At 51.5% G+C, this 57,500-nt stretch overlaps 1 protein-coding gene across 3 annotated transcripts; it reads left to right on the top strand.

Annotated features, from left to right (window-relative positions):
- The first annotated feature begins 28,624 nt into the window (after positions 1-28,624).
- On the top strand, positions 28,625-47,481 carry LOC119112731 (protein glass-like). 3 transcript variants are annotated; one of them, XM_037237005.1, is made up of 9 exons: positions 28,625-28,774; positions 29,905-29,993; positions 40,473-40,561; positions 40,955-41,104; positions 41,361-41,449; positions 44,107-44,337; positions 45,400-45,508; positions 46,385-46,521; positions 47,100-47,481. In XM_037237005.1, exons 1-9 carry the CDS (start codon positions 28,701-28,703, stop codon positions 47,263-47,265), a joined length of 1,134 nt encoding a protein of 377 aa, XP_037092900.1. In that variant the 5' UTR covers positions 28,625-28,700; the 3' UTR covers positions 47,266-47,481. The 3 variants fall into 3 exon arrangements, with proteins under 3 accessions (XP_037092900.1, XP_037092899.1, XP_037092901.1); XM_037237004.1 differs by having other exon boundaries at positions 40,952-41,104; XM_037237006.1 differs by lacking the exons at positions 28,625-28,774; positions 29,905-29,993 and adding an exon at positions 38,659-38,734 and having other exon boundaries at positions 40,952-41,104.
- The last annotated feature ends 10,019 nt before the right edge of the window (positions 47,482-57,500 follow it).

The following is a 57,500-nucleotide window of genomic DNA, read 5'->3' as shown; positions in this document are numbered from 1 at the left end:
AGCCGATATCGCAATTCACAGCATAATTGGCTATAAAATGACAAGGTGATGTATGTTTCACTATATATATATATATATATATATATATATATATATATATATATATTGAGCCAAAAAAACAGTTGGGTAAATTGCAATATTTATAGTGCAAGAGGAATGCCGCTTTTATGCGGCGTGTTGGCCTAAATCAAAATACCTAAAATGTAAGCAATCGTAACTTAACGTAGTGAAAAGCAAGTGCACATAAAACTTCGAGAGTCGATGAACTACAATACCGCGCAACACAAATCTGCTTCAACACAGGATTAAAATGCGTCTAGAAGCTTTGGCATGTGATAACAACATTTGTGTTTCCAAATGTAGCAGTCCGCAAAAGTCACATGCTATCGTGGTAAAAACGGCTATTGCAAATTGGAAAGATGAAAAAATAACTGAACAGCTTGTTCGAGCCAATCGATTTCCAGTCTTTTTTAAGTTAATGGGAATGGGCAGTGCATTTCACCCAGGATCTGGATTTGAGTGCCATTTCACAAAAAGACTTGTCCTCTGAACGACCTAAAATTCTGGTTCAAGTTGTGTTGATTACATTTAGGGCGTCGAAGTCCCTCTTGATCTCCAAACACCTGACTTCCGAATATAACAACTGGAATTGTTCTTAACACGCCGACAAATATACGAACAGCTGAGGTCCGTCTCAGAACCTTTCGACAATGAATGTAGCTACAGCGGAGTAATGCTCAGCATTTGCAAACGCTGCATTGCGCTCAAGTCGTCACAGCACCTTCCAGAAAAGGATGCAACAAGGAGCAGCACCACTGACACTTGGTGAGACTCCGCTTCTTGACCTCTAGGACTGTCGATATAGAAAACAGGGCCGGTGCAGCAAAGGGGATAGAGCATACAGCAGCATAGATACCCACCTCCCAGCAATCAGTGGGACAAGAGTATGTTTTGCCCCCCCCCCCAAAAAAAACCGTGGAGAAACCCCTTTTTCCTTAGTTAAGGGTATTGTAACTACCCCTAGATCGCCAAAACTCAGATCAAGGAAGCCCCCATAACTGAGCTAAAGCGCGATAAATTGGGCTCAAAAGACCTTTCCTACATCAAGAGGCCTGCTTTGCAGATCATGAGACCACCTCCATGAACAAGGTAGCCCATGCTCTAGATCAGAGGGACCAATGATGTGTAAAGAAAGCCTTTTTGCCGGTTTTGGAGGCCTCATTACAAACTAGGAGACACCGCCCACGGTTAGAAGGCGCCCTCTATATTCAGGGGGGCCACTTCATACGCCAGAGGGCTGCAGTTCCGAATCAAGATGCCCTGTTTTTTTGGAAATCCCCCCCCGTGAGTCGGAAATGTTCCTTTCTGTCTTACGAGGCCCCTGTTTGCACCAGGCGGCCCTGTTTTAGCTTACTGAAGCCATTTTCTGGATCATAAGTAGGCCCCATTCTGTTGGGGGCCTGATTTTCAGTTATTTTTTTTAATTTTCAGCGTTTTTTCTCGGATATGATGCGTGGAGCAGTTTGATTCAGAAGCATATGCCCTCCGTACCTTCCTTCTCGGAAATGACACTGCCCAGGACGCCCGCTGTGAGGAGGCCCCACTGTGTCCAGGAGGCCCCCTGTGAATCCTGCCACCCCCCCCCCCCCCCCCCCCGACTCAAAATCCGTGGCGCTGCTCCTGACGAAAATGATTCTGCAATTAAATGGACCGAAAAAGCATAAATTTGAGATCAGCGACTCAACCTGGAGCAGCCTGGGGTGCGCTTTTACAGTAGGCTTGTACTTCCCGCGTAGCATACGCTACTCACGCTTGAGGAGAGCTGGCTATCCCGGACGAGTGCAGGTGGCGCCACAGGCTGAGGACCTGTGACCGCAGGCGGCGCCACCAGCGTAGGGATTCGAGCTCCTTCCGTTGCCTTATGGGCTGCGTCGAGCTCTCCGGTACGGATATTATCTGTTGACCGTAAAATAAAGGTTACTTTTGATCCTGTATATCCAAAATTTACTTTCCACGCGTTGAAGGTGCACAACGTACTAAAGTGAGGTTCCACAGCATCATGTGGGCGAGAACCACGCTACAATCTTATTGGGTTGACGTAGGTGCCCTTCTTTAGATAAATGTTCAGCTGCTGCCACAAGGCTGACATGTGGCTGACATATGGCTGCCGACAGAAGGCTGACATTTCGCATACCAACTTGTTTCAGGTCGCATTATGGCAGAGGCGTAGAAAGGAAGGGGTTCTGTGGGTGTCATGGCACCCCGACTTTCCAAGAATGCTCTGGAGACGCATGGAAAGGCTTGAAATTAATATTGGCACACCTCTTTCTGTGACGCTCTTTCGCCTTTATATTAAGCTCTCATTAATCACACAAACAATCGTGCATCGTGCATAACACAGAAGCCTTTAGGGCACTTTATAATGGATTGTGCACGACGATAGCTCTAAAAACACGCGAAGCCAACTCCAACACGTGACAGTGCCTTTCGAGATAGTGCGTGAAAAGACGGCATTGGCAATGCAAATGATCAATGCGTGCATCGCGAATCTTATCGGATCATATCGCTCTTAGATTAAGTTATTTATACCTGAACGACATCAATACATGTCATAATGTATACGTTCGTGTGAAACATGCGGTCCATAAACGTCTACAACATAACGATATACCCGATGCTCAGCATGCTGCTGCGGCGAATGCGTTCTCTTGACACATAGAGGGTGTCAGGTAGCGTTGTTCTTCAAGTTCCTATTGACCTTGCAAACGATGCTGCCTGGAAATACCACAAAAAATGTCGTCTTACAAACTGCGTCTGAGCTAATGGTGTCTATGGCATTGTTCTGCATGTAGAGAGCAGGGAAGCTTGAGATGAAAGAGAAGACAGCAAAGTGGCACTCAAAGAGAAATAGCCCATTCGCAGAACTAGTGCAGCACGGGCTGGGCGTGAATCCATTCGCTCGACGGTTTCGAATCAGCGCTCTCCGAAAAGGCAGGCGTGGTAACTGTTCAGACACAGCCGGCGGCAAAACAACACCGGTGGCGTCCAGAAGCCGACGAGTGATGTTGCGGCGAATGCATGGTATGTATTGGCAATTGCATGCATTGCAATGCCATGCAACGCATTGACATCGTGATGTTGCATGCAAAGCATGCATTTAGCACTTGATTTGGAATTACGCTTCATCTTGACACAATCTGTTTCCCGTGTAGATGATAATAGAGGAATGTAAAAAATAGAAGAGAGTAATAAAAATAAAAGAAAAATAGAGGAGAATGAGAAAAATGCTAGAAAAATAAAAAAGATCGATAAAACACCTTAAAAACATAAATAGAACTATCACTATGGTAATACAACTATATAACGCCAGCCGGCTGTTATCAATGATCCCCAGCTTAGCTTTGTCCACTACATACAGAGATTCGGTATAGATTTCATTGCACCAACTTTTAAACAAGAATACACCCCAGCCAAGTCAAACTTGCAGTAAGTTGGTGCTTATGAAAATAAAAAGAAATGGCTCTCTTATTTTGTGATACAGATACGTATGTATCGAGACAGAATGCAACCAAAGTTTATGTTAACACACACAAACTTAAAAGGAACCGCATGGCAGTGGGCGGAGTGTTTCCATGGAGGCCTAGACCGGTTGCGTCCGATGCTCATCAGCAACGGTTTTACAAACAATGACTTTGACCATATCACGAAATCCTTGGAAGATCACTCCCTCAAAAATGAAAGACAAAATAATGCCCGTCGTGATCGTCGTAAAACGCTGAAGCTTTTTACAAAACTGCTATGAATATGTCTTGAAAAAACAATCTGAAAGTATTGCGTGGCATTGCCCTCAAACACTGCGCTCCCACTAATCAACGAAAAAGCTAAGATTTAATATATGCTACGAAGTTCCAAAACATCTTCCCTGTGGATAAAAGTAACCTCAACCAAACAAAGACAACTTGAAACAGACCAATCTAGTTCACTGTTGCCAGTGTACTGCCAGCAACTGTGAAACCCGCAAAGTAAACTACGTTGAACTAATTGCAACAAGTCCCAGCCGACGTTAAACTATGCACTTGCAGGAGGGGGCACTGAAAACACATGCACATACACACCACAATACCCCACTCGCCGGAAATGCATCAGCCATGAACACTACCTACGCAGACCACAGACGCCTCGCCACACTTGAAACATTATACATCGGAGACATGGCACCCATCATCAACATACAAAGCAAAATCTCACACCTACCACTCTACGACATGCGACTGATACCTAACGGACAAGTAACCTCTTGACTTGATTGGTGAAAATGTACGATTTGAACCATTAGAAGTGTGTCTGAATGAAAATGTGTAGCATGCAAGTGTTTTTTTTTCAAATTACTCGACCGTGAATTTTGTTGGAACATGATGACACCGAAAATTTGAGCATCTACTGTTGTGGCTGCATGTCTTAAGCGTAAGAATTAATTTGAAGATAAGCATGAAACTGATCAAACCGTCGATGAAACATTCTGTATCGATACACCAAAAACGACCAACGCACCGCAGGAAATCTTGATCGAAAGACCAAGAAGGTCAGAAAAGAGGAATTTCACGTGGTGTACAACCAACAATATATATATATATATATATATATATATATATATATATATATATATATATATATATATATATGCATGGGCTACCCACACCCGACAAAATTGCTGCAACGCCTAGACAAAACCATGCTATGTTGGAATGTTTCACTAATGATTTCATCGCAGTAAAGAGCATATTACGGACGCGATTTTCTCTTGTTCATATCTTAGGTTCCTCAGCGACGCATGCTGGCGGGACATAATTCAGAATGGTTGTCTGTCTTGGATGTGGATAAGACGATAAAGCCTTCCGATCTGTGAAATGCAACTGGCGGGCGAAATTTCCCTGTTGGTGGGTTAAGGGGCCCATCAGTTGACATTTTACCAGCGGTCCTGTTGTAAAGATAAAATATTCGTTGGAAGCAAACGCCGAGTAAATCAAAAGCAAAAGTGACCGAAATTAGATACATCAAAAACCTCAGTTACGTGGTGGACGGAAAGACAGTGTGAGCCAGTTCAAAACGTCCTTTTGTTAACCCTTTTGAATGCATACAACGGTGATCAGCTCGAAATCTGTTTATGTGCATTTGCTGTAATTTGGTTTTGATGGGTTTGTTTAGCATATGTGTACAAAGCAACGCATAACTGTGCAGTGCGTCGTCATAAATATCGATAAGCTGCTGAGCATGTTATGACGAGCGTTCTCGCCGCCTGCGCAGCCACCGGTTCCGCCCATGATCTGCTTTACTCTCCACTTCAAGCCAGCGGCGCAGCGACAGCGGCCTCCCTCAGATCATGCCCCTCTATTATCCGCATCTCCCCGGCAATCAGCTGATCGGCGGGGTCGACCGCCGACGGCGGACGGGCGGGGCCTTTTGAAGGCGTCCGCGGCCGGCGGCCCGGCCTGAAACCGGACCCGCGCCGGCCGATTAGCGTCGGTGGCGACGCTGTCGACGCGTGCCGACGGCGGGCCCGGCCGCCGCGGGCCGCGGCCGGCAGCGTCGCACGTGCGGGCGCCCGGCGGCGACGGGCGCCACGCCTCCCCCGCCACAGCGGCCCTGTGGCGAGGGCGCCGGCGGAGGCGGTGAGACATGGGCGGCTGTACTGGTATGTGGTGCGACAGGAGTGCAATGGATAATCGCCCCGTGTGGCATTTTTGTGTTTGATTCTGGAACAGTTTCCATGGCGCTTGCTTTGGATGTTAGTTGGCTCTTTTCACAGGCATTACTGGGTGTGCAGTGTATCAGATATCCATGTGGTATTTACTCAGCGACGAAGCCAGGCTTTGCAGAAGTAAATGAGTCAATGTAACACATGCAATCGCTTAGTGATTAATGAAGCAAAGACATCACTGGTATTAACCACCGCTTTACTATTGTCTGAAACACAGCTCCACCAACAAACAAAAAAATAATGTAAGCAAGCAAGGCGGTAAGCTTCTGGTTTTCAGGCATTATGAGTTCAAAGTTTTTGTGCTGGCAGTCATCCACATCGAGCATACCAGAAGGAGTGGGTCAAGTGCATAATAGAGTAAACATCGGTTACGTTATCAATGATCGACCTATCAAGCTATGATTATGATCACGAATTACTGGTGGTCTCGCGAGCTCTAACTCTTAGTGCGGGCATCGGTAAATGCGGATGGGCGTGGAGCGTTTTTGAGACCATTTGAAGTGACTTAACGGTGGCCGGTCCTGCGATTTGTGTGCCAGTTAAACGTCACTGAGGTCATCCTCCGCGAGGGGTTTTGCTACGAGGACGCCACTGCCAATCTTTATTCTTTAACCGGCCCCCTTGGAAAGGTGGCGGCAGGGCCCGTCAAAGCGCGTCCTGTGGCGACTCTCGAGGCGATGCGCTGCCTCGACAGCCGCCGCACTACCGCGGTAGACGGATGTGTATGGAACCTGAACGAGACGTGCTGGCAGATCCCGGGGTAACGGCCTGCGACTGCTGTGTGATCTGGTCACTGCCGCCCAGCGAGGAGCTGCTCCAGAGGCGGGCGTGGCGGCGAGATCAGGCCGCTAAGGTGTGACGGCCTGCGGCTGCTGTGTGATCTGGTCACTGCCGCCCAGGGAGGAGCTGCTCCGGTGGCCGGCGTGGTGGCGAGATCAGGCCGCTCAGGGGTGACGGCCTGCGGCTGCTGTGTGATCTGGTCACTGCCGCCCAGCGAGGAGCTGCTCCAGAGGCGGGCGTGGCGGCGAGATCAGGTCGCTAAGGTGTGACGGCCTGCGGCTGCTGTGTGATCTGGTCACTGCCGCCCAGGGAGGAGCTGCTCCGGTGGCCGGCGTGGTGGCGAGATCAGGCCGCTCAGGGGTGACGGCCTGCGGCTGCTGCGTGACCTGGTCACTGCTGCCCGGCGAGGAGCTGCTCCGGTGGCCGGCGTGGCGGCGAGATCAGGCCGCTAAGGTGTGACGGCCTGCGGCTGCTGTGTGATCTGGTCACTGCCGCCCAGCGGGGAGCTGCTCCGGTAGCCGGCGTGGCGGCTGGACAGCTCAGCCATACACGGTGAGAGTTATTTGAAAAACAGTTATCATTTTTAGTCAAATTTAACCTGCTTGTGCCTTGAGTTGAAATCTCGGGTTCAACGATTTGTTGTAGGCTGCTTCACAAAACGGAAAAATACAAGAAATGAATAAATGTATGAATAAATTGACTACATTCAGGGAAAGCAAAATTTCGAGTATGCTGCTTAATTTTCCGTTGATGTAATTTATTTCCATCCTGCAACTTATGACAGGTTACTGGCCCCACCGAGCATTTCACATTTCATTGTGAGCGCAAAATGATCACAGCCATTCGACGCCCGTTTAAAACTCCAATCACGGATCTGGTTGTTCTTGCACGCAATACTGTTTTGTGTTAGCAAGTGCTCCACGCTGGTCGCGCGTCTGTTGAGAATCGACTTTTCCAGTGTCACTTAGTAGGACTCTCCGAGATCTGACGACGTTAATCGTGCGACAGGACGCCCCACGTGGTTGGTCACAGCCGGCACAGCTACGGCACTAGTAAACTTGACATCTGCCGCGGTGCTCGGGACCGACGTCGGCCCCCAGCCCATCCGCGGGGTGTCGTGCGGAGCATGATCTAGAGAAATGATCGCTGGTGTTCTCCCGTCTGGTGCTGCTTAGAGACCATGCTAGTAATGACTGCTGACTGCTGGATCTTGATGAATGAGCTGGGCAACACATGTTGACATTTCTACAGGTTCGCGACTGAGATCAGGAGGAAATCCGCCAGTTCCAGCTTCCACACCTCCCCAGCCTATGGCTACCAGGAGATGATCAGCTGGGAGCGACGAGGGACCGGGAGCCTGACCAGAGGCATGCCGGGGCAGGCAGCCAGCCGCTCAGACCTACCAAGAGATGGTCGGCTAGGAGCGACGAGGGATCGGGAGCCTGACCAGAGGCATGTCGGGGCAGGCAGTCAGCCGCTCAGACCTACCAGGAGATGGTCGGCTAGGAGCGAGGAGGGGTCCGGGGCCTGATCAGAGACATGTCGGGGCAGGCAGCCAGCCGCTCAGACCTACCAGGAGATGGTCGGCTAGGAGCGAGGAGGGACCGGGGGCCTGATCAGAGACATGTCGGGGCAGGCAGCCAGCCGCTCAGACCTACCAGGAGATGGTCGGATGCGAGCGAGAAGGCACCAGGAGCCTCCGCTGACCGGGAGCTTGTCGGGACAGGTCCGGGGCCTGATCAGAGACATGTCGGGGCAGGCAGCCAGCCGCTCAAACCTACTAGGAGATGATCGGCTGCGAGCGAAATGGCACCTGGAGCCTCCGCCGACCAGGGGCCTGTCGGAGCAGGCAGTCAGGCGCCCGGGCTTCCAGTCGCTACAAGTGAAGCCGTATGCCGGCCGCACGCAGGCTGCCGAGCACTCAGCGATACTGACGGCGTAGGCCGCTGCTGCTTTGGTCGGGAAGGAGAGGCGACGCGGTTTCGCGGAGGTCGCCTCTGCTTCAATCGGGGAGGAGAAGCGACGCGGTTTTATTTACACCCGAGAGAAGCATAATGGAACTGTGCGATCGATGGCTTCAAGGCGCTGTTTTCGCTCCCGTGCTTGTGACGTAGCAGGCGTGCACTGTGCATCAGTATGACTACCTATGATGTTTGGATCTGTGTGCTACGTTGAATTTGCCGCACAAAATCAACTGCTTTTACAGTCTGAACGTTATTAACTCCGCGACCTTAACTTGTGGGAAACAGCTGTCTGTAAGCAGATGAATCAAGCTATGAAATGTCTGTTCTACGAGAATCAATAATTAGCGGATCATTTCATAGAATAATCAGATGAGCCGGAGCTATTGGTGGTGAGTGCTTTTCTCAATACGATCGAAAAACGTGCGTTTAGGTTTACAAACAGCTCCATATGGGAGTCAACAGACAAAAGTTCTAAACTCCACCGGGGGGGGGGGGGGATGTTCCGCATTGAATGATATTGAAGTAACCATCAGATACGGCGAAATAAGCTAAGTTATTTCTTTTGGTGCACTTTTAAGTGGAAAAACTCCTCCAGACAGTGCAATTCTCTGTTTAGCAAATATGCTCGTCAATGCGCCATTGTTTGATTACGTGGTCGTACCTTGCACAACATTGATTGAGAGCCAGTTGATGACCGTTACATCTGGAAATCTCGCTCACGAACGCCAGACATCAACGACTCGACAATTATATTTGTTTAGCCTTAATGGCCGCATGGCTAATGAAATGGCAGGATTTGAATGACGTTATTATTCCGTTGTTGATGCCTGGGTGACCTTAAAATCCTCCCCCCCCCCCCTTACTCTCATCTTCGCGGGCGTGAAGCTCAGAAACTAGAGGTCTAGTTGTTAAGAAGGGCAGGGCTGTGAGCTTCACCGAATGGTCTTCTAGATGGCTATTTCGATTCGGAAACCCATTGAAATGCGGAACACTCTCCTTAATTGGGGAAATTTGGCTTGCATGTTAATAAAGCATAATAATCAAATTATGATGTCAATAATTCAACTTGCCTTTTGAACATTTGAACACCATTTTGAACATTGTATTACCTACATGATATAGTTACCTGGTTGAAAAATGGGCAATGGTCCCATGGCTACCATCATTAACTTCGCGCATTGTCGTCAAGTCCTTTTCTGACGTCATCGTCCATGGGAAAACGGCTCGGCGCAGAGCTCTAACAGCTTCAAGATTGTGATAGGGTCACAAAAACTCTGAAGAGCAAGTTTTGTTCAGGCCTGATATGGTGATATGAACTCGACTCGTTGACTTGGAGTGGAATGGCCCTCATACCAAAGTGATTTATTGAAGGATGTAAGAGCCTTGGCCACAACTCTCACGCGTACGGACGCTTCTGTATCAAGGCCGCGTCTTAAAACATTTGGGTAGCGCTTCGCAAGGGAGACCAGCATAGACGTATGGTAGTTAATATCCATCCAGGAGAAACTCCACACCTTAAACTCTTAATTTTCATAAGGGGCGCGTACGTGCCTCTAGTGCCCCTGCCCCTTGAATGGTGCCTGCTGGACTGACGGCGGGAGGGAGTCAGGAGTAAGGATCCCCCACCTGTTGAAATTAAGTTCTCTCACAAGAGGCGGGCAGATGAGTTCAGGTAAAACGAGGCATGATTGAAAAGTCATTGGTTGAGAGTAAAGATCTATCCGTCTTAGCTTTGGGCACTTGATAAAGTCGTAACTGCTTTGCCTCGCTTGCCTCGTGCGTCTAAATTCTCGGGGGCCATTATGGTCCAGGAGTTACAAGGCGGTGTCTTCGACCGAACAGAGCTGTCGGAACGACCCCGACATATCCGCTATGCCTTAAGACAGGACCCGGTATGAACCACGACTTTTGCCAGGTCTATGTAACTTTTAGTAATTACCATCCGCGTGGTCCGTCAATGCCAATGTAAGTTTTCAACATCCTGTCATATGTTCGAGTCAAATCGTGTTCTATGAACATAAGTTTTTGATCAAAAGCCGTCGTTGCATTCATGACAGAGCGCCAGGTAGCCTAAATGTCTTTTATTCCAGTCTGATCTATGCATTTTTCGCACGTATAGTTTTTGGATCTCTCAAAATACACCGCATTCACCTGGTCAAACTGTCTGCAACATAGACGAGCATGCGTCGGGCACATGGCCGTGAAGCTCGGCCATCGCCCTGCGAGCTCGCAGGCACCGTGCTGACGGCCTACCCCGCCACCAGGACGCCAGTTTGTAAACGGCATCGGCGTCGGCGGCGGCGGGGGCAGGTAACCGGAGTCGGCGTGCGCCAGGTGACCAGCGGGCCGCCGGACACGCGGGCACCGGACATTAAACCGGAGCGGCGGCGGCGGCGGCGGCGGCGCGCGCCCGCCGGACGCGCCGCAAATGAGCCGCAGGTGAGATAATCCGGCGGCGGGTGCTGTTGTGCGGACGCGGCCGGGCGCGCAACGCGGCGCGGCGCGGCGCGGCGCGGCCACGCGGCGACAGCCGGCCATCGATTGGCGGGGGGTGCCGGCCAGGGCGCGCCTCTGAGCCGGACTGGCATCCGCTCCCCGGGGAGGACTGGTATTGTACGCCGAGTTTGTCCTCAACCGCGTGCACATCGGTCTGGTGTTTAGAGGCGGCATGCACGAACACGCGGCAGCACCTATTGTATAGCAGGCGCCATAAGCGTCAGATCGGTGTGGGCGGAACAAGGCCCCCGACGCGCTGTCATCAAACTCTCCCGTATGCCACGAGCACGAGTTAGGATCCGGCCCCCCGTATCACGAGAGGCCGGAGAAGCGAGCCCGGCAGCTCACGGTTATTTCCGTCGAGAGTGAAGATTGATTGACGTTGTCCACTGGCATTACGCCAGGGATGGTGTTAGTCAAAATAATAGCTTTTATATAATAATCGTTAAATTGTGGCTGCATGAACAGCCTTGCAAAATGAACTATACAAGTTCTGAAAGATGTGCTCTATACAAAGTACAACAACACGGAGGATAGTAAAGCCATCTATCTCGCTCACGCTATCTAGCCCACTCTAGCAATGCCCAGAAGCATCACTTGTGTCATGGGTGGGTGGTACCTATAGGGCCGTAAGTAGTTAAATTAAGAAACTTTGTGCAACTCGAACAGGTGGCTTAATCCAACTTTAATAATTTCTACGTCAGTTCCATAATGGGGAAGTCCCTGCAGCCTGCCCCGTGCATACAATGTTCCTGCGCAAGGCAAACATGAGAATTGAGTAAAACACACGAGTGGCGAGCCACCTATTGACGTAGTTATAGGCTGCATTAAACATTCGTTGCTGATCCTGGAGCAACGTTTATACGGGCATGACAATCTGTCGTAGTAACAGGTTGATCCATGATATTAAGGCCTCAGGCGTATTTTTTGCTGCTCGTGAAGTCCACCCCATCTGCTAAAGTAAGTAAAAACACGCTTCATAAAAACGCAGGTCCCATGTCGCGGCATCATCACGCTGTCGCCAGGGCCGAGGCGGGACGAAAGCACGGCGTGCGCCAGGACGGTGCAGCAACCGTAAAAGAAATACGGCCGTGAGGTGGGCGGTCGGCTCATCTGACAGACGCGACAGGATGGGAGTGGATAATTTGCGACTTTTCAGCTGTTACAAACAAGATGGTCGGCTGTAACCATTCTGGGCGCATACCGTGTTGGTCTGACTGTCTTATACGTGAGAGGTCGCTCAGCGTTGTGTGTGCGTGAGCGGTTCGACGATGATCGTTACTGGCTGATGGCGTCCTGGATGCAGTCACCGTAATGAGCGATGCTAAAAGGTCATGCTTTTTGCTATCTTATGGAAATAAGGTTATACTGGGGCGGTCCTGTGGTAACTAACTAAAGCCTGGTCGTTGACCATCCTCAAAAACTCTTATTAGCTTTACGTCGCACGTGGCTTTTACCAATTTGGAAACCAGACGCTTTTGGTTACCAATGTTCATCTCAGACGTGAGGAGCTCTACCTGTGTTAGTGACGTCTGTGTTTGTGCTTGTTTTCAGGTATCTGTCGTGTGTCTGCGTCTAACTCCGTGAAAGAGCACGCGGAGGTCCCTGTGTTCTCAAGTAAAAAATTAGCTCTAAGTGTTATATTTGTGTTAACCACATCAGCAGCCGGTGCCGTTTAGCCATGTCGGGTCCTATGATGAGACGGGACCTCGGTGAGGAAGGTCGACAGCCGGTCTAGGTGCGTATTACGCAGAAGTACCCTTTATTTTCTATTTTTTAGTATTCAAGACAATTTTTTAAGTCATCGTGAAACCCTGAGCTGTCGATGGGGTAACAATAAATTATACTGAGATTTTTGGTCATGTGTGCGAGAATAACGAGGTGATCAAGTACTATATTCGCTGTGATATGCCTGTACACTATGCCAAGCATGGCACCTTTGTTCCTGGAGCTCTCGCTTTGTTCAGAACCCCGCTGTGTTCCAAAGGTCCCGAGTCCTGCTGCCTCGGCTTCCGGGCCAGGCAGCAAGCTGATGATATGCGCAGCATGCAGCGATGTTGTGCTCTGCAGGGCGATGTCGAAAGTGGTGTGAGAGTAACGCTAATACGCCAATATGATACGTCAATACGCCGCGGGATGGTAGTGGTCCACGCGGTGTTTGTGGATTGCGCAGGCTAGCAAGGCTCACCTTATCGCTGCCGCTTGGACGGTAGCTGTGTCTGCCGCCCGGTGTCATGCGGGCCAGCGTATGCGCCAGGGCTGGCCGGCGGCAGCTGGAGGCGATGCATGGCGGGAGGTCTCAGGACGAAACTTCGCATCGCATTCATTCATATCGCATTTGCTGTTACGCAAAATCCCATGGCCCTTACACAAAGCTTCATACCACGGCTCTTCGTATAACATTCCTTCGTACGCAGGTGTTCACAAACGCAGATCTTCGTAAACCTATTGGCGCGGACGCAAAATCCGTGGTAACGCGTGGCCTCTAATATAGTAGTACGGTACAACATTTCTTTGTACGCACATCTCCCCATACCGTATTTCTCTACACATGGACTTTTTCATGTCGCACTTCTTCACACGCATCATTTTTCGTGTCGCATGTCTTTGCATGCGCAATCATTCATCTCACTCAATCGTGTCATTTCACGCACAATTCTTTGCATCGTATTTCCTGGAAGGCTTTGGAGTGCGCAAGTCTCCAACGCAGCCTTGTTCATTCTTGGCACAGCCATATGTCTGGCTTAAGCACTGATCTGTGAAGATGACTCCAGTGTGTCGTTGTTCCCATATTCCTGATATCGTGCGGCCAACTACTTTATAACTTTATGCTCGATGCGTGCCATAAAAATGTTTCGGCTTCGCCGTGTGTGTTTCTGGCAGCCCTTGGTGCGATGTCATGTATAGGGTGTTAGGGTGCGGGAGCCTGAAGGACTTCACTGACGTCATTGGTAAGAGTATGTCTGACCTTATCCTCGGAGGGCGTTATCGAGACCACTCGCCTTAGCCGTCTGCGCTCCGAGCAGTCTTTGGCGCTGAACCGTGTGTCGGGATCTGGGAGCTTGAACTATTGATTATTTTGGGATAGGCTGCCTTTGTTTTGCATTCCTCCATGAGCAAATGTTTGTAAGCGCAAATCTTCGCAGACGCAGAAGTTGGTACGGAGGCCGTCGTGACAGAAAACTATGTCTTTGCAGAACCTAGCATGCACAATTCCTTGTAGATAACTTTTTGCATAGGCATTTTTTATCTGGAATATTTCTATTGATTCACAATCGTTTGCAACGAATCTACTTCGATATGCAAATTTGCATATGCTGTTTCGTGATACACACGATTGTAGCTATGTCATTAGTACTATGGCAAATATCAGTAAAGTGACCCGTATTTTTAGGACTGCTTGATTTTTTAGATGATGCTGTACGCTATTTTGCATTATTATACGATATTATTGTTTCACACAGTATCAGAAACGAAGCAGACAACTTTCTGCAGCTCACATACATTTTATTGTTTGGGTCTCAAAGAAACAGATCTTGCAAAAGAACATGCTTAGTATCTTGAAGCATAAGCCCTGAAGCGTTCACAGTAAAGCAATGGGATCATCCGGTTGTTGAAGTGTTCTGTAGACGGCTGGAAATAATCAAAGCGAGTAGCAACTTAGGGTTTCGGCCAGAGGAGCGCGAAGCTGTTCACGATCTGAGGGTCCGATGCATTTAGATTGCCTTTTTACGGCTATAGGCCTGATGCGGAATTATTTTTCAACGCGTAAGCGACTTCGGCCCCAAACTCCCCCCCCCCCCCCTGGCACGGTGCGGTGGTCCTCGCATCTATGGCTCCGGCTCCAAAAATGGTGAGTTGCATGTATACACAAAATGCCACACTGACTAAGAAACAGCGAAGCGATCACCCAGAAATGTCCAACCATACTTTTATTCAGTATTCAGTGATCAAATTACTATCACATTTGTGTTTGTGCAAGTACCAGTAGTATTGCATTTTCGTCTATCTCTACGCCGATGCTCCGTATCCACCTCTTGAACAAGAAAAGACAGGGCAGTCTTTCTTTGGACAGGACACACAACTACCCACGCACTTCATGGATAGCTACGCACGGATGTCACATATCCAAAAAGCCTGGACGGAATAAGCCGTCGGCAATCGTACAGACAAATGCGGGATTATCGCTCATGTGGAGCCTGAATATCAGACCTCGCTGACTATCCAGTTCCACCGCCAGCCCAGCTGACAAAGCACGGCCACAGGTGCACCCATTCAACCAATTACGCGTGTACCCATCACTGCCCATCCCCGAGCGTTACAAAGGCCGTGGAGCCCGGCCGGGCCCGGTCGTTCCGCTGCGGCTGCCGCTCCCACCCGCGCCGATTACCACGCTAATCACTCAGCCACCGCCGCCACCTGACGAACCCTTCCTCTGGAGCGGCATCCCGAGCCAGCGGCACCGGCAGCTCTCCGCAACCATTCAGACAATCAGAAAGACAAACAGGGGTGCGTCGGGGGCCGGCGGGGCCGGAGGCGGCCCACTGACGTCACCTGTGCGTCGCGCCGGGCGCCGGCCGCGATCCTATTAGCGCTCGGCCGGGGTAAGGTGACACCTGCGGGGCCGGGCGCAGAGCGCGGCGGCCCGTCCAGCTGACGCTGACCCTCCCGGCTGGCTGGAGAGGGCCGCGCCGAGCACATCGCCTCTCGGCCCGGCACGGCGCCGCTGCTGTCCTGGACGGCGGGCCCTCGCGGCCAGCGCGCGCGCCGCCAAGGTGGAGCCCCGCCCGGACGGCCTGGACGAGCTCCAGGTGAGTGGCGGCTACGTCGGCCCTGCCGTCGCCGCAGCCGTAGCGCCTTCAGTTGTGGAACGCGCCAAGCTCTACCCTGTGGGTTAACAAACGTGGAAGGTGATTTGCCGGCTGGGAACCACCTCTGTGTGCTAGGCTGATGCCAGTTTCTGTATGTAAGAGATAAGACGAGCAAACCCGCCTTCATTGACGCTTCTGCTGCTGTGACATGCGTCTTTGTCCAGCAAATGTCCCCGCCTGCTAGGGCTAATTTGAGCAATTGCACCAAGAGATACACTAACACGGCGCGTGCGGAGGGATATAGACCAACGAAAATGTTAATTACAAGAGAGAGGAGGAGCCTTTGTCAACCAATGACCGTTTACTTTCTCCGCATGTCTGTCTTGGTATCCGAAAAGACATATTGGAAAACTTACCGTCCTTTGGACCTTGGTTCTTTTCCCAGAGTGAAGAATTAATTTGCCCGAGACGTGTGTTATATGCTAGGGGCAATACGAGACGTACGTCTGTTAGCAAGATGCTCAGGCCACCAGTAGGCTTGCAATATCGGTCCGGTCAGGCACCTAACAATATGTCTAGGCAGCTTCAAACAGACTAGATTTTTGGTAAAGTCGAAGTGGTGCTTAGCAGACCTAACTAAATCGCGATACATAGCACCGTTTCTAAAGTTAAGCGTCGAATTATGGACATGATACGGAGTACAAGGAATGTTCACCTTAAAAACGAAGCATCTAAAAGGAGCTTGCTTGGCCAGGGTGTCATTCTCTTCGGAGACATGGATTGGGCTTTTTAACATAGTCCTCAAAGTAACCAGCTTGTTCCATCAGACAGTTCTCTTAATCTAGAAACCATCCACCCCAAGACTACCTATTGTCTTGACTGCGTTGAACGTTGCTTGCATTGTTCTGACTTTAAATGTGACGTGACTCTGTACAACATTATCTGGTGTTTGTTGATGATTCAGATGAATATTGCTTTGAAATTGCGCTGGAACGCATTGCTACAAGCATGTTTGCTTTCAAATTCGTTATAATAAATGACTGGTACTGATAATAAATGTTCCTACATGCATCATATTGGTGTAAAATGAATGAACTGAGCATGGAAACAACCATAACCGCAACTACGAGTTCAAAAGCCTTATGCTGAGTTGTTGACCTTATGCTGAGTTATTGACCTTCAATATACCAGGAGGTGCCGCTTAAACGGCGTTTTAGTACAAACACTGGTTACATTGACAGCATTCGACGAATCAAGCCGGCTTATGATAACAAGAAGCTTGATGCAATTATCCGTGACAGTGACATGAAAAATGTGATACGCACCTGTTGTGCGAATGTGCAATCCATCTTACAATTTTGTACCGTTGTCTGGAATGGAGTCGCTGAAATTACGTGAACAGAATCGATCGCATCCAGCAAATTTCCTGATGTCATCGTGTTGTCGATGTTGCGTGTCAGACATTTCAATTCACAACTACAACGCACCGCACGAATAGCGGCAGCCTGAAACCCAGCGTGTGCTAGTGTCACTTAACGTAGCCATATTCGGTCATCGGTGCGATCCTGGCGACCAGTGACTCGACAGACCGCATCTGGGGATCAACACCTAGCTGCGTGCAAGGTGGACGACAGCTTCCTTGGTCTGGCTACCAAAGCAAACCTAGTGCACATGCGGGCGGCATGGTCGCCTCCGCGCGTTGTGGACTCCGCTGGCGAGCTGTGCGGCTGTTTCGTCGGGCCGGCGGCGGATGCCGGCCCCCGAGGCTGCCCCTGGACCGTGATGCGCGCCCGAGCCGGCGGCGGCTGCGTGGGGCCGCCGCGGCTGCCGGCCCGACGGCGGCTGCCCCTGGACCGTGATGCGCGCCCGAGCCGGCGGCGGCTGCGTGGGGCCGCCGCGGCTGCCGGCCCGACGGCGGCTGCCCCCGGACCGTGATGCGCGCCCGAGCCGGCGGCGGCTGCGTGGGGCCGCCGCGGCTGCCGGCCCGACGGCGGCTGCCCCTGGACCGCGGTGCGCGCCCGAGCCGGCGGCGGCTGCGTGGGGTCGCCGCGGCTGCCGGCCCCCGAGGCTGCCCCTGGACCGCGGTGCGCGCCCGAGCCGGCGGCGGCTGCGTGGGGGTCGCCGCGGCTGCCGGCCCGACGGCGGCTGCCCCCGGACCGTGATGCGCGCCCCGAGCCGGCGGCGGCTGCGTGGGGTCGCCGCGGCTGCCGGCCCGACGGCGGCTGCCCCCGGACCGTGGTGCGCGCCCGGGTCGGCGGCGGCTGCGTGGGGTCGCCGCGGCTGCCGGCCCGACGGCGGCTGCCCCCGGACCGTGGTGGGTGCCCGGGTCGGCGGCGGCTGCGTGGGGCCGCCGCGCGCTCGTGACCGGCCGCTTCGCGCCGGCCCTGGAGACGTCCGTCGGTGTCGTTACGACAGACGCCGCCCCGTGCTGGCCGTGGCACCGCCCCAGCCGGTGCTGCGGCGTCGGCGGACGATGACCCGCTCATGACTCGGTCGTGGCCCAGCCGCGGCATCGCCCCGGCCCAGCGCTGGTCTGCTCAGCGGCTCTCTGGGTGGTCTCAGCACTGCCGGCTGCTGCTGCCGCTGGACAGGCTGCAGCTGCCGCTGAATATGCTGCCTCCTCCGCGGCGCTGTGCCGGCTCGGCTGCTGCTACCGTTGGGCAGGCTGCTGCTGCCGATGGACGGGCTGCCACCTCCGCGGCGCTGTGCCGGTTGGGATGCTGCTGTCGTTGGGCAGGCTGCTTGCTCCGCGGCGCTGTGCCGGCTCGGCTGCTGCTACCGTTGGGCAGGCTGCTGCTGCCGATGGACAGGCTGCCTCCTCCGCGGCGCTGTGCCGGCTCGGCTGCTGCTACCGTCGGGCAGGCTACTGCTGCCGCTGGATAGGCTGCCATCTCCGCGGTGTTGTGCCGGTTGGGCTGCTGCTGTCGTTGGGCAGGCTGCTTGCTCCGCGGTGCTGTGTCGGTTGGGCTGCTGCTGTCGTTGGGCAGGCTGCTTGCCCCGCGGCGCTGTGTCGGTTGGGCTGCTGCTATCTTTGGGCAGGCTGCTTGCTCCGCGGCGCTGTGCCGGATGGGCTGCTGCTGCCGCTGGACAGTCTGCTTGCTACGCGGTGCTGTGCCGGTTTGACTATTGCTGCCGCTGGACAGTCTGCTTGCTACGCGGTGCTGTGTCGGTTTGGCTGTTGCTGCCGCTGGACAGGCTGCTTGCTCCGCGGTGCCGTGCCGGTTCGGCTGCTGCTATGCCGATTCTGAATAATGTTGTCTACATGAGCAGTTCATTGTGAGCATTTAGTTTTTATACTTACGAGAAGGTGCTCCCATCAACTGCTTGTCCGAGCGGCATTGGAATCAGGGCTGCATCAAGTAAGGCTTGTTGTGTGGTCGCCGTGCCCTGACCAACTGGTCTAACGATGGGATAATAGAAGTCTTTTAGTCGAATAAAATACTTTCTAGAGTTCTACGCATGACCACGACATGGCCATCCGGTGTGCAGCGGGGTCAACTTCTTATCGAAGAAATGTAATCCTTTAGGTGGTAATGGATGTTTTTTGTGATAAGCCTGAGTGACATAGTTCGGAGACCAGAAATTTGTTAAAACGCAATTAAGTTTAGAATATTGTGTTCTGCAATATTTTCTACTTTGTTAAGGTTAAATTAAAGCATAGGAATAAAATATAACTTCACAACGACATTCGAGTGTATTATAAGCCAAGTACATGTTTTAACACGTGATGTTTTTTGCATAACGTTCTTGGGATGGTCTTGCATCGGTGACTTTGGGATCAGAGTAGCTGCTAAGCATAACTTGTAGCGTGCACCCTGAACCCAACACCCAAGCCGTGCCGTTCAGTTTAACGGATAATTTGGCCTCCGCTCTTTCGCCAGACAGGAACGCGGAATGTTTCACATGCGGTACAATGCTGCGGCACGGCCACCCCGGCCCAGGTTAACCCCCGTTGGCCAGTTGCCAGCTGACCTTTCAATTTCAGTCAGGCTAAACAATGCGCCCGCTCTGGAGCTCGTACCCAGTGCCGCTGGATCGCGAGTCCACCACCGTTTCTGTAGACCACGGAAGCGGCCATGTTCGCTTATAAGATCCAGAAAAAAACAGTATGGCTTGGCATATCCCACAAATTAGAGTCGGAGCTTAGCAGATGTCATGTGGATAAGGAAGAATCTCAGCTTTGTAAGGAGCACCATACGTGAGCGTACCCAGCTCCAAACAAATGATAACTGAGGACAAAGACGCTGTAGAGGCGACTCAAATTCCTGGCAAATCATTATACTGAGCTTTCCTCTCAAGAGCAAAATCGAGAATCCATCTATGCCATCTGAGAATAGCATTCCAAGCCCTCAATGAAATGAGCAAACGAGTCTTCGAATTGAGAGCTGTTCTATTGGCCTAATTCCTTGTTGAACAATGAATAGGTAAAAATAGAGGCATATTGGTATATTTTAGCTACAAGCCTTTGTCGAAACACCGATAGGCGGTGAATTTGGCTATTCACCGCTCATCGATGTTTTGTCAAAGGCTTGTAGTCTGAATTACATGTAGATATGCCCTTTAATTTTAACTAAGCCATCATTTATCGTGAATGAGGCCTACAGTACTACTTCTATGCATGTGTAGTAATCCTCGCAGCTGCACTGAATAACTCACGTAAATTTTCAAATTATGGTAAGTCATAAATGACAAATATGTAAAGCACATTAGCCCGTACATAAGACATAGCAAACCCCACGATATCAAGCCTGGTTTCACATTTCGGCAATATTTGATGACATCTGTTCCCGAAGGCAAACATTGCACTTCAGTGCGTCATTTTTGAAATAGGTCATGCCAGGGCACGCAACTCACTACAACAGCACAGAGATATTCATTGAGCCAACTCAAACCAAAATGCTAAGAAGATGATTAGTATTGCGGGTAGACTTTATCTTAAGCAACCGAGTACCTAAAACACATTAATTAATAACGTGCCGACTGACTTGAGCTGTATGAGCTGACGTGCCGTGTATTTGATGGTGAATAATTATTTATCCGGTCGTTTTGCACCACATTACCACAATTTCATCGAAATGTCGTGCTATAACCCAGCTATTATTAACTACAACGTATTATATAACACATTTACAACGTACCTCTTTCTGCCAATTATTCACATTTCCATCGACAAGTATATGGAGAAACATAAGGCTCTTGAGAATTGTCGCAAAAATGCGAAGACCTATGTGATTGTGGCGCATTTCATGCAAACATGATTTGCGAAAAACTTCTAGATGTCTATGAACTCATCACGAAACACGAAATTTAATTCAATTTAACACGAAACGTATGTCTGACAGATATAAGCCAAGTCATTAGAAATAAGTAGGTGGGGCGACTAATGACAAATTAAAGTCGTGATCAGTTTGTATTCTCTCCAACGTCTCCCCATTTTCTTTACGTCCTTTTAATTTTGCTGAGCATAGAAGTTGGTAAAAACGTCATGTCTCCCTGTAGCATGGCCAAGCGCCGTGGAAACTGCATACATCTCAGGGTGCTCTTTTATGTCACACAAACTAATTTCGTAATCTCCGATTTTGAAGTTGCAAACTCTGTGCAACTCATGGATTCCTCATTTGGAGCTCCCTATGTTCAATTAGACATTTTAAGATTGCACACACAGTGTTCTAATGATTGCCCTGTGGACACTCCAGTACTGAAGAATTACTGCGCTGATGATTGGTTTTGAAGAGCATTGAGTACACAACTTTAACTTGAGGGAAATCATTTTGTCCTGCCTGAATGTAAGTAAACTGTCTAGAAACCCTTAGCGATCGGATTTTAACAGGAAGACGATCGGTTTGCTCGTCTCTAATTTTCTGGTCTAGAATCAGGACCTAAAGTAATTTTATATTCCGCATAATGGGGGGGGTAATTTAAGAAATGCTCACCGTTGCATTTGGACAGCTCAGAAACGAACTTTCAGCGCTTTCAAAACTTATGACAGCGATATAGGTGGACAAATGTAAATCTAGTAACTTAAAAAAGCATTTAACACTTAAGAAATCTATATTTTTACTCAGAAATAATTCGACCGATTTTTGCTTACAGTTCCCACATGCAAAGCAGTAATAGTTTAGAAAAACGCTTGAAATCAGTCACATCTGACATCACTTATGCGTATTGACTTCACCCTGCCTGCCATTGGCTGCGCTCAGAGACCGGTGTTCCAACTTCTATACCATCTGGACAGAAAACAGTGCGTAGCTTTAAAGTTCGAAATTTTACCCATCTTATAAATCTTAAGATAAATGTGTGCCGTAGTGTGTCTGTATGTATTCTGCCTTTGAACATAACTGCACTAGAATTAAGCTCAACCGTAACTTTAATCTCCTTTGCTTTGTAACAATTTGAATCGTTGGCAAATGCTCACTTGCACATTTACCACGAAGCATGCCTATCTCTGCCCTTAGCCTCTATATCTTGTCGGACACGTACCCCAGAATTTTTGTCTGCTGAAGCCAAATCTCTCCGCTTTTTTAGGTCAGATATAATATCAATGAGCTGTGGAAATAATAAGATTCAGTGCTATAAAATATTATATCTTTTAGTATGCCAATAGATATTTGCTCACACTTGAATACTATAAAATGCGCATTTGTGCGTGCATTTTTAACCTTTTCATAGTTAATTAGTTATCCACGCGTTTTGCTCGTATGTTGTACGGTTAGAGGAACCAAAGTTGATATTCTCTTCTTCCGGTCTTTTGCCGTGTAGATGCCTCGACCAAATTTTACGCCGATCTTAACAGGCTGTTGACACAGCTGTATAATATCATTACAATGATTTGCCGCCGCCCGGGTTTCATGTGTCCTTGGTTACCAATAATGTACCAACACTGATTGCTATGGCATGCCTCTCCCTAGCTCTAAAATGAGACCTAGAATATAATGCACTTTCAAGGCGAAATTTAAGGCTTAGCTTAGCTCTACATAGACTTTCTAATGTTTTTTCATACTATACAGCGCATATTTGTCGCACGCACGTAACGACCATGCGCCAAATAAGCGATGAAATAAGGTGTGTTTGTTCCTGTCACGAGGAAGAAACGAAAAATTTGAGCCAAAGATGCAACGGGTAGAATAAATATTAGTCATAGGCTTTTGGAGTTTAAAGAATGATTTTAAAGGTCAGGTAGAATACAGATACGCAATTTGACAAGCAGTTCGCATAGTGTCGCGTTAGTTTGTAAACAGATCGACTTGTTGGGCACCTTGCAACTGCCCGCGCATGGGCGTCGCTAAAGGTGGGACGGGGGACGCGTCCCCCTATTATCAAATAGGAGAACATCGTTCTCGCCTGTGAGAACTGACGATGTCAGGAAAGCTTCAATTGTCAACGTGCTAGGCTCAGATGTAACAAAATCGTCTTGAGCACAATTTGCAAAGAGAGAATACCCATAAGTATTTCAACAACAAAAAAACAAATGCGTTTGCAGCATTTTTGTCTTTCTTTGCAAGAATGCACGGAATACAGAGGGATGTTTGTGGCTACATACTATTAAATGTGGCAGTTTTTGATCGCACTCAAAATCGGCGGAACAGACGTTTCCTTGCGGTCAGAACGCGCTTGAGCTCGAAGAGAAGGTTGGCTCAAAGCGATTCGCTGTCGGCATTGCCCGAAACGCGCGAAGCTGACATGAGCCATGTGCTATTCTATTGGTTGCGACGGTGCCATGGCTATTTATTGGCTCTCGATTTGAAACCAAGACAATGAAAAGTGGCAAGTTGATGTAAGTAACTGATATAGCACAAGGCTGTAAAAATGAGATTGTACGGGTTGAAGGATGAATGAGATTGGTCTACTTGAGGGCAGTTATCTTTATCTGCCTCAATACATGTTGGCAACAAGGCCTCTCTTCACAGGGTAAATGTGTGGGGAGGGACTCAGACCCTCAGCCACGGCTGAGAATCACTCCCCTTCAACGTAAATATGTGTGAGGAGGAAGTCAAACTTTTAGGCATGACCGAGCCTTCCCCCTAAAGGTAAATGTGTGGGGAGTTCACATTCTCAGGCATGACAGAGCCCCCCCCCCCCCTCCAAGATAAATGTGTTGGGAGGAGGTTAGACTCTCAGGTATGACCGAGCTCCCCCCCCCCCGCCCAAGGTAAATATGTGGGGAGGAGGTCCGACTGTTAGGCATGACCAAGCCCCCCCCCCCGCCATTTACATCCAGTTTGCAATTTGGTTAAGGCGGCTGGGAATTAACTATATATTACCCATTGCACGTGACCCGCACGGTCACCTTTGGTGTTCAAAAGACTTTTTCATGCGCGCATTATTAGGCAAGGGCCTAATTTGATACCAAACCTGAACTGCACGCAACCCAAGGTAAACAGAAGCAAAGCTAATCATGTGTGGTCGAGTCTATACACTTAGTCGGTAGATTTTATCCTCGAAGCAGATTTGTTTCGTAATCAGATACCTGTTCGTTATTTGACGGTGGCAGTTTTTTATTATTTGGCCCATGGGACCAAATTTCCGAATGTAAACAGCAAATTCATACGTGACGACGACGTAAAAACGCCGCCGTATCCAAACTTACGGGCCATTTTGAAAGACCTGACCTGACACAAACGTTTGGTTTCGCTACTACTGACCAGAATTGTTGTTGATCTGAATTTCTTGGTTGCATACGGTTGATTGGGTTCAGGATTTGAACAGTTTCCCCTGCAACTGACGGTTATCGGACCAAAGCCGATAAAAGCGCGTGTGTTGTGAGCGGGTGTGGAAAAGACTGGTCAGCGGGACGACAGCAGGTGTGGGAGTGCCCGATCAGCGGGACAACAGCAGGTGTGGGCGTGCTCGATCAGCGGGACGACGGCAGGTGTGGGAGTGCCCGATCAGCGCGACGACAGCAGGTGTGGGAGTGCCCGGTCAGCGGGACGACAGCAGGTGTGGGAGTGCCCGATCAGCGGGACGACAGCAGGTGTGGGAGTGCCCGATCAGCGGGACGACGGCAGGTGTGGGAGTGCTCGATCAGCGGGACGACGGCAGGCTGCTGGAGTGGAATGGCCAGGCGAAGGGGCCATGGGGGAGGCTGAGCTGCCGGCGGGCGCTGAGCTGCCGGCGGGCGCTGAGCTGCGTCAGCCCTGGCGGGCAGCTGCTGGTGGGCGCTGAGCTGCGTCAGCCCTGGCGGGCAGCTGCTGGTGGGCGCTGAGCTGCGCCAGCCCTGCCAGCAGCTGCCGGCGGGCGCTGAGCCGCGCCAACCCTGCCAGCAGCTGCTGACAATTGCACGCACGGATTACCTGAGGTGTGGCTGACCCAGCTCAGGCGTCTGGGCCGCCACACACACACACAGGCATGGCTCTGTCCGTGGGCTGGCGACGCGCGCCAGCTCGCTCTGGGGAGCACCAGTCTTAAGGGAGTCTCTGTGGTCAATGCTTGGGAGCCAAGTCCGGCCAGCAGATCGGGTCATTTAACGGGCAAGGTAGGGCTGTGTTATAGGATCGGAGTGGTGTGCAACTTACAGGTGATAATTGAATTCTTAACACTTAACATTTTCGGAAATCAGTGAAATAACTCCACCCGGTCATTTTTGGGCCGTCGCAAGATGCTACCCGGCAATGCACAGTCATTACATCGCTTTCACTGGTAACCTCTCGAGTCAGCCATAAGGTTTGGGCTTCCCCAAGGGTGACAAAACGTCATGACGAAGAGGCTCCGGAACCTGTATTTTGGAACCCTCCAAGCCTTAACTTTCAGGAGATATCAAATTCCAGGGACACAACAACGAGTCCCAAATATTCCTTTCCGAGAGGACGAAATTTCATGGGCATTACAATGCCCCCCCCCCCCCCCCCTTCCACCATGGCCTGGGTATGCTCCTTCGGTGGAGGGTCGCCAAAACGCTTGCTTCGGCACACCACAAACTTTTTCAAGAGGTGATAATAAGCGTTTGGTTCATGGAAATGTTTTAAAGAGAGCATCACCGCTTTGGTACTTTCCACTTATTGCTACATCAAATGCTTGCGATTTGCTTAGTGATACCAGTTTTTTCTAAATCCTTCCGAATAGCTTAGAATTTTGACTTGAAGCAGCTGACCCCGAGGGAGAAATTTCATTTGACTCCCTGCTCACCACTATGAAAGTAATGCATTTCATTTGTCTTGCTCTTTCCAGTGTGTGTGTTCTGTAATGTTTGGTGCCAAAACACCAAGGTGCTAAAATGCTAGTGTAACAAATGCTACGAAAGCATGAAACCTTGCTTAAAAAGTTTTTAAAAAGAACTTATTATGCCGCGAATTCGTCAATTCGTTATGCTATGACTTTGATTTCTCTCCTATCGCGCTTACCACGGTGGCTCTATTCGAGGCGTACCTTGGTTTAAGGAATGGGAACATCACATGGCCCAAAGTGACGCACTAGTTTAAAGTTCATACCAGGCGCTTCTCGGTATCAGATCATTGTCGCTGGGGCAAACAAACATTACATACCTTCTTTTATTTGCAATAGTAGAGGTGTGCAAGGAGGTTGTCATGACGATGGCGGTTACGACTGCAGGGAAGAAGTGCAGCCTTGTTAAAAAAAAACATTGGACAGCGTAATTTGCACGACTCGAAAATAGTTACAATTGATATCCTTAATATGTCTCAGTGGTGCTGCTGTGGCAAAACTCAGTGCTATTGGTAAACTAACTGGTGCTGAGATTTCACTAAAGAATCTTTTGTAATATGCCGCAAAGGTGGGAAACTCCCTTGAAAAGGAATGTTTACATTTGAAGATATTGAAGCAAACATGAGATTTGATGAAATATGCGCACTTCGCAACGTTCGTACACTTCTAGGTGGAGACGACTGCTCTAGACAACACAGTTTCTCTGTTTCGTAAACATGTTCCACAATGCGTGATTGAATACGTCATCGTACCTTGCAAAATATTGATTGAGAGACAATTTTTGGCCGTCATATCAGGACATCGTGCTCACGAAGGCCAGATGTGAACGACTCGACAATTATATCGCTTTTGTTCGCCGCGTGGCTAACGGAATAGCCGGATTTTAATGACCTCATTATGGCGTCATGGATGACTGACTGGGTGACCTTGAAATAGCCTTCCCGAAAAAGTCTGCACATCTTCGCGGGCATGTAGCTTAAGAACTAAAAAGGTTTAGGTCTTAAAAAGGACAGGGCTGCGGACTGCACCGAATGCTCTTCAAGATGGCACGTTGAGAACAAACCCCATCCAAATGTGGATCACCCTTTAAAGCAAATCGAATTGTCCAAAAATAATCCAATAAATTGTCTGTAGCATTTCTTTTCTTCGTTTAAATTTGTATGTGGATACCACAAACGTTGCTGCTTCTGATTTAGCCGTTTCACTTATACACAAACCTGCCCGTTGCTTACCGCGCATCTCAGGGTTGCTTGTGCATCGGGATATGCAGTGGACGTTCTTTGAAACGACAGAAACTTTTTGGATTTGGAGTAATTTTTCCACCTTGGATTGGATGGATTGCATGCACACGGATTCCGCGTCAAAGTCCAGAAATGTTGATAGAGGGCTCTCCTCCCAACGTATTGAAACTTTCACCCACGGTCACGTGCTTACTAGCTCGAACCATGTCAGTCTACATGATTTAAATTAATTTTGAAAACCACAGAGGTGTTTCTTAAAACACGTATCATGAGAAAATTGTGTAGTCAGCACGTTTCACGTATAACCTGGCAAAAAAAACAGCCGGCTTAGACCACCTCAAAGTGCCGGGCTTAAGCTAAATAACCGCATCAACCAACACATAATGCCTCAGAAATGTATGGTAGGAGTCAGACTCTTCGTTCCTGGACACCGAATTTTTAAGATCCAGGAATAGTTTTAAAGGTTTCGTTGAACGATTTCCCGAATTCCGAACGTATTTTTTGTATGAACAAGATATATTTCTAAGGCTTTGATTTTTACTTGAATTTTGGCGGAGCATCATTTGGGATCAAATAACTATTTTGTGATCCTGCCGAGGGACCCTTTGGATTCTGAAATCATTTATTGGGAGCTATTCATATGGCAAACGTCATTGTCACGCAATATAAGATAAGGATCCCTAAAGTGTTATCGTCCTTATCTTTTTTCGCCTTGAACACTGGTAGCGCAGTTTTATGCAGTGTTTGCACAACCTGAAGTGTTTAGAGACTAAGGCGTTCAGAAACTCACAATGCGACAGCGATATTCATGAGCAATATGCCCGCGATTGTCGGACGCGAAAGCAGATGAAGCCCCGTGAATGTGCGGCCGCGGACGCCGAGCTACCGTCTCGCCCTTGCAAAACCTTACACGCACCATCCGACCAGCGCTTACAGACGCAACAGCAATCTCCGGGGTTAGGGGTCTGAGTGCCGAGAATGCAGTTGCCACTGCCGCCAGCTCCACCTCCAGTACCGACACAGCCAGACAAGCGCACCGAGCGCAGAAGATGAGGCAGTCAAACCACTTCCCCGGGCCCCTCCCCCGGCGCGCGCCGGCTGCTGGTTGGTCGCCGCCGCCATGCTCCAGCCTCCGTCGCCATGGTGACCACTGATTCCATCCCAGTCGTCTGGCAACCAATTTGCTTGCCGCCGGCTTCCCAAATAGGCGCTAATTACACGGCACTGATGAAGCGGCCGCGTCGTATCGGCTTTCCGGGCGGCGGCAGCGTTGTAAGGCGTCCTATAAATCTTGCAGGCGCTGGCGGAGATGGACAGTTACGTGCCGAACAACCCCAACTTCGGCTGCGAGCCGGCCGCCTGGCAGCCGCTGACGCCGCCCCGCTACCAGTACACGCCGTCGCCGGAGCCGGGGCCGCTGCCAGGCACGCTGCCGCCGGCGGCCAGCCTCGGGCCCGACCCGCCGCTGCAGACCTGCCACACGCCCGACCCCATGATCAACGGGCTGTCGTTCAACGCGCTAGACTTCGAGCCGCTGCCGCACGTCTACACCATCAGCAACCAGAGGTGAGGCCCCGGCCGGGGCGAGGCGGGGCGGGACGGGGTGGGGCGAGGTGGAGCGGGCGGGCCTGTCCCTGCCCCCCCCCCCCCCCTCCACCATCACCACCATGATCGTAGAGACATTTAATGGCATGCTTGTTTAGGCTACGTACTGGTTAAGGTTGTAGTATGTGTGTAAGCAGTAACGATGTCGCTTGCTGATATGCACCAGCATTGTACGTTGTTCATTATCAGCGCTGCTCATCGGGCAGCGCTCTCGCAGCGTATGGCAATGGTGTCACTAGGCATTGCATGCTAATCTACACCCGTGATGTGTGCAAGAGTCATTAGTGTTGCGGTGTCAGTAGGGAGGAATGGGCGAGAAGCGAATGCCCTGACCTGCTTCCAGAACCGATCTGCAGATTTGCCTATATTTTCTCATACGTGTTAAAAAAGAGCAATGCATTTAGGTCTTAAGGCCTAAACTGGTCTAAATCACGTCCTTGGCCGTATGTTTATCAACACTGATCTGCGTTGTGATAATAAACCGCCAACTCATTGATCGACATAATCCGGTGCGTCCATCCGTGTCGACACTACATGTTCAGAACCGAGTACTGATCATCAATGTCACCTTTTCACTAGGCGTGCTCGCATCGCATATCTTTCCCGCGTAGACCTTGAACCCCTTCATTTTAATTTCATATGCGTACCCGACACGTAACTCCGTGGACGGGCTGCTGACGTGCTGGCTGTGCGGTTCTCATCAGTTTTTTTTTAAAGTTACGTCCGATGCAGTAGCTTTGATAAGTGCCGGGTACATATCGCTGGCGCCCCACCCACTTTATGTGGGCGTGTGATGTAAGGTATTCTTACGCGGAGTGCTCGGGGCAAGTCAGCAGGTGAGGGTGGCGGGACACACCCATCTCAGGACCCAAACTACAGGGCAGCACCTACTGGCGGTGACAGAGATTACCCCTACTGATCTAAAAACAGTTCATAACTTTTAATGACAAACGTGTAAGGTGTGTAAGATGTGCGATATAACATGCTATTGAGTTTTAATTACTGCATTGTTCTGTTCGTTTTACGAAGCGTAGCCGATGAGCTGGTCGGTGGCGCGCGGGAAGTCCGACACGTGGCGTGTTTTGTTGCAGGGGCTTCAGTCCGCCGATGCGAGAGAGATCTCCGACGCAGGAGATGAACGACTTCTTCTTCCCCATGAAGCACCACGGCGCCGGCGCCGGTGAGTGCGTTTGTGCCGCATTCCTGAACGGTGTCTCACGGTGCCGCGGACGTCACCCAGACATAGGCAGGGACATTTTGACGAGGGGAAGCACCGAGTTTAGGGGTCTGCTTACTGACACTGGTATGTAACCGCTGAATACAACTTAACAGTGCTCTTTAAAGGTGCACGCTGTCTGGTACTAAAGAAAATTAAAACGACGTTTCCGCTACATCGCTACAATGCAATTTCAAGTTCTATTTTATAAACGGATAGAACCTTGAGCCCCCGGTTCTTCACTGTTATGAGCTGAAAGTTCGTATCCTAAGCTATCGAACTTCAATATACCAAGATGTACTGGTTAAACAGCATTATTGTGCAAACATTGATCATATTGTCAGCACTCGAGTTTCCAAGCTGTGTTCACGGATCACGAGTGCCTCGTGCCCCGTGAACATAGCCCAGCTTCAAACGTCGAGTACCGTCTAAATAGCCAATGTTTGTCTAAATTTGAGCACCGTCAAATAGCTAAAACGGTAGCGTCGTGTAACCAGCACCTCCTGATATATTGCGTGTCAATAACTCCGCATACAAACTCTGAATTCATAATGGTTCCAGCTCAGTCAGCTCCGTACATGTCATCGTGCACTTGTGGCCAGATCGAGGGATGATATTTCCGTGACTGTGGCAAACCATTAACGGGCACCATTAGTACAGAACGTAACATCAACGCTTGAGCGCTCGCATTGGGCAAGACGGTGAAAAACAGCGGCTCGGCCGCACTGGTGCAGGGGGCGGGCCAACTCACCGGTTCACGGGTCGTGCTCGCAGCAGCCGCCGCCACGCGGAGCACGCGGCGCGCGCGTGATCACTGGGAACCGGGAGCGGGAATATCCCAGATGCGCCGCGTCAGAGCAGGCAGCGCCGCGCCGCGATGCTGCGGTCACACAACACCTGCGGGCGGCGGCAGCACACGCCGATGGCGGTCGCGTTCACAGGCTGGCGGCGCTGCTGGGGTCAGGCTCAGCTCAGCTCCAGCGGGCTGTGATGTTTATTCGTTATTTTTGCATCACTATGGGGGGGGGATGCAAGCTCAAGGTCTAACGCGAGTGACACCATTTGGTGACGTCCTGTGCTGTCACCAGAACCAGACTTGCCCCCCCCCCCGCTCCCCTGTCGCCCAATTTGGCTTCATCCACCCCGGCTCCCTGGCTCGCTCGATTAGCCACAGTGACTGACCTTAAGCTCACCTGGGTGTATATCGAAGTAAGACACGGGGTCTAAGTCGATGAGCTCCCCTTTTGAGTTATTGTGTAGTTTTAGAATGGTGTTAACGTGCCGAGAAGGCTGATGTATATCCCAATACAAAGAAAATTAAGCGCTTACCACTAAGCTGAAAACTGAAACAAATATACAAATCACCGACGGCACTCAGTGGCTGTAGAGATCGCCCAAAGATCTTGAAGAAATGTATCAAGTCTAAACAAGCGGCTTCAGGTCGCGCGTCCTCTGCCAAGCAGCTTGTGGTGCATACCTTTATCCTGAACTATGGGCGACCTGACCTGTGCTCACTGGGGTGGCGGAGGCGGGGACGCATGGGGCCGAGGTGTTAGTCATCTTCATCTCCGATCCGGCCTGGGCCACTTGGGGTGGCGCAAGTGGGGAGACATGGGGACGAAATGTCAGCCATCGTCATCTCCGACCCGGCCTGAGCTAACCAGGAAAGCGGAGGTGAAGGGGCATGGGCCCGAAGGGTGGAGAGAATTAGCCATCCACTTCTATGGAATAATGCTTCGTAAACCAAAGTCGTTGCATGGAAGGAGCCCGGGTAAAGGTCGCGTTGTCTCTCTTCTCCGATTCTTGACGATATCCGCCGCAACTGCCGAACCTGTACGATCCTTGAACCGGACTGTTTGCAAGTCAGCTAGTTTGCTGGGAGGCATCACGTAGCAGACCGTCATGACATGAACAACCGTCGATATAGCAGCTTTACTTATTGTCGGAGAAGTATAAACTGTATTGAATGCTCTTGAACTCTGGATACGCATTGAAACATTCGGAGCTCAAAACGTCCCACGATGAAAACGTCGACGCATCCAGCGAAAAACAAAACAAAACGTTGCATTCAGCCTTCATAACATCCGGAAATCGTCCAATGCACCTGGACAGGGGAAATAATATTCATAACATTCAACGTTCACGACGTCCAAAGGTTGAAGAAGTGTTAATCAAAGCTTGTTCATTGGATATCGTGATCGCTGGATGCATTTTACATTGGTTTTTGTGATTTTGGTCGTTGCGAGCTTGGATGCTATGAACTCCGCCAATGGGCCGGTATTGGACGCATTTTGAATGCGATGAACACTGGATGTTGCGATTTTGGATGATAGGAGGACTGGACGCTGCGATTTTGGACGTTTTGCTAGTTCCCTGCTCTTTCACTTGATTTGTCCCAAGCCATGCGATTGACACCAAGTATCATCTCACTGAGGCTCAAAATGCTTGACTGACAAGCGCGGCTTTATCTTATTCGGGTCTCGAAATGGCGACATGGCTGTTACAGGAGCACATCCACAATGTTGTTAACAGGTAAGCCCCAATGGGGGGTAACAAACAGAATCCAACAGTGGAGAAGAAGAGTCTGTATCACCTTTCTGATGCGCAACATTGATATAATTCGCGTTATCGAATGAGCGGATTCATAAATGCGTAACGACGCAACAAGCCACGCCCTTCAGACCACCGGCTAGGTCCAATTTCTGATAGGATTGAGGACTTGTTCTGAATGCATGTTTCAGTGAGCGACTGGGTAACCTGTCAATTGTTGGCATTTTTGGCTCGCCTGGGACTATCGCAAAGCTGGTTTGAGGTTATTCGTCATAAATCTTGAAATAATTGAATAGGTTTCGAGACCCCAGAGTCTCTTGTTTAGCATAGTAACTCTGGTACGTGATGTCATTTGAAGCATAGTGAACAGAGATGTGCAATTCCAAGTGGGAGTGCTATCTTATACAAAGATCCAAGTTGTACTGCACGCTTAGGCAGCTGCGTTAGGTACGTTCGTGAAGAGAATGATAATGCTATGGAGGCGCTCGGAATGGAATGACTTCAAAATCGGCTTTGGCGTCCTCATTTTTTGATGCGTTTATCTACTAATCACTTTTCAAGCATGACGCCTTCTACTTGCTTGTTCATGTCGACTCGCTCTGTCTTTTCAGCTTGACCTCATGACCTGCCCCTGATTTTACCATGCGCTCGGGTGGGGTCAAATTGATGCCCCGAAGGTTTTACGGAATGACTTCCGACCGGCGCGGCGTAGCCACACCAAATTTTGTACAACTATAGACAATTAGATATTAAATCTTTTGGTATAAAAAGTTAAGATACACCTTGTGAAGTTACTGATCAACGACATGTCAAAGTTAGACCATGGATTCAGCAAAGTCAACTTCTAGGGAATTGTTCAATCTGATGGAATAACGAAGTGTTTAACAAAGCCACACACTTCTGAGATACTTTCTGAGGCAACACAACAATAAAATGAACAAATTGAATTGACCAAAGGTTGGGTATGAAGGTAAGAGCAAGGTCAAAGCCAGTCTGTTTTATTACTTCATGGATTGCCGTATAGGGCGATTTATGGTGCTCATTTCGAATTTATTGATAACAGTCACTGCATGGTATATCTTCCATGGATTTTGTATAGGTCATAATAGGCTAATGATCTAAAGTGACACTTGGTCAACACTTCCGCCTTTTAAGAACATAATGCCTGGCATAATCTTTGTCATTCATTCAAATGCAAAACTCAAAGCAGTTTTGTATGATTTTGGTCAACATGCCCTACAAGTGGTCGAACCAGTTCACAGATCTTAAACGAGCATGTAACCTTTTGCTTACAACAGATATCTAGGTTTTGGGGGTACGTGGGGAACTAACCTGGAATTTGACCTTTTTGAATTTATTTGACCCAAAGGTCATGACGCAGGAACTTCAAATTTTAACCTAAATAAGTTATAAGTTAACCCCCCATGCCCCTCCTACTATAAACAGCGTCGCACCAACACCTACTCACATTCCTGTCTTGTTCGGCGACGATCATTCTTCCCTGCTCGACACGCATTCGTCTCAGAGACAGGCCTCCTCTATCCCTTGAAAGGTTCTAGGCCCCCCACAAGCGTTTCTTATATAATTCGTGACTAACCAAATCATCACTAAACCATCATATTTCCCCAACCTATCAAAATAGCTTCACCTCACAACTGTTTGCCCGACTGGCGGAAGCTGTTTTGAGGGCGATTTTTGTGTTAATCTCCAAAGAGGACATCACTCTGTTAAAACAACTTCACCTGTTTCTTTTTCGAACAATGCCAAGGCAAGCCGCGGGGATGAGCTGGCAGCCACACCCGGACAGTGGGCGGACCTAGACATGGCATGCCGGACGGGCTGGCCAGTGACCATTGGGTGGGCGTCACGCGGCCGACGGACGGGGGGAGGCCTCGCCGGAGGGTGGGGCCTGGCCGGAGGGTGGGGGTCTCTCCAGAGGATGGGTATCATCGCTTAACGATGAGGGAGCGCCTGGGGATGGGACACTTGTGGGGAATGGGGCACCGGCGGAGGGCGGAGCAATGCTGGAGGGTAGGGCTCCGACAGGGAGAGGGACACTGCGAGAGGGTGCTGCCAAGGGTGGGGGCGGGCCGAAGAGAGGGGCCCCGGGACTGGTTATTGGTCATTAACGGGACGGGACGTCGAGATAGCAAACATCAGATGACGTGGAAGTATATGGACGAGTCGTGCTAGTTGCTGACACGCGTTGGTTGATGGACCATCTTTTCGATTCTCTGGATGTCCCCGCGCACCAATGTTAAAACTAGCACAACTGCCTGGCGACAGACGCATGCTAGAACGTTTCCATTACCATTGTTGTTATATGACGTTCGGTATGGCCGGGCCCTATACCGCGGGCGTGACGCCGAAGGGAAGCTCTTCGATGATACGCCGGCGCAAAACAGGCAGGCCCTTTGTTGACACGCCAGACGGCGTCTCCACGCGGCTGGCCAAGAGTCGCATCCGAGCCTTCGCAGAATGGAAGGCACCGTTTTCCATACGTCCGTATTTGTAGTGTAGTTTCGGAACCAGCAGTGACTACTGCAAGATAGCACAGCCGGCAGGATCCATCGCCATGGATCCGAACGCCCTCGCCCAGGCCCTCTCCTGTCTGACAGACTGCTGCAAGACCAAACCAGGGCCTCAGAGCAACGGGGGGAGCCACTAGTGGCGCTGGCCGAATCAGCCGGCAAAGCCAGACAGTCTCACGTTTCAGACTTCGATGCTGGCCACACGGACACCTCCGGCACCGCCACCAGTCCAGCAGCCCTCAGCGGCACGAAACGGCTGGGAGCGACGGCGACGCCCGCCCCCAGGCTGAAGAAGGGTGCCAGCCTGCGTGAGTCCTGGGAAAACGCCCGCCAGAACTCTGCCGTCATGATCAGTGGCCGCGTCCACCCTGCGTCCGCCTATCGCCGGAACAGGAGCGCTAGTGCCCGCCGATCCGACTCCGGCCGCTCGGGCTCTCGTCGGCGAGACCCGCCCCCGACTCCGGACAGGGGTGCCGCACGCGGTCGACGCCCGCACGCCGACGAGCGGGCCTGTCCGCACGGTCAACCAACCACCGCCGGTGCGGTCGTCGCGGTCACCCCAGGGCATGCGTCGCCAGCGTGCAGCGCTGTGGTGCGCGAACGCCTCCGGCCTCACCGCCTTGGCCGAGGCTTGAGCCAGCCTCGCGCGGACGTGGCCGACGTCCGAGTTTGCGGCCTGGTGTCTTGACGCGCTGCCCAGGTCCGGCTATCAGCGCTGCATCGTGGTGGGACCGGCTCAGCCCTCTGGACACCTGACGCCGGCGCGGAGACGTGCGCGAGCGTTGCTCCCGGCTGGAGCCTTGCACATCGACGTCGACGGTCTGTCTTCGCCCGTAAATAAACTGTACGCAGCCGGTGGACATAAGCTCAACTGCTGCGAGACGATCACATGTGACGTGGCCTCAAGCGCGAACACAGCTGCCGTGACTGTATGTCATGCAGGGAATCGACAGCGCTCTGCTCTCATGACATGAACCCATCCCCCTCCGTATACTGTCGCCGTATACAGTACATCTCGGTATACTGTCGCCAAACCTCCCTGTCCACCTCGTGAGCATCACCACCAGCTCCGCCGCTACCGCCCCTGCGCGGCCAGCCCCTTCGCCGCCAGCCCAGGTGCCACAGTGTGACGTCAGTATCGTCCAGCGGGATGCGATGCCACGGCTGACGGCCGGCAGCACCTCGCCGGGCACGCAGTGGGCGGTGCCGCACGCCTCCCACGCATATGATGCACTAGCTAACAGAACACGCACAGAATCGGTCTTCTGACCCCGTCAGTTGCGCACGTGAGCCGTTCCGTCACTGGGACCGGGCTCTCGTGGAGCCCTTGCGGAAGGAACGGGCAGCTCACCTCGCGGCATTCAAGGAGGTCTCCCCGTGCGCTGCCAGCACGGCCTCGCCACTTGGTGAGAGGCCTAGCGTCCCGGCACGCATCGCACTGACGGACGACGCTCGTCCGCATGCATTCGCGGCAGCGCAACCCATCCCGTTCGCGTGGTTGGATGACATCCGTCGGCAGTTGGATGAACTCCTAGAGCGGGGTGCCATCGCTCCTGCCGACTTCCTCACCAGATGGTGTCATCCCATCGTTCCGGTGGCGGAGCGAGCCGATCCTGCCGGCAGGAAGGGATCGTCAGCCCGCCTGACCGTGGACCTGACCCGGCTGAACAAGACCGCTTGGTGGGGCGGCCCGCCGGTGCGCACACCGCAAGACAAGGTCCCCAGCATCGGGGTCGGTGCGCGCCACTTCATGAAGCTCGATCTGCTTGATCTGATCTCGAAGCCCGGTCTGGCTTCTTCCAGGTGCCACTCGGCCGCCGTGACCAGGAGCACGTCATTCGCGTCTTGAAGCGGTGTGACGCAGCAGGCATCACGCCGCACCCCGGGAAGCTGCTCTTCGCCGGGCCATCCGTCAGTTACTGTCACTACGACGTGACCGCCGACCGCTGTACAGTCCACCACCGGAAGGTCAAGTCCAGTGTTAAGTTACCCACACTGGTCAGCATCACCGGCCTGCGCAGCTTCATGGGACTGATGAATCAGCTGGGCGCTGTCTCGTCAGATGCTGCACTGGCAGCCGCGCCGTTGCGGAGCCTGCTCCCACCGCCGGAGCCCCGGAACACGTGGATGTGGACTGAGACTCGCTCCCGACCCTGCGGAGCCTGCTCCCACCGCCGGAGCCCCGGAACACGTGGATGCAGACTGAGACTCGCTCTCGATCCTGCGGAGCCTGCTCCCACCGCCGGAGCCCCGGAACGCGTGGATGTGGACTGAGACCCGCTCCCGACCCTGCGGAGCCTGCTCCCACCGTCGGATCCTCGGAACGCGTGGATAGGGACTGAGACCCGCTCCCGACCCTTCGAAATCGAGAAAAAAGACGCTCATTTCACCTCCAGTACTCGCGTTCTTCGACCTGCAACGGCCCACCGCCCTGCAGGCCGACTACTCTCGACTGCACGGCCTGGGGTACACTCTGCTGCAACGTCATGGCGAACAACGGTGGCTGGTTCGGCGCGGCTTTCGATTCAGCCCGGTCGCGGAATCCCGCTACGCCGTCATCGAGCTCGAGCTGCTCGGCATGACGTGCGCCGTCCAAGAGTGTTGTCTGCTTCCTGCTGGTCTCTCGTCCTTCGATGTTCTCAAAGACCACCGTGCACTGGTGCACATCCTCAATCAGAGACCCCTGCCGGCGATCGACACCCCGCGGCCGCGTTGTCTGCGCATGAAGCTCCTCGCGTACAGCTTCGCCACAGCCTGGCAGTCCGGCAAGCACCACGGCATACCAGACGCTCTCTCCAGAGCCTGCGCGGACGACCCCCCCCCCCCCCTACGGATGAGCAGATCGCTGAAGAGGACGTTACCCATCAGCTCCACAGCCTCGTCGTGCGCACTGTGACCCAACTCTGTCCAGACGGAGTCCGGGTGCTTTCCATCACACCCTCCACCTCACCGTGCGGGTTGAGACTTATTTTACATGTTAGGAGAGGCCCCCGTGCAGACGAATGAAAACAAAAGGCATGGTTTTTTGTGTGTGGAGTCGGGGGCGGCGCAGGAGGCAGGGAAGGAAGGGAGGTGGGAACAGGGGCAGGAAGCGCGGGAGGAAGGCCGTTGTCCCTTGCCGGCAGGCATGGGACGAGAGAGAGAGAGAGAGAGAGAGAGAGAGAGAGAGAGAGAGAGAGAGAGAGAGATATATATATATATATATATATATATATATATATATATATATATATATATATATGCCGAATTTATTTACGAGTTGTGGTATGAGTAGGAGGAGTAGAAATAGGTTGCTGTGAGAGTTCATTTGCCCTCTTCCCGTCCAAACTCAGCAAGCTCTTTGAAAAGTAACGCTCAGGAGCCCCATCCCCTCCCCAGTCTGTGAGGAGGCCTCATTTTGTCTCCAAGGGGACCGAATAGTAAGTCGCACATTCAGTGAACATTTGCCCCCGTGATTTGCTGTCGGCCTGCACACCTGACCGGCCTCGGTGCGTCCGGGCGCGGACGGCCGGCCAGCAGGCGCGGCGGCCTGCTGCGGGCGCGAGGAGAGCCGTCTGCACCGGCCGGCCGCCGCCCGCTGGGCGCTGCTGCACCCGGAGGTGGAGCGCAAGCACTGCCAGCACGGTAACCGAACCCAGTCCACGGCGTACGCGCCTGGCCCGAACTCCGTCCGCCGCCGTCCGCTCAGATCGAGCCTCTCTGACGTCCGCCCGCTGAGCCAGCGCTCGTGTGGTTACCATCCGCTTGGATCGTGCTCTTCCGATGCTCGTCGCCTGGCTGACACTCCTTTGATTGTCGTCTGCTTGGTGTGGTATCACCTGCTTGGATCGCACTCTTCCGATGCTCGTCGCCTGGCTGACACTCCTCTGACTGTCGTCTGCTTGGTGTGGTTACCATCCGCTTGGATCGTGCTCTTCCGATGCTCGTCGCCTGGCTGACACTCCTCTGACTGTCGTCTGCTTGGTGTGGTGTCACCTGCTTGGATCGCGTTCTTCCGATGCTCGTCGCCTGGCTGTCACTTCTCTGACTGCCGTCTGCTTGGTGTGGTATCACCTGCTTGGATCGCGCTCTTCCGATGTTCGTCGCCTGGCCGGCGCTCCTCTGACTGTCGTCTGCTTGGCTTGGTATTACCTGCTTGGATCGTGCTCTTCTGATCTTCGTCGCCTGGCTGGCATTATTCTAATCATCACTTGCTTGGATGGTGATCTTCAAATGGGCGTACATCCGTGCTGATGTATGCTCTTCGACGCGTGGCTGAAGCGCTTGGAATTGGAATTGCGATGATGGACGGTGTCGGTCTCTGCCGCGTGCTGCCATTCTTATCATTCGTGCTTGCGCATGAGGGTTGCGGAGCAAGCGCTGCGCAGCGGGCGAGGATGCACGCGCATCGTGCTTTATGTCCATGAGAGCACCTGGCTGTTAATGTGTAGGGTGACTCGTAAAATCTACAGAGCTCCTATGCACCCATGAAGCAAATAGATGTAGGCCGGGCTGAACTAGATTGTTAATAAAGGATGGTGAATGTTTTGAAAACGTGGCTAATGACTGTTAAGGCAGTGAATCTGTCGAAGACTGAAGCTCATATTTAACTGACGCTGGGCTAGATCGCTCCATGACAAGTTGGGCTTATACTTGGATAGGTTGCTTAGTGGCTGTCGTGATGTGTCCAGTGGTTATTTTCCCTTTTTACCCGATGGATGCACAATGCAGCAGTGCGGTGTACGGAGACTTGTGGTGATTTTCATGACGGCTCATTTTGCTGAAATACTTCCTGATGACACAAGTTTTCTTTAAGCAACAGTGGCCCCAATTCTTGCAAGCCTCACACCGTGTAAATATTTCCAAAAGCTTGGAATTAATCACAACGATGATGCACGCATAAAAATTCTGGAAAACTGTCTTTTGGGTCAGCCTCCCCATCACAATGTTCGTGAAGCTCCCTTTTGCAACTCTCCTCCTTTAGAAGATCACAAAACGCTTGAACAGACAAAGCCTTTCCGTCGCATATCTCGTGCAAACCCTAACGTATGCGACAAGGATCAGTATTCGCGTGGCCAGCTATTGTGGAAACAAGCCATCTGTGTCATCAGGATGTTTCACATCATGCTCCATGCATACATCCAAGGCTAGGCAACAGGTCATTCAAAACGGTGACAAAAAACAATACTTGACTATTTATTATTTGGTTATCAGGCGATTACTAGTTTTGGCGTAGTACAAGGAGTCTGAGCCCCACCAAGTTCCATGCCGCGTTCGGCCTTGATTTTTGTTGATATGGTAGCTGACCGCTCACAACTCTGCGGTGGTCGGACTCGGCATCATGGACTAACGGACTTTCTGACATAGGGTTATCCCTTTCCAGGAACCTTGTCGCCCAGCTCGTCTGGACATCTTGTGCACCAGAACGCCCTATCAGCAAACACCTACAGTTTCGGAAATCAGTCGAGCCAGGTGAGCAGGGGCGCTGGGTGGGCGAAGCCAATCTAACTGTCAGATGAGCTATAATGATGGATGTTTACCCATTGCAATCAATCATTCAGTGACATACATCGTGAAGCGATTCGGTCGTCCCTTCTCTACCGGCCGACGGTCAGCCCGTTCTCCCCCTCTCGCTCGGGTGCTGCCCCTGAAGAATCCGCATCCCCCGCCCCCCTCCCCGCAGCAGCTGACCGGTCTGCTGCCGTCTCCACTGACTCGGCCTGCTTCCTCTCTCCCTGGGGTGCTGCCTTTGACGGAGCCGCATCCCCCGCAGCACCTGACCGGCCTGCTGCCTTCTCCACTGACTCGGCCTGCTCCCCCTCTCTCTGGGGTGCTGCCTCTGACGGAGCCGCATCCCCGCAGCAGCTGACTGGTCTGCTGCCGGCCGGAGGGCACCACACAGCCGAGCCCGCCGGCTCCCAGATGTTCCCCAGCATGTCCGTCAACGTCAGCATGAACATGAACATCGGCGTGTCGTCCGGATACCAGCTGCCGGACGAGTCCTTCGCGCACCAGGTGACAGCGTGAACGCGCTTGACATGCTTGTCCTCATGGACCACGCGTTGAAGGCACGCGGGATGACGTGATATGTGATCGTGAATAGGATACTGTTCGACAAGACTGTTCCGCGTGCCAATCACCGGTCTCGATAGCACGGTGAGCGGTGAGCGTAGAGCGATGGGTGCCGGAACACACGTGCGCTGAGACCTGCGGCACGGACTGAGTCTGGAGATGGCGGTGTGAAGGTGACGCGTGCCGCTTTGTTCCGCAGCTGCCGTGGAGTGGCAGTCCGCCCCAGTACCCGTCCGGCATGTTCAGCCCCCAGCCGCCCCTAGTCAGCCCTCTCTCCATGTCGGCCAGGTGAGCAGCCACGTCGCTGGTGCGCCTGTGCACGGATGCATTCTGAACGGATCACATGACTTATTTTGCCTTCCCTACACGCCCCAATGTAATTTCCTTCAGTCAAGTCATGACCATGACGTACATCAGTGCAGTGTATTGTTTCGTATCCAACGACCAATCGCAACGTGCCCATCACGCTTCGAAATCTGCTCCGAAAGGCACTTGACAAATGAACAAACGAATGCCTGTGCGGGATCCGAACTCAGCAGTCCTGCCCATTCTCATCATTAGGTGGTCTTGGAATCACCAGTGCAGCATTCAACATGCGCCTTGTCTGCTCGGGGTAAGAGCGTTAATGACTGTGCGGATCTTACCCAGTGCCGGGTGCGCCGTTTGCTCAGTGCGCGGCCGCGTTACGGGCTACGCCCTGTAGGCCTGGCGGGCCGGGCCGGTGGCAGCTGGGAACGGGTCAGAGCCGCGCGCGGCCGCATTACTGGCTGCACCCTGTCGGCCTGGCGGGCTGGGCCGGCGGCGGCCGGGGGCGGGTCAGAGCCGTGTGCGGTAGCGTCGGCGGTCCACGGGTGCACACCAGGGGCTTCCCGCCGGCTCCCTGTGGCGAGTCATCGGTCGGCTTATGTTCCCCGGCGCGTCGGAGCCGCCGACATGTGCTTGTCCTGATGTCGGAACTGGACGCGAACATTGGCTGCCCCATGTCATCAGCTTCGAGGCTGTGCGCACACGTTGCAACTGGGCTGGGGAACTGGTATGGTAAAACTCAACACTTGTTACTTCTTACCAATACTCGTTCTGCAGAATTTTGGATCACGTCTATTTTACACAGTTTATTCCGTTACACCCATAAGTCAAACGGACGTCATAGTGTTGCTGCGCCAACACCGTGTCGTTTGTCAAGCGAAGTAACTACAATAGTCAGTGGCTTCAACGATGCACGTTTCCTACCGCTGAGGTGTCTACGCGAGATAAAACTGCACGCCTGCGGGGAGAGGCGTATGCCACGTCATTATTAGATGCGACCGTCTCCGCACATGTGCACCTCAGATAAAACGGTTGAGGAAGGACCAACTCACACAACACGTTGCGTGTGATTGCATCACAGAATTGTCCTTACGAAAGAGGCGTCATCGCATCAGAGATCGTGCCCGGAACACCATTTGTTGCTTTTCGCGTTTCAGTTTGCACAGCCGGTGTCGCGCGCGCCGCGGGGGTTCGGGGGCACGCGCGTCCCAACTGGGACCGGACCCAGTGCAGTTCCGGGCGGGCTGCGGACATGTCCCAGGCGGTGGTCGTCCGCGATTTCAGCCACACTGTTATCAATCTAACGGAAATTCAAGCCGAGCATATATAAATGTGGCCGTTATCTGGAGCGTGATGCAAGCGCAACCGCAGCCACTGGGTCCATGGCGGGTCAGCTGCGCGCGTCACACCCTGAATTAGGGGCACCTGTTTTGTTCTGATTTTTATAAACTTAGTCCGATAATTTTGACTGGATGCATTTCTGGAACAAAGTTCGCGGCAAGCGGTGCTTACTGAGTGAACCCTGACCCCACCATCTTGCGGAGAAATTCCAGTTCAACAGCAGACTTTTATGGTGAGAGTTAAACATGTCACAAAAGAAGAAAGAAAGCTGCACGTGCTGCACGGTCTGCCCCGCCCCCTGACGTTATCTGACCTTGAGCGATCACTGCCAACGGTCGCAGGCCATCCTTGTCAGGGACAAATGGTGGGCTCTGGAGCAGCTTGAACTCACCCACTCCGTCACGTGCAGAATGGGAGAGGGGCGCTCCGACCCGTTGAGCTCGGGAGGCGGACTTGAGCCTGAGACGTGATGTGAAAGTATTGTGGCAGTCTTATGGCAGTCCTGAGCCGTGATGTGGCAGTCCTGTAGCAGTCCTGTGGCAGTCCTGATCCGTGATGTGGCAGTCCTGTGGCAGTCCTGAGCCGTGATGTGGCAGTCCTGTGGCAGTCCTGAGCCGTGATGTGGCAGTCCTGAGCTGTGATGTGGCAGTCCTGTGGCAGTCCTGAGCCGTGATGTAGCAGTCCTGTGGCAGTCCTGAGCCGTGATGTGGCAGTCCTGTGGCAGTCCTGAGCTGTGATGTGGCAGTCCTGTAGCAGTGCTGAGCCATGATGTGGTAGTCCCGTAGCAGTACTGAGCCGTGATGTGGCAGTACTGTTGTAGTCCTGTGGCAGTCCTGAGCCGTGCTGTGGCAGTCCTGTAGCAGTCCTGTGGCAGTCCTGAGCCCTGATGCGGCAGTACCCTTAACCTGGCTGCGACAGCATGCTTGGCCATGGACGATGCGCCACCCGAGCTGCGACTGCATTGTGACGGCTGGCGTGACCCAGACAGGCGTGGTGATGCGAATCGTGTCATTTCCCGTGACCGCTGTCTTGACTGGTGCTGTGACCTGGACCGTGACCGAAGTGCGGTCTGTGACCTTGAGTGGTGCCGTTGATTGCTACCGTTGAATATGAACGACTGGTTGGAAGCCATGAGCGAGGGTGGAAGGGACAGCCCTCCTCCATCTAATGAAAAAGTTAACATGAGCCCCACGACGTTGCCCGAAGGGGCAAAAACTACGTTTAACTTCCCCACACCCCAAACTCCTTGAAGGTTTCACCGCCCTGCCGTTGACCATCCGCGCTGATGTCGTCGTCAGTTCGTCGGCCGTGCCGTACAGCACGTCGGCCAGCTACGCCTTCACGGCCGACCTGCGGCCGGAGGCCAGCTGGACCCATGCCGAGCGTAGCCAGCAGCTGGCCGCCTCCTTCCGCAGTCTGCGGCGCGTCGACGGCGCCAGCTACGGCTCCCACCTGGACGAGTCGCTGCTGTACGTCTGCAAGACCGAGTCGCCGGCGCTCGGCCAGCTCGACAAGACCAATATCTGCAGGTGGGGTCCGACCCGCTGCTCCGATCGCCCTACGGCAACCTGATCACCCGCCAGGAAAGCAGCCATTTTGCTTAGCTCGTTTATGCGCAGTTACCGCATCGTTACTAGAGCTTTTTAGGAATCACCGCGATTGAATTTCCCTCAACTGTTTGCTCAACGCAGCGCTTGTAGCTAATTGGCGCCTTGGGAATTAATTGGTGCTGGGAACTTGGCCGTGTAGAGGTTGTGGTTCCCGTGGTCATTGCCATATCCATTGGGGTTACTTTGCTCCTCTCGGGTAAGCAGCAACCTTGCATCATAAAACAGGATGAGTTCCTTTTGGTTGAATTGATGGCCACCAACAGCATTGCAGGGTTGGAAAATGGACAAAGCGGGTGCCATTTTCAAGAAGTCTCAACAGTTTGACACAAATATTTGGCATAGGCAGCCGCACCTTGCTGGAGGAGAGTAAAGCCTAAGAGGCGGCGGTCGTCATTGGCAGTGGCGTAAGCAGGAGTCTACTCAAGAGCGGGCCAAGTCGGGTCATCAGAGAGTATTTCAGCTAATGGGGCCACTTAGACGCTATAGGGACCCAATTCACATTGGGGACTCTTTTAGACTCAGGATCCCAGTCTAATGCCCCGAGAGCCCGTTCTTGTGTGTCAGCAGCTCCTCAACATGCGTATTGCCAAAAAGTGTTCGTGCATTCGGCCCAGGTGTCCCCGCCACCCCCGGAAGGGGAAGGGGGGGGGGGGGGTATGGTCCCAGAGGCGTCCTTGACTTCACCACTGGTCGTTGGTTCATCTTTATTTCTAGTCTGAACCATGTCCTATCACGAAGGCGTAACCGTGTCCCATGCAGAATTTCGCGATTGGAAGGGGGTCAACTCAAAGCTCTGCACTGAAAATCCTGTTTGGAGCCCTGCAATATTAACATTCATTCGCACACATATTAATGCACAGAGTAAATTTGAACGGGGGAGGCACGTGGCCTTGGAGGCCATGTGCGTGTGCCGCTGCCCATCACATTCCCAGTCCTCTGTGCCACTCTGAACCCATGTCAAAGCCCCGCGTCGCTCCGCAGGGTATGCGGTAAGGCCTACGCTCGACCCAGCACGCTCAAGACCCACATGCGCACCCACAGCGGCGAGAGGCCCTACAAATGCCATGAGTGCAACAAGTCATTCTCACAGGTAGGAGAGCCCTCACCGGTGTCGAGGACACTTATGGCATGCTCACGCACCTGTTGATGGCTTCCTGTTGTCGGGAAGCTTTTGAAGTTCCGGATGATTGATGAGCGTAGCTTGCGGAGGGTCGGGAGGGGAGGTTTCGACGCACCGGGACACTCTTCGTATGCTCTTCGTGCTTTGTATTCATCTTGGTATGCGTTTGCATTTCGTATTCGTACTCTTCATCAGGCATAGTTTTTTTGTGTCTCCTGCCGCAACTTGAATGCCTTTTTGGGGCTGGTAAGTCACGATATTTCAAGCTTGTAAGGCTAAGGTGGTACTCTTGCGCTCGTCTTCTACCAGTGGCAAACTGTAGTGCGCCGCTTTCAATGTTTAAGGAAATTTCGTAATTTTTGTGCTGTATAGCATCAGGCTTATGCTGCTCTCTAATGTCCCAGCGCAACAAAATGCTGCGAATGTTTCATTCCCATCAGTGTAACATCATGCAAGCAATAATAACTCAATTGTGTTTTTGCCGCTGAAATTCAACTAACTAATGCACACATATCACGCATTGCAGCGCACAAGCGCACTTGTATTCGTTGTTATTACGCAGTTCACGTCTGTAGTGTTGTATTTGTTTATCTTAGGAATATTCTAGGCCAATTTTGAAATGTTATGCAGCCGTATTTGATTTTATCAATGTTATGTACCCATAAAGGCTATTAGTATTATATCCGTATGCAATTTAATATCATGAGCATGCGAATAGTATGACTTTATTATATATGGTACACATTTATTTATTTATTCACTTGTGTTTGATATCTGATGCGTCGGACCTTTCTACTACCGCTGCTGACTGCTGCCTTGTGTTGATGTTAGCTGCTGTGCTCCCAGGCGGCGAACCTGACGGCGCACGTGCGGACCCACTCTGGCGAGAAACCGTTCTGCTGTCCGATCTGCGACAGACGCTTCAGCCAGTCCTCGTCCGTCACCACCCACATGAGGACTCACTCTGGGGACAGGCCGTACAGGTGCGTCGGTCACTGCAGCGCTAACAAGCTGGCTTCCAGCAGGAGGCGCGTTTTTAAGGAGTTGTGGCGCACAAAAATTTTCAACTTTTGTTCTTCTTATAAAAACAGCAAATTGCCATTGTCGAAGCAACTTCTCAGCCCAACCAACGCCGAAAAGTTGAGATGTCGCTATGCTTACGTTCTGACTTCAGCTGACAGATAAAACGTGGCCATAAGGAAATTACGACTGCCCGGCCGAACGCACACGTCACCCACAGCACCCATGCCGGGACCAAAGCCTTGCAAAGTTAACAACTCCGCTCCTGGATCCTGCTCTGATGAATGTCGGTCGAGCAGTCATCAAACATTGCGGTGGAATTACAACCACATGACGCTTTGTTGCGCCTGGAACAAAAACAAAACACACTACACATCATGTGTATAAAAATCATTATTCCGGCCGCAAAGCGATCCGCAGGCTGGATCGAACCAGCCAGCGAGAACAGACCAGCGTGCCACACTTCAGCACAGTCTGGTTCCTCCCGCGTGGAGATGACTCGTAGGCAAGTTCTCGTTGGTGACCGTCACACCCGTTCCAGATGTCGCCTCTGCAAGAAGTCGTTTAGCGACTCGTCAACGCTCACCAAGCACATGCGGATACATAGCGGCGAGAAGCCGTACCAGTGCCGCATCTGCATGCTGCGCTTCTCGCAGTCGGGCAACCTGAACCGGCACATGCGCGTGCACGCGTCCAGCGTCTGTTGACGGCGAGGACGGGCCCTGTCACGCGTCGGCTCGCGGGTCGCGCCCTCCCACGCCCCGCACGGACTGACTGCCGGCCGACCTGGCAGCTCAGCGGCGGTGTAACCGCATCGGGGGAGGGTCGGCGCGCTCCGACAGTAGCGAACGGCGACGGGCGGCCATCTTCTGACAGGCGTCACCCGGCGGCTCGATTTACCGCCGCGCGGCCGTCAACGACTGTCTGTCGTGGTCGCGTGCTCGCTGGGGAGCAGCCGTTGCTTCTGAGCGAGCGCGCCTCGGCAGGAGGGCTCGTGGGCCGCTCGTGGTCGCTCAGGAACAGTCGCTGCTCCGGAGTGAGAGCTCCTCGGCAGGAGGGCCTGTGTGCCGCACATGGCCGCTCAGGAGCCGGCGCTGGTCCCGAGCAAGCGCGCGCCGGCAGGAGGGCTCATGGGTGGACCGTGCATGGTGCCGCCGGAGCTTTGCGGGGGCTACCCCTGCAGTCCGGCTCTGAAGCGCGGCCACTGGGCCGCTGTCCGGAGTGCTCTCAGGCGCGAGCACTGGGCCGCTGTCCGGGGTGCTCGTCTAGTCGAAGGCACTCCCGCAGGTCCGGCCGTGCTGTGATACTGGGCGTGGCCGCCGGTCCCGCGCCGACCGGTGCGGGCCAGAGACGCCACGTCGTCTGACTCGGCCCGGCGGATCCGATCCCGGCCGCCCGATCCGATCCGATCCGATCCGATCCGATCCGGTGAAACGCTCAACATTACCACGTCTAGTCGCTCGAAAGCGGGCCGCTTTACCTTTACCAAACCACTGCGCCGCGAGAAACCGCGCGTCTCGGATGTATTGACGTCCAGCTAGTGTGCGTGTGTGCACGTGTGTGTATGTGCGTGTCCTTGATCAGTGTAATATACGTCGTCACATGTCGAGCGTGACCTGATGTGGTGACCCGATGATTAGACCAGAGGCTAAGCCATTTGTATCTTCGTGACGTCAACGGCCGTCAACTGGCTCTCAATTACTGATGTGCAAAGCACGGTGACGTAATCAAACAGTGACGTATTCAGATGCGTCTTTACTAAACAGAGAAACTGTGTTGCCTTTCCACTAAAAGTAGAGCAATAGTTATAAGTGAGCATCATGCCAAGTGAGAATCATATATGATGCTTACTGAAATGTCGTCAACTGTGGAACATTTCCTTTGACAACGGCGAATAAAATAGTGAAAAGCTTGTTCACCATCAGCATGCGTGACTCGAAGCAGAAAGTCGACCCATGGCATTGAAACCATGTGTGGACTGGGCGCTGACGGCGCTCCAGTGCTGTCTTCAAGGACAGCTCACCTGAAAGGGAAGAGTGGAGGCAAACCGATAGACAGAAATATGTCACACGAGCATATCTCGCATTTGACTTTCTTTATGGGAGTCGAGGCAGCTGCAGAAATATTTAGTTGCGCAATTAGGGGGAGCCGCTGCGAACCGAGCTGGGGCGGGATGGCGTCGGCAGCGTGGATTAAGACAGGTCTGGGTCTGCTGATGTTTGGTCCTCCATTCCGAAGATGCCAAGAATCAGCCGCGACCCAAATGTAAACAAACCCCAGATACCAGCGTCAAACAACATAGGTGTCGCGGGTGTAAAGGCCACATCTTATGCAAATCATCACACTTTGTTCTGGACATAAAATTTGTCAATTAGAGCTTTCTCACGTGATGGAGTGGGTGACGGAGTGTGTGCCATGTCATTCTACCTTGTGACTCGGATGCATCCTGCATTTTAGGTAGCTTTGATGTAATGTTTTCGACGAAGTTCAGCGTATGGGAACCCGCCAGCCGGGATGAGAAAGAAATGACAAGCATGGATGCCACAGATGATTTGGCAGACCCTCTACTCATTACCGCGTTTAACGTCATTCCGCCGTGTCGTTAATTGTCTCGCGCGTTCATGCTCAAACATCGTCTTGGGTTAAGGGAGCGGGTAAAATAGTGGTGAAGCTGCGCATCTGAGAAAGCATTTGTACGGCGTTCGATTCCCGTTGAGCTCGTCCTTTTTGCCTGGATGAGAGACAGGCGACGCCATATAGCTTATACAGCTGAGTGTGTCGTTAAGCCTCAATGACAAGGACTAGGCGTGGTGTTTTCCGTGTTGAAAAAAATCCGCACCGTCTGGGGGAAAATTTGTGATGGCTTACAATACTTTAACTCGCCATCCTCTCCGTGGCAAGGGAGACACAACTTGATTTGAGGCACCCAAGACACTTCTCCGGACGTTTGAAAGTTCGCAGGCCGACGTCCCGTCTCCGGAGTCTCCGGTCATTTCATGAGCTTTTTGGAGCCCTACGCTCAGAGAGGTTCAGGACCTAGCTTTGTCGGCGTCATTTCCGTGGCTTTAGGCGTCAGGAGCACGGCGACATGTTTCATAGGTGATCCTAGACTACAATTTGCCAAGCCTCCTGGCAATTTAGCGTATTTAATGCAGTGTCATTCTTCGGACCATGAAGGTGTTCACTGGCTTTATAAGAGTTTCAGTCGACCTTTTACCGCTGCGTTGATGACTTGCCCGTCTGGCTCCATGAACGGTCATACTTCTCAGGTCGAGCGGCTGGCATGACGAGCAGGGACCACGAGACGGTGCCGTGGTTTTGGCGGGTCCGAGTATCTCGAGATAACCGCCGTCACATCAACACTGGGACCCTCAGATCGAGCGCCTGACATGATGAGCAGCGACCGATGGTGCCGTGGTTTTAGCGGGTCCGAGCGGCTCAAGATAACGGCCGTCACATCAACACTGGGACCCTCATCCACCAAATAAGATCGCCGGGGCGCCATCCCACATGGGTCGTTGGACACCGAAGGACCTTGAGAACATCTATGACCACTTGGCATGCCCGTTAAGTCATTTTACGCAGAGGTAGGCAAGTCGCAATTTTCTTTAAAATGTCATTACGTAAAGCTCATTGTCAACCCTTCCGTATCAACAAGCATTCGCTTCTGTCTGGAAGCCACATCAGACGTAGTCCACGCTCAGAATATGTTCGGCGCAAAGCCAAATTTCAGCGCATTTTCCAAACGGAACTGGGCGTCTGGCCAACTCCCCAGTCTGGTTTGCCCGTCGTTTTCGTCGCGACGGCCATCTTGCCCGCCGGCGCTCGCGCGCCAGTTAATCGTATCACAGGTAGCCACGGCCCCAGAACTAGGGCTTCGCCAGCACTCTGCGGGCTTCCTGTCAACAGCCCAGTCCTAATTAAATCAATAACTCCGCGCCAGTGTAGCCCACTGAAAATATATTGCTCTGCTGGGACAGAAGGCTGCACCTCGACGGCGCCGGTATCGGAAACGATAGGAAGCAAAAAAAAAAAAACGCACCCGTCGTGGATAGCTTCGTCTGATGATCACTTGTACCATGTAAACCCTTTTATCAAGGAAATGGAACCAAGTACAAGGGAAGAGGAACGAAAAGTTCTGCACACTCAAGAGAAGTCCGATGAAGCTCCAAATTGACGATATTGTCAGCGGTGGGCAAACGAACGCGAAAAGTAGAGGTGCCAAAACTCGTTCTGGCCACATTGTTTCCATGTGTTGCCATAGGAGCAACGTTTAAGCGGTTTCGAGCATTAGGCCAAGACTTCGAATCCCTGATTTAACATCTTTTGGTTACAATGTGTGCAGTTAGAAGTTTCCGATCTCGGAATCACGGTTTGTTGCCTCTATCTCGGGGCCATGTCAGTGACATTTTACTGAAGGGCGCCAAAGAACGCTCATTTCTCGCAGGACATGCACTCCCAAGGCGATTTCTAAACTGCTTTTTAAATACCTGCATCACCCTTAAGCGCATTGATATTGTTCGGCTGGCTTTTGAAAGATCAGGTCGTCCAAGATCAAGCTAGATCAAACTTAAAGATTTGGGACCGGACTGGACCGTTTGAAGGTCACATGCTTTGAATTTCAACAGTACATTTGACATGGCTTTGAAAGGTCTTTTCTGCCCTGCTCTCCACACTGATATGCTTGATGAGACTACGTGATGCTAACAGAAGACAAAACAGACCATCATACCGGCAAAAGGGTAAGTTGAATAGTGCAGTGCGCGCTATCACACAGTGGCGCGCAGTCCACGGATACGCCATACCAATCATTAAGCGATGCGAATATTGGCCGACCCGTACATGCGTCAGTAAGACACCTAAAATAGCCAAAGGCAGCATTTTCTGAAACGGCCCCAAATATGACATGTGACGTGCCTCAACTGAGACAAATCGCGTGGTAATAACTGGAAAGCCGAGGAGCTCAGTTTGTTGTGACCAATATTCACCTAACATATTTGCGTTTTTCCCAATGCGTTTGTTAAGTCACTAAAAACCGAAGCTAATCCACTTTCCACTTGGACGATTAAAGCTGCCTGGCCTTGGCAGTGCCGAAGTCAGGCGACATTCCAGTGCTGCAATTTCTGAATTTGTGCGTTAACACTAAACATGAGTACATCTCTAAACTCATGCAGCTCTAAACTCCTGCTAAACCCATGAAAGGGATACATTCCAAGGTAGTGAGTGATAGCAGTCACGTCTGTTACCACCTCTGAAAGGGGTACATTCCAACGCAGTGAGTGATAGCAGTCACGTCTGTTACCACCTCTGAAAGGGGTACATTCCAACGCAGTGAGTGATGGCAGTCACGTCTGTTACCACCTCTGAAAGGGGTACATTCCAACGCAGTGAGTGATAGCAGTCACGTCTGTTAACACCTTCCCCGTCCCACACCGTAGAAGGCATATTACTGACAACTTAATATCATTGCACTTACTAACTGCAGGCCCACGTGATTTTCAGCAAACAAGTGTAGACTTTACAAGGTGTGCTACGTGAATTGTTAGGAAACATATAATTGCTGCATAATTGTACACACTTGTATATGATTGCGTACAAACTGCTTGATCATCGGGTTCTGCAACAAACGACAAAACGACAAATCAAAGTTTCAATTTTGCACCCTCATCTCTCGGATTTTTATAAATAAGGGTTGCAAGGGTTGCCAACGCCAGTGAAGACGCCTGTGACGTTTTCAGGTCTCTCAATTGAGCGGTTTCGGAGTTACAGTCTCCGGCATTTTCGTGTTGGATGGTTGAAGGACTACGTTCGGCGGCGATATTTTCACTGCGATGAAAGGAAAGCGTATGAACCTGCATGCCAAAAAGATGAAAAAGCTTCCAGACTATGTGTGTGTCGTGGTTGGATTCATCGTTCCACAATAAATAATCAGTATTAACATTTGCAACGCATTTGGCGTTATTAACCTTTGCAGTACATGCAGAATCATTTTCTTACACGATGAGGAGCCTTTTCTCATTTGCATGTGAAAGAGCGTACTTTGAACGCAAGTTGCCAAAAGTAAAAAGGTGGCAATCAGCCTAGAAAGGTTTAGAAACAATATCGCAATAAGTGACTGCCTCATGCGCGTCATTCGCCGTCGGCTGTCGGCGCAGTATCTCCCACGCGTCTCTCCGCACGGGCGGCGGGAAATGAGCGCGTTGTGAGAAAACATTAAGCTTAACAATGCGATGGCTCGCATGCACGCAGAAGTCGACTTGTGCGCCTGTGACTCAGCCTAACTCACGCTAACTTATCAAAGCTCTTCGAATCAGGCGACCGCTGTTTCCCCTTCCAACGCATGTATGTAACACATGGACAATGACAGTCTGAGCACTGACTGGGGTTACTCTGTGGATCTTCAGTGTCCCTTTGACAGTTTTGGCCGAAGCCAGGCTGATGCTAAGCTGATCCTCTGCCTAAGCGCTTCTCCTTTTAGTACGAAGAAACGGACCGTCTGCAAATTAGCCTTGCCCTGCAAGAGCTGGCATAGCTTCTCAGCAGAGCGCGTATTCTCGGAAAGACGGCCCCACAGGCTGGCACTGGCAGCAGCCCTTTTCATGGTCCTCCAGCTCCGTCACAAGAGTTCTTCCCATGGGATGTGGCAACGCAATGTCAATAGCACTTCACGACCTCATGAAAGTAAATGTTCGAATAACTGAACCTGTTACGTACGTTATCAAGTGCATGTGCGAGGAACATCATTCACATAGACAAGACAGTAGTAAAAGCCTTAATCCTCGGAGAACAACCAAGAGAATGGAGACATAGATGTGTAGATATTTCGTCAACATGCCTTCATTCAAACAATAACAGAAGTCACTTCTGCACTTTCATTGCACGTTGATTTCTTCACTTCTGCACTTCTCTTTTACTTTTGCTATTGTTTTGATAATGGCACGTTGCCGAAATATCAACACATCTATCCTTCCATTATCCTATTTTCTCCGAGGAATAAGGAGCCTGCCAAATCTGCTAAATCTGATTCTATTGACCGGATCGAAAATTTCCTCTACTTGCGCTTTGATAGCGTTAATCAAAAACGATCGCACACCCTCTTTAGCGCGGAAAATTATCACGGTCCTGTATCATGTAGGACTTCTTATGGACATCCCAAACGGCGTGTCTTAGTAGGCCCTTGTAAGCGACATCTCGCAGGCCAAAGATCCAATTATTAGCTTCGCTTTCCGGTGATGACAGCGCGCGCAAACCGCGTAGGTGCCGCTGCTACCAATCGGGACGTAGCATGCGCGGGACAATAGCCTCATGTTTGCAACTATTTTTCCCTGAACAGAGTGCTTCAAGCTTTTGTGGCATTCATTGCGCCAGCATTTTGACAAATAAGTGTGCTGCAAACATTATGGAACACACCCGTTGGACAAAGCAAGGCAAATGAAATACATCACTTTCCTGGTGGTGAGTGGGCAGGGAGTACAATGAGATTTGTCCGGCAGGATAGGCAACTTCCGATCGAAATTCTAAGCTGTTCATGAGTTCGAGAGAACTGGCATCATCGATCACAAAGGGCGTGTCTGATCTGAATAAGTGAGCACAAAGGAATGCGGCAAACTCCTTTTAAATCTCAGTGAGCTATCGTTTCGTGCTTCCCAAATACATCGGCACAGCTGGGTTGTCTCAGCGTTTCACTGTTGCAAGCAACCAGCATCACAACCGCGCTTCACCCGCACAACAGGCACTGCCCCAGGCTCTATCATTGGGCCTTTGTCCGAAAAGTCGCCGCCCCACATGAACAAGAGACCAAACCACCTTCACAGTACGCACTCACCTCCCCTTCCCCTCCCCCTGTTCCAATTACCCGGGCCCCGACAGTACGCTCGAAGGGGAGGGGGGGGGGGGGGGGGGGGGGCAGCCGGCTGCAGCGGTGCGCCGCGCCCAGTCTTCGTACGCTGCACATGATTCGTCGGTGCATGGACCATATATTTCCATGCACATAACCACCTTTTTAGTTTTGATATTGGGGAATATGCCACGCGCTTTCACATACTGATGGCAAAAGTATCAGTATCAAATAGGAAAATTGTTCTTCGCGCCTTGCAAAAATTCCCAATGCCCTGATTATTATTTATTTTGCAATGACGATTTCGAAACAGATATACAAATATTCGGGACTTTTTATCATTTCAACACGTAGGCTTGCCAACTTATCTTTCAAAAAGGGAAAAAAGTGCCACAGAATATAGCTCTGCAGCTACGCAACTCGAAATTTCCGAAGGCTATAATTCCGAAACGGTGTAACTGAGAGACTTAAAAAATGTCACCTGCGACTTCAGCGCTGACAACCCTTTGACCTGACGCAATCAAAATCCGAAGGATGGGGGTGTAAGGCACTTGTCGATTTGTCGTAGAATGCCCAAGGAGTGAGGTTGATGGTAAGAGCAAGCTTGCGGATTGCCTGCTCGAAAGCCAATCATTCGACGTGACTGTCTGCGTACTGGCATTTGCGAGCAGTGTTCCGGACAGCTCTTACCATCATGGTGTTCTACTAAGGATAAGCCACCACGCTGACATGATTGGGATGGAGATCTTAACGCTCCAAGATGATGTCATATTCATCATCTGCAGAGCAACACTAAACAAGACGAGGATTGGTGGAAACCTATCAAAGCCATATTTTGACTCCTCTTCCTATTGTCCCCATCCACCACCTACAGCAGTACCGGCCCGCTCGGCCGGCATCTTGGCCCACCTCAAAACAACCGTTCTGGGCGCCTTACGACCAGTGCAGTCGACCCGCCTCAAAATGCGTTCATCACAGGAATAGTTCCAGCTGCGGCCGCCAGGCGCCCGCTAGACGCCGCCGCGCCTGAACCGTTCGTTCCAGGCCGGAGCCGACGGTGCGACTTACGTATAACTGAAAGGGGTCGGCATCACGTGACTGTTCATTCTTCCGATGACCCATGAGCGAAACGTCTAATTTTGAAGCATCGAAAGGGGTGGTAAATACCGGCATGATGTTTGCTAGCTGGTGTCCCGAGGCCAGCTGTTTGCCGTCGGGTGATATTTTGATGCAACGCACGCCGTTCGTGCAGTGATGCTGGGGTGCGTATTTTCGCTGTTATCACGTGAGCCCTGGTCTACGTGCTTGCTGCACTGCAGTGACGGACTGATGCACAGGGCACGCAGAGGATCATATTGCTGTAACTGTTGCGCTTGTAGACAGCGTTGTTGGGCATGCTGGGGCCGAGGTTCCAGATGTGGATAGTATCGTTCGAGGAGCAGATGATGACGGAGGCCGGCGGCTGCACCGACTGCGGGCTGTCCGCCCGCGGGTGCGACTCGACGTCACAGATACAGGCAAAGAGATACAACAACAAGCGCCACCTGTCTACCATACTGATGTCACCATAGCGCTGTCTCATGGCAGTCGCCGCTGCGCTTGAAGGCTTACTGAGTCCAAATGTAAAAAAGGTGAGCGTTGAGCTTCGATGTTTTCAACCTAAAATTTGTCCATGTTTCGTTCCCCACGTGTTAACTAAACAGCTAAAGGTGAGAGTCCTTTTGACTGCGTAGTGCTTTATGAATGGTTTCTCAAAACTCTTGAGGGAGAGCGCCCCAGACTGTCCCCCTAAGGCCCTTGCGGAATCCAACAGAATGTCTTTGAACACAGTGCTGAAATTTTGGACAACTTAGCTTACATAATAGGTCATATGGTGTGAAAACATAAAGATTCTGACCGTGACGACTCGTGATCAATGAAATATTTCCGAAGTTCATGTCAGTCACATGTTAGTGATAAGTGCCGTTTATTTCTTGGAGGAAAGACATTTCTATCCGTTTTAGACCCTTTTTCTGTGTAACTGTACCTGTATCATTGGAACGTGCAATGCAATGGCCCTATTTGCTGTGGCTTTCGTAATACATGCTCGCCTTCCTTTTTCAGCATTCATATCGCACGGCAAAATAGCACGGTTTTCGTTGTCTCTTATCCTTTATATCCTGTAGGAAAAAGGATGCATATCATTCTACAGCTAGTAGGAAAATTCAAGTGTATTTGTTGTCCCTAAGCCTTGCCCATCTGCTTAACGCAGAGTCGCATCTCAAGAGAGAGGAGGATATGTTTCCGGCTAAGTTTCCCCAGGTAGCACCGCTCTCACCAAGGCTGTAAAAATACACACGGCAACTTTCCCATAAAAGAAGGCACAGGCCCAGTTACGGGTCTATGATGCAAGGAATGCGAGAAAAACCTGGATAGGATGTGTGTTTTTGGTAACAGCTCAGTTAACACCGCGAACTACGAACCCACATATTCAACAACAACCTAGTACCTTTCGGGAACTCGGTGTAAAACAAAGGATTAATGGTATTTTCTGCTTCTGGGCCAATGGGTTGAGCTCACTGCTTGATTTCTTTGCAAAAACCATTGCTCACCAGCCCAGTGCGTCGTTAACTTTCCAACATTCATCGCACTAAACATGTTGCTCAGCGCCCTTTTTGGGGTACAGCTAGATAAAGCTATACCAAAGAACTATACTTCAATTCCATGGCAGCCGGCATTATACCACACTACATGCCCCATGACTGCTAGAAAAGGGGTTCTTATCCCCAAATGTGGAAGTTCGTGCGCGTATTTTCTTATCCACTGTCGTGAGCGCGTCGTCTACCTAAATGTCCCTGCTTTTCCGTGAGTGCTAGCCCATAACACCGCATGATGTCTGCCGCTTGTGCCGCGCGCTCTCGATTAACCCTTCATCAAATTAACATAAGTTGTTCAGTGCATTAGCGAGGAACGGTATTCACACGGATTTGATTTGGATTGGATTGGATTCACATGGATCACATTCACGGTATGGCGGCTGCACCAGCCGGTATGCTCCTGAAAAAAGTTGATGGGGGTCATGCTAAGTCAGTGGCGTAAAAAGGGCGCTGAGCAACATGTTTTATG

This window comes from Pollicipes pollicipes, unplaced genomic scaffold (assembly GCF_011947565.3).
Source record: "Pollicipes pollicipes isolate AB1234 unplaced genomic scaffold, Ppol_2.1 Scaffold_7261;HRSCAF=8764_pilon_pilon_pilon, whole genome shotgun sequence".
Lineage (NCBI taxonomy): Eukaryota > Metazoa > Arthropoda > Thecostraca > Pollicipedomorpha > Pollicipedidae > Pollicipes > Pollicipes pollicipes.
This window is presented reverse-complemented; position numbering and strand designations above follow the sequence as displayed.

What these genes read in the sequence shown, in the direction of transcription:
- LOC119112731 (XM_037237004.1), top strand. Translation starts at nt 28,701, where the DNA reads ATGATCAACGGGCTGTCGTTCAACGCGCTAGACTTCGAGCCGCTGCCG. An exon ending in CCTCTCTCCATGTCGGCCAG is followed by an intron (nt 41,450 to 44,106) that starts GTGAGCAGCCAC and finishes TGTCGTCGTCAG; the next exon opens with TTCGTCGGCCGTGCCGTACA. An exon ending in TCTGGGGACAGGCCGTACAG is followed by an intron (nt 46,522 to 47,099) that starts GTGCGTCGGTCA and finishes CACCCGTTCCAG; the next exon opens with ATGTCGCCTCTGCAAGAAGT.